Source organism: Hyla sarda, chromosome 7, assembly GCF_029499605.1.
Source record: "Hyla sarda isolate aHylSar1 chromosome 7, aHylSar1.hap1, whole genome shotgun sequence".
NCBI classification, from domain to species: domain Eukaryota; kingdom Metazoa; phylum Chordata; class Amphibia; order Anura; family Hylidae; genus Hyla; species Hyla sarda.
The window spans coordinates 120,347,611-120,419,699 of NC_079195.1; the positions used below are offsets into that span (position 1 = coordinate 120,347,611).

Here is a 72,089-nt window from a genome sequence, read left to right on the forward strand (position 1 = left end):
CTTATCAGCTGTTACATGCGCCACAGGATGTTCTTTTCTATTTGAATTTCCTTTCTGTCTGACCACAGTGCTCTCTGCTGACACCACTGTCCATTTTAGGAACTGTCCAGAGTAGAAGCAAATCCCCATAGCAAACCTTTCCTACTCTGGACAGTTCCTGATATGGGCAGAGATGTCAGCAGAGAGCACAGTGGTCAGACAGAGAAGAAATTCAAAAAGAAAAGAACTTCCTGTGGATTATGCAGCAGCTGATAAGTACTGTAGGATAAAGATTTTTTAAATAGAAGTAATTTACAAATCTGTTTAACTTTCTGGCACCAGTTGATTTAAAAAAAATTATTTTCTAGTGGAGTACCCCTCTTAAGCAATGTTTTCTGTAATGCGATGTGGCTGTCTGGTGATGTGTCTGTACATTGTGCCCAGATAATCACCTGACAGTAGCAATATCTGATAAAGAACTGTGTCAAGGTTCACCCATACGATCACTGCTAGTCTGAATTTTTTATGTAACCCAACAAGGAGTAAATGTTATATCAATTGGCAGCTACTGCTTTCAATATCTGATGTTTTGTCCTTATTTGTACCCTCAAAATTGTAAAGTGCTGCAGAATTTGTAGGCCCTTTATAAAATTATTCTGAAGACATTTTCTTAAATTAGTATACATCAGTTCTCCACAACATAGGCACTCAGGGATAGACTGGTTAGATAAGGTAGGCACCAGTTCTGACTTGATATCTAGGACATGCCACAATAGAGCAGATGAGCCTCAGAAGGGTAAAACACTTTGACTCCACTTTCCTAGCTTGCACTTTTTCCCTTACGCTAATGGCAAATGTGCCAAATTTATCATATTGTCACATGAGGAATTTGGCTAATTTTTCCATACATTGAATTAGGGATCGACCGATATCGGTTTTTTAGGGCCGATACCAATAATCGGTGCAGGTTAGGGCCGATAGCCGATAACTTATACCGATATTCCGGTATAAGTTATCGGCTATTTAACCCCCTGCGACACCGCTGCAGATCATTGATTTAAAGCGGGCGCTTTAAATCAATGATCTGCAGAGGCTTTTGCGGGGCCATAGGCCGCCGCCACCACCCGCTTCTCTCCCCTACCTGCCAGGGTGCTCCGGGCCATCCATCCATCGTTCCTGTAGTGTCCGGGCTGTCCTTCTCCGGCGGGCCTCTTCTCCACTCCGGGCAGGCTCCGGCCTAGTACGCTGTATAGACGTCGCTGCGCAGTGACGCCCGTGCGCAGCGACGCACCTGACGTCAGGGTGTAGCGGCGTCTATGCAGTGTACTAGGCCGGAGCCTGCCCGGAGTGGAGAAGAGGCCCGCCGGAGAAGAAGGACAGCCCGGACCGGACCACCCTCCTCCCGGAACGCCCCCGGACACTACATGAAGGAAGGATGGCCTGGACCACCCCTATTACGGGTAAGTTTAATTTTTTTTATTGACTCGGAGGGTGGGGGAGGGGCCCGACCGGTATAGCGGTATGGGAAAAAATCCATACCAGTATACCGCCCAGCATCACGGTGGGGGGTGTGACGCGGTGCGTCGGATATGCGGTGCGGCGGGTCGAGGGGGTGGCGGTCGCGGTGCGGTGGGGGCGGTGCGGGGGGCGGGGCATTATCGGCAAGATAATTGCCGATACCGATAATGCCCTAAATCGTGATAATCGGTCGATCCCTACATTGAATACAGTGATTGTTTTTTAAAAAGTCACAAATAATAAATGCATCAAAATACAACACTTTACCTAAGTCACATCCCTTTACCGAAGCCATGTCTCTTTGTAGGCCGCAGTTGAAAAGATGTCTAAAACATGTAATAAACATGGTGTGCAGCCAGCATTATGGCATATATAATAGTAAATAAGCCTCCATGGATTTTCAACTTTTGGATAATGTCCTGTGTGCAAAAAGATGTACATGTGCTGTTTAACTTAAGACAGATCCGGAAGCCTGTCAGGTGATGACAAGGAGCCAGTTCTGCTTCAATAGGGAATTTGCAATAGCTGGAGGCACCCTGGTTAGAAAGCACTGGCCTTTTGCATGGAATTCAGCTAGTTCAATGGGTGAGGTAGCTAATGTGTGGGAGGGAGGAAAGTGGAATTATGGGATTTGTAGTAAAAGAGAAAACTCCAACAGAAGGTAATCTCACAACATAGCCACTTAACTCAAAAACAGTCTTTGATCCCTCCAAAACATGTAATTTACTGTCAGGCAGGCAAGTGCTAAAATCACCTTATGGTGGATAACCCCTTTAGTTATTCTATATATTCCTTTATTGTAGTAAGGGACTCATATCTGGCAATGTCATCCAGCTTTTTTTTTTTTTTTTATAACTTTTTTTATTAAAGAATTTTTCTTTAAAACAGATATTTGAGAATAAGAAAATAAAAGTACATAGAATAATAAACAGAGTCATTACATATTAAAAAGACCAGGTTACTATATGATAACATAGATCCGGCTGTAAAGATGTTGTAAAGTCCAGATTATTTCAGGTCGGCTCTGTGAGTATCAGGGGAAGACCCCACATCAAAAACATGAAGCTTAGATAAAAGCCGTTATCTAACATAATAAAGAATGAAGCGAGGATAATATGAAGTGCTATTAGAGGATACTAATCTCTCTTGACTCCGGATCCATTACACCTCAGCTTATGGTCAATAATCCAGGCAATATGCAATGAAGAAGATGTAAAATAATGTAAAAAAAAGCTTTCTAAGGCATTTTATTTTCATACTTACGCTGCGTATACGCCCTGTGGGAATGCACCCTATTTCACGCTGCGCAAAATTTACGGCAGCAGTGGGAAATACGCTGCGTATTCCTTGCTCACTATACACACAGGGTTTTTGGCAGCAGCCCTGTGTGTGTAGTGAGTTTTGGAGGCGGGGCTGTGTGCCGGCGTAACTGACACGCGGCTCCGCCTCCAAAACTCACTACACACATAGGGCTGCCGCCGGAAAGCCCTGTGTGTATAGTGAGCAAGGAATACGCAGCGTATTTCCTGCTGCTGCCGTAAATTTTTTGCAGCGTGAAATACGCTGCGTATACGCCCTGTGGGAACGTACCCTTAAAGGGGTACTCCGGTGACAGAAAGATAAAAACAGATTTGTAAATTACTTCTATTAAAAAACCTTAATCCTTCCATTACTTATTAGCTGCTGAATACTACAGAGGAAATTCTTTACTTTTTGGAACACTGAGCTCTCTGCTGAATCACGAGCACAGTGCTCTCTGCTGACATCTCTGTCCATTTTAAGAACTGTCCAGAGTAGGAGAAAATCCCCATAGCAAACATATGCTGCTCTGGACACTTCCTAAAATGGAAAGAGAAGTCAGCAGAGAGCACTGTGCTCATGATGTCAGCAGAGAGCACTGTGTTCCAAAAAGAAAAGAATTTCCTCTGTAGTACTCAGCAGCTAATAAGTACTGGAAGGATTGGTAAATTACTTCTATTAAAAAATAATAATCTATTTAACTTTCTGGCACCAGGATAGGGGATAAGATGTCTGATCATAGGGGTTCCGCCGCTGCTCCCGTGGGCTGGAAAAGGTGGATACAGTCCTAGGAGACTCTTTCCTAAGACTGTATCCACCTTTTCCAGCCCACCGGAGCACCGGAAAGCTGAACTCATTTATGCAGGAAGTCAGCAACCGCCGAGCTGAGAAGTTCTCAAACTAGATCTCTCTTGCACGCTCCTTTGTAAATGTATCCTGTCAGGTTGGGCACTATATTTACACCAATTCTTTATTTGTGGGCCAGAAAATACCTAGCAATTTTTGTCCACACACAACATATATCTGTCCGAAACTAGAATGCATAGGTGTTAACGCCTACTTTTTCAGATTTGGACAAAAAGTTTTGATTGTAAACAGTAGAATTTTCATTTTTAATATTGTGCAGTTACCACCAAATATTTGTCCATTGACTATTGATAAACACCCCCGTAATGTTTTTAAAAATCTCTTCTCAAAGTCACTGCCTCGATGTAAAACAAGAGTGGCATCTATCCCTTTTGGCCTTTGAGCTCAGCTTTTACTTTAATCCATTTGATTCTGTCCATGAGATTCCTTTCTGAAGCTGCTTTTCTCCCTTAGTGAGTTCTTGTGTAGGTTTTAACCCCTCTAACGTGCACCTTTATGCCTACCCAGGGCCCTGCAGAAGGAAGCCCTGCAGACTTTGGTTAAAAAAAAAAAAAAACACAGGGAAGCACCTTAGGCTCTACTACTCAGATGGGCTGGAGTATAGGTTGCAGGTTGTGGGCTAGTGGTCGTGAGGTTGGAACAGGAACCTTCATTACACAGCATACATAATCCAGTACAACACTGTATTCACACTAATATTTCAGTCACATTTGTTCTGGAATAATTCTTCACTGAAATTAGTAGACAGTAGTCAATCACTCTCAAACATGGTTACAGTACCACCATTAGTAAAGAATATGGTTTAAACTGATGCTTAACAGTATGTTTATAATTACAACAGCAATAAGCTAAATATTCTAGAATTTACTATATTTGACAGGCTACTCACATTAAAAATTAAAAAACCTATCATAAACTCTGTCCAGAAGAATTAGCTCATAGGTCTAAAAGTCACTCACTAGTCATACATCACATTATGTAATTCCTGTGAATAGTTCATGCAAAGTTAAACAGACACAGGTTCATTAAAGCTGAAAAAAATAAAAAAAAACTATTAAACCAGGGCAAAAAGACTTCCTAACTGACTTATCCCCTATATTAGTGTCCCGACTGAAACCTAGTAATCATAGTAATTTTTTTTCAAGAAACTAATCATCATGAGACAGAGTGCCATAGTCACAACCAAGACAGCACCCCTGAGGAAGTTGCCTGGAGGTGTCAGAAAGCGTGTGGTTCCAGCTTTGCACTTGTCCTTACATACTATATCCACCATATTCCCCCATCAGGTTCTCTTTTTAGATCTGGAATTTTTACCTTTATAAGTTCATAAGTGATTGAGTAAAGTGATATTGTTAGCAGAATAAAAATGGGAATGTTCCAGCTTCACAAAAAAAATCTAAAATATCAAATCTTTAATTGATGACGATTAAAACATGGCAAACAAAACAGTAATAGTGCTCTAGTGAGGAAAAAAAAGAGTTTCAAACCCTTAGTTTCTTAATCATGGCATGTGGTTTTTATTTTTTATTTTTTTTCTAGAGAACTATGGTATGACTTGTTTGTAATTCAATACACCTTATTACTGCACAGTGTGTTCTACAAAGGGTTTGCGTTCGGTGGCAACCAACTTCATTTATAGCACGAGTGCTGTTGAGAGGAGTCAGGGGCTCCTCTGGTTGTGGATTACGCTCAGGTGTTAAGCTCTTTTAGATGGTTTTAAACATGACATGTGGCCAATCCCCCACCCCCCAAATGAGAATGCATTATCATCATTAAATAGCTTAGACTGGCTTGATCACAACCAGTTTCTTCTTCCATTCCCAAGATATAAGGGTTTACAGTTTGTCTGACAATTCAGAGAATAGAATTATACAGGCAATCACTTCCATTATAAAAATTAAGTTCACACATTTCTGACCGATTACCTAAATTATCAAAATACAAATGCACATCTCAGAAAAAAGGGCATACGTAAACTAGAAAGTTTGATCAGGGTCCGCAGAGGTATTCACTGACAGTAATTTTCTACATCTGAATCAGGTGTGTGCCATTCATAGTGTTTTCCTTTTTGTCTTCCTATTTTTCTAGGAGTTCCGTATTCTCAATGCCTTTATAGTAAATACTCTCTTTAGAATTACACAGTGAGATTGACAATCCACTGAAATAGCCTTGTTAAGCCAGGCTACATCATTGGATTGGCTGCAGGTAAGGGGACCCTCTTCCGTCAATTTAGGTCACTGAATCCCCGTGATCATGCTGCGGGGGTGCAGGGAGCGCCACTGAGCTACTAGCAAGTTTCACTTTCATTTTAGATGCCGTGACCAATGCCTATTATGGCATATAAAATCGAAGTGAAACTTGCTGGTAGCTGGTTAAATGACTGGCATTAGCGGTCAGTGTATGGCTGCTAATACAGCACTTAAGGCATCAGGGCATACAGGTACGCCCTTGGTCCTTCAGTATCAGGACACAAGGGCATACCTGTATGTTTTAGGTCCTTAAAAAGGTTATAAATTCTAGACGGAAGGTTCCGGATGGCTGACAAGGTACATCTATTTTGCGGTGTCTACTACTTTCTCAACAAATGTATTTTTTTTTATATCTTTAAAGTCTATTAGTGTTGTGAGGGAGCCCCATCCTAATGAAGTGTTCCTTGCTGTATGAACTCTGGCCTGCTCTTTGCATTACACTGGTACCATCAGTACTGAAGCATCCAATATGATGCTCTGGTTTTGGAAAGGCCACAAAGCTATTCTTAGGGTGGGAAGGTCCATGGCTTTAGGGCCCTTCTCATCCTGATAGTACTAGGCTGCTGCTGGTTGTTACTAGCTATTATTGAAAAAGAAGGGAAATCCTATAGATTTGCTCGCATCGTACCCGCACAGTCCCGGCTGCTATCAGCAGCCAGGACTTGTGGCTAATGCCGGACATGGCCGTTTTTTTTTTTTTTTTATATATATCAACTGGCTCCAGAATGTTAAACAGATTTGTAAATTACTTATATTAAAAAATCTTAATCCTTTCAGTACTTGTGAGCTGCTGAAGTTGAGTTCTTTTCTACCTAAGTGCTCTCTGATGAAACGTGTCTCGGGAACCGCCCAGTTTAGAAGCAAATCCCCATGGCAAACCTATTCTACTCTGTGCAGTTCACTAGAAGAGCAGAGATGTTTTCTGTCTGGCAACAGCCCTCTCTGCTGACAAAAGCTCAACTTCAGCAGCTGATAATTATTGAAAGGATTAAGATTTTTTTTAATAGAAGTAATTTACATATCTCAATACTGAAGATGTAGAAAAAGCGGAGCACTCACCCAAGCTTCTACTGCAGTGGTAGTTTATTTCAAACTTACAAACATTGGGATACACGGATCAGGGAGCTGTGGTGGAGGACGCGGGGGTATAGTCTCAGTGACGGACCGTTGCGCGCTTCTGCGCTTCGTCAGACCGGGAGTGTCTGGTTCACAGGAAGAGGTGTGCTTAAAACAGGTAAGTGTTATGACACTGCAGGTGAACCTGTGCGCCATTGGCTGAAAAACACCTTTACACATATATCTTAAAAATTGTGTTAATGTGACTTAAGTTTGAAATAAACTACCACTGCAGTAGAAGCTTGGGTGAGTGCTCCGCTTTTTCTACATCTTCAGTATTGAGTTGTGAATTGCCTTACCTTCAGCGAGTCAGCACCGCATACAGAGCTCACAGCAGTTAAAGGGGGCCGTACACCATTTCCATTCCGATACCTACCCGATATTCCTAGTGGTGCCGAGTAATCTCCATAAAACTGTGATTGTGCTTGAACTGTTCCTTTATACTCGAGGCACACTTGCATTCAGGTGTCTGCCAACACCTGTAAAACGGATATGGATACTATGGACACTGATCAGACTAATACGGTTACGGAAGGGAGAGCAGACGCGGGGGTATATTTCACATCTTGTGAGACTAAAGATGTCATTCAAGTTCTCAGTACCAAAATGCTGGAACACAAAATAAATTCTCTAGCAGAACGTGAGACTCGTCTGTTTTGGACGATTGAATCACTGCAAGCCTAAAATCACCCCCTCAATTCTTGCAAGATAAGACTTTCATCAAAATTTGGAATGAGCAACACTTGCAACACTCATTAAAATTACAATTACTTGTTTTGGAGAAGAATAAAAGCGAATATGATGTGGTTACAGAGTGTGAACTGCACACCAAAATTTCAGCAGTAGCATATAAAAAATGTATTATGAATCTGGATCAGAAAATGTCAGCCCTGCAAACATCTATCAAAGAAATTAAAAAAAAAGAGACAAATTTCTGAGGGACAAATCGGATTTTGAATCCCATCAAGAATTCACCTGGAACAAAGGCAACCCCACTAATAAATCCCAACAGGATAAAATACCTTACTATCGCAAAAGAAAACATTTTAACCAACAAGAAAAAATTTCCTAAAAAAAGTGACTACCTAACAACTGAATCAGATTCAAGCATGTCTGATGAACCTACTACATCTAAGAAAGAAGGAGACAATACACCTCATGTTGCCCCTTTAGACCTCGTACCCGAAGGGGGGGGGCGCAGAAGGAGGAAGCAAAGCTGTGAAAAGAAAGATAGTAACTTGGAAACAGTAACTGATAACATTGTGGTGAACCTGACTGACGTACCCCTGGAAGAGGACTGTGTCAAACTATTGAATAAAGGACTTAATTTCGGGTTGCATGAACACTTTGATTACTGTTCATTTGAGGAGGATATGGCGAAAGCCATATGGAGATTGTCTTTAACTAAACATTTTGCTATTATGAATAAAAATAGTAAAGTCCCAGACACCAAATTACCCAGAGAGGGAGAAACTAGATGCAAAATTGGTCCCCTAAGGTTTAGAGTAATTTCCGGGAATACCGCTCAGGATGAGGAAAATGTGAATTTATTGGCTAGTCTGACAGACAGAGGAGGATCTAATAAATAGAGAAATTTTGGTGGATGTCCCCTTTCAAGGGGGTAACCCCTCTCGATTTAACCCTCCTGTACCTCCAGGCAGCTCCGTGGATTTATTCCACAGAGCTGTCCGTCAAGACGTTAAGGCTTTAATTTATCCTCACACAGATAGGAATATTACACATGCAGAGAAGAAAGCCCTCAAATGGCTGTCTGATAGGGATGAATTAATGTTGTCCCGAACAGACAAAGGAGGAGCTATCGTCATATGGTATAAAAGGAATGGAAACCTTAAAACAATTGAATAATGTAGAAGTTTATGAAAAATGTAAACAAGATCCAACTAGGAAAATTATAGACAACCTCCACACCCTCCTATGTAAATATGTCAATGTCAAAGTTATTACTGAAAAAAACAGCTGAACAGTTATTACCAGAAAATCCAACAAAACCGAAGTGGTATATACTTCCAAAAATTCACAAAGCCGTTACTCCACCACCAGGACGTCCTATAATTGCAGGTATAGGTTCGCCTACCTCCTTCCTATCAAGTTACATTGATTGGTTGATATCTCCGATGCTCCCACATAGTCCCTCATATGTCAGGGATACAGGAGATTTGATATCAGCCCTTGATGGGTTTTAAAGGCAAGAAGGCTATGCACTGGCATCAATTGACGTGGAGAGTTTATATACCCGCATCCCTCAGGATGCGGGGGTGCAGGCTCTCCGTCAATTTTTGTCCAGCTCAGATAAGTCTTTTACTAATAGACTTCATTACTGAAGCAACTTTTTTCATTCTTTCAACCAATTGCTTCCAATATTATGAGCAATGGTACAGTCAGTGCCTTGGCACAGCCATGGGCACTCCTGTATCATGCACATTCGCTAATATTTACTTAGCAATATTTGAGTACAAATATATCTATACACTTGCTAACCCATTCATTCATAACCTTAAATTACTCCTTCGATTCGTTGATGATGTATTCATCGTGTGGGAAGGGGATGAAACCAGCTTTGAGTTATTCACACAATATTTTAATGTGAACACTATGAATATGAACTTTACATCTGTTTTTGGAAATATGACAGAATTTCTTGATGTACAGATAGAAATAATCGAGAACAACATTACTACATCGGGGTTCAGAAAATCCACCTCCAGAAATTCTATCCTACACTATGCTTCATCCCACCCCACACATGTTAAAAATAGAATTCCTAAAAGTCAATTTATTAGATTAAAAAGGACAAATAATAATGTTACTAAATTTAATGAACAAGCTGATTCGTTAGAAAAAAGATTATTAAAAAGAGGGTACCCCCTAGAATTACTCCAGGCAGCATGAGCAGAAGTAGAAAAAATCCCCAGGGCTGCACTTCTTTCCAATAAAAGAAAACAAGACGAGAATCAAAGGTTCACATTCATATTTAAAAATACTGCCATGAACGATGTAATAAAAAAAAATCTATAAATAAAAACTGGTTTATGATCCTACAGGATAACGATTTTAATAAAATAATGAATTACCTATAGTAACATACAGAAAAAATATAACAATTCAGGATCAATATAATAGAAATAAAACACAAAAAACAAACCACTAATTGGTTAAACGACTCCAAACCAATAGGAAATTTTGCCTGCGGCAATTGCAAGCAATGCAAATACAAAAACTTGCGAGTAGGTGGATATAATATCCAAATAAAACAGTTTTTAAACTGCAAGTCAACCTATGTTTACTGCATAGTCTGCACATGTGGTTACTTTTACGTGGGCAAAACGATCACATTATATCACAGGATCAGAGAACATCTTAGATCTATTGTAACAGGTATAGGAGCCCCACGATTTGTAACCCACATGAGAGTATCACAATAGCAATCCGGAGGGATTGCGATTTGCTGCTAAATAACAGGTAAACACAGCGCGAGGTCTGAACAAGAACCAACAACTTCTGAAAAATGAAGCCAGGTGGATCATCCGGCTGGATGCCACCGGCCCGATGGGGTTGAATGACAAACAAGAGTATGGTGCCTTGTTACGATTTGTTACATATTGTATAGCTGTCTCATAAGATATGAAGTATGTTTTTAAGTCACATTAACACAATTTTTAAGATATATGTGTAAAGGTGTTTTTCAGCCAATGGCGCACAGGTTCACCTGCAGCGTCATAACACTTACCTGTTTTAAGCACACCTCTCCCTGTGAACCCGACACTCCTGGTCTTACGAAGCGCAGAAGCGCGCAACGGTCCGTCACAGAGACTATACCCCCGCGTCCTCCACCACAGCTCCCTGATCAGTGTATCCCAATGTTTCTAAGTTTGAAATAAACTACCACTGCAGTAGAAGCTTGGGTGAGTGCTCCGCTTTTTCTACATCTTCAGTATTGAATTGCCTTACCTTCAGCGAGTCAGCACCGCATACAGAGCTCACGCAGCAGTTAAAGGGGCCGTACACTATTTCCATTCCAATACCTACCCGTTATTCCTAGTGGTGCCGAGTAATCTCCATAAAACTGTAATTTACAAATCTGTTTAACTTTCTCGAGCCACTTGCTATAAAAAAAATAAAAAAATATATAAAAGTTTTTTTCCTGGAATACCCCTTTAACTCTGAAAGTGAAAGCTTCCCGGCAGCTCAGCTGGGCTGATTGGGACCATCGCGGTGAAAGCGTGATGTCCCGATCAGCTAGGATGCATCAGGAGGGTGCCTTACCTGCCTCCTGCACGTCTGATGGGCAATTGATTGCTCCAAGCCTGAAATCCAGGCTTGAGCAATGGACCGCTGAAAACACTGATCAAAGCAATGGCATTGATCAGTGTATTGAAATCAATGTACTGCATGTTATAGTCCGCTAAAAGGCATCATAACCCCAAAAAGAATCTGCTGCTGGTGTCCTGGTGCCAGATCTAACACCTTTAAAAAGTGCCTCCGATGGATTTTGAAGGCAGGAAGGGACCCACATGCTATATAACGTTAATATATTTATTTCATCCGGGACAAATATTTTTCAATCCAGCCATAGGTTTGAACCAATGAACTTGAAACAATGTTTTATTTGTTTTCAAATTATAGAAAACTATAGAAATAAAACACCCTAGCTTTTAAACATTTCTTTGAGGATTGGTTAAACTGTTATATTGAAAGGTTTAAAAAAATGTATATAAATATACAGAAACGCTGTTTTGAAAACAAAATTAACTCACTTAAAAATAAAAATCTTTTCAATGAACGCAACAAGTCCAGAAATGGATTACACATTACTTCAGAATTATGTCCATTAGAAGGTAACCGAGTATAGTTCATTCACTGTCAAACTTAATAGAGTTCACACTTGTAGAAATAGCTCCCCCACAGTAGCTACCCCGTTTTTTCTTTGTCTTTTCATGTCTGAAAGATTTTCCCTTTGTGTATTTTAAGACACTGTTGGCCCTCTCTCCCCAGTCTCCTGATGACCCTCTCTGTAAAAGAAAAAAAAAAAAAGAAAATTTATACAGTAGGGGAAAAAAAATTAATAAGTAAATTGTCTAATGGTCTATTCACAGCTAGAGTCACCGGCTTCCGAACTGCACTCAAGGCCGTGGTCTCTCTGCTGAAGGTAGGCCACTGAAGTGCAGCATCTTCAAAAACGCACCGGAGGGTAAGGGGAGATGGAGAGGGACATTTAAGGGCTGACTGAGGGGCTACAAAGCAGTATTAACAATAGTTGGTATGATACTAGACCACGCTCCCCAAACCCAGAGACCACGGCCTTGACAATCGATTCATCATCAACAATGATGTCAATTATCCATTTTTATTGATAATATTGCTTTATCATTGCAGCCCTAGTGTACAAACCAATGCGATCAGACTGATCTCAGAGGTCATATGCTTGTGACAATTCATCTTCATTTTTGGTGCATTTGGTGAAGCAATCTGATTGGTTGCTATAGGCAACTGCAAAACACTTCCTCTACACAAGTTTTGATAAGTTTCCCCCACAGTCTTTAAGGACTGTACCACCAGTACAATGAAACTAAGCAACATGTATACTTTACGTAAAATGGCTGGCAGTGTTGAAGAAAAAAAAAAAAAAAATATTTATCATACCTTTGCTTCAAATGAATTATTAGCAACTCGAGGATCCATTTCCACTTCTTCTTCAACTACTCTTCGGAAAGGGACATTTTTGGAAGCTTCCTGCATCACACCCAAAAGTAAAAATTTAAATACAAATGGAAAACATTGCAGTCTGTTGCATTTCATTGGTTCTGGTGAATTTAGCTAAACGGTTCACCTTTCAAGCATTGTTTTTATATATACAAGGGACAGTTAAGCTAAATATCACCCTAAAGCTAAAGATTATAAGGAAACTTAGGAGGATTTATCAAAACGTACCGAAAAGTTGACTAGTTGCCCATAGTAACCAGATTGCTTTTTGATATTTTAAAAAGTCCTCTTAAAAATAAAAGAAGAAATCTGATTGGGCAACTGGTCAACTTTTTCTCTGCACAGGTTTTGATAAATCTCCCCAACTGCCTTTGTTAAAGTTTCATTATCTAAAACATGTAAAGGTAGTAAATTATGATTTACATTAAAGCCCATCTGTTTCAGGTGACATTTCCTGATCAGCTGCCCTGAGTGCGTATAGGAGAAGCAGAACTATTTCTGCCAATTATATAACTTATATTGCATTTTCAGCAAATGTATGCTCTGAAGGCTTTATCTATAATTTTCAGTTCTTTCGGAGTTTGTGGGTGGAGCCTAACATCTATGGTGTACGTCATACACTGCACACACACAGATGAGGAGATCCTACACTATGGGGGAGATTTATCAAAACCTGTGCAAAGGAAAAGTTGCCCATAGCAGCCAATCAGATCACTTAAATTTTTCAGAGGCTTTTTAAAAAAAAATGAAAGAAGTGATCTGATTGGTTGCTATGGGCAACTTTTCCTTTGTGCATATTTTGATAAATCTCGCCCTATGTCTCTATACAAAGCCTGGAAGCATGATAAAGCAATAAAGCAGCAGTGAGCAGTCTAGACTGTCTACAGCCCTAGGATGAGATATCTTACTTACTCTGCGGCATGTACTCCCAGGCACTCCCCATTCCCCCCACCCCATCTCCTTCCTCCCCCCCTCCATAGACTTGTATTTCTTGCATTTTGACCCCAAGTAAGTGGCAGGACAAACACTGAGCAGACAAGGCAAAAGAGCGGGAGACAGTCTGTGGGTGGGTTGATAACAGGAGAAAGCAGCATTTTTGTCTCTATTACAGATAAAAACACAAATATACATCCAGTGAAGCAACCAGTCATTTCATCTTGTCTTAAGGGAAACCACAAACTTACATTATACAACCCATACTCTAAAGGAGGAACATTAACAGAGGATGAAGTCAACCTTCTCAACCATAAAAAGGTGACAATATTTGGTCAAGCTGAGACCTGCAAATAGTAGCATTGTCATTTGTAGAATGCAAAAAAGTCCATCTTCGTTTAAAAAGATGGGGTAACACATTCTGTATTTGCTGCTGCGTATTTTCCTTCCCATTAAACTCTATTCGTAGTAAAATCACGTATTTTGCTACCTATTGATTTCAATGGGTAAGAATACACAGCAGCAAATATGCAGCAAAATATGGCACGCCTAACGCTAACCTTTAAAGCTCATGCACGTAGCGCTCTGGATTTTTTCTGTACCTTTATCTGCCTCCAACTGTACACAGAAGTCTCTATTATACATTTTGTAGGTACTGTGGGTGTCAATAGGAGGGCACAAGCATATGAGCTTACCAAAGAATATCAGATATAGGCACATGGCAGTCACTCTTCTTGAATATTGCAGTAATACTTAGGCAGAATACACAGATCACTTTCAAAATAGGAAGGGGTTAAAATAATGTAAAATAACGTTGTTACAAATGGATTTTTAAATCCATTTGTAAATTACTGAGCACAGTGCTCTCTGCTGACACCTCTGTCCATGTCAGGAACTGTCCACTTTGATCAGACAGAAAAATTCAAAGAAAAGAACTTTCTGTGGAGCATACAGCAGCTGATAAATACTGGAAGGATTAAGATTTTTAAATAGAAGTAATTTACATAACTGTTTAACATTCTGGCACCAGTTGATTTAAAAAAAAATAAAAAAAAAATCCCACTCGAGTACCCCTTTAAGGCAAGGTTTCCACACAGGTATTTTCTGGAGTTTTCAGGAAAACTGCCACTGCAAGTTTTTAAAGACAAAGTCAGAAGTGGATCCAGCAGGTTGAAGTAGTATAAGAATCACTTATATTTCCCATTCTTTTTTAATACACTTCTAGTCGTTGGCACAAAAACTGAAGCGGAAACATCGCCTAAAGAGGTTATCCAGGATGATAAAAAAAAAAAAAAAAACGTAGCTGATTATTTTAAAAAAATTGCTTCATACCTATCCTCAGTTTGTGCGATATTGCAACTCAGCTCAAGTATATGGAACCAAGCTGTGATATCCCACACAACCCGAGGACAGGCGTTACGCTGTTTTTTTGTTTGTTTGTTTTTTAGAAGAAATTGGCTCTGTTTTTCTATTTCTGGATAATCCTCTTAAAGGGGTACTCCGCCCCTGGCATCTTATCCCCTATCCAAAGGATAGGGGATAAGATGTTAGATCGCCGCGGTCACGCTGCTGGGGACCCCGGGGATCGCCGCTGCGGCACCCCGCCATCATTACTGCACAGAGCGAGGGGCTCTGCACAGGGGCCGGAGCAGCGTGACGTCATGGCTCCGCCCCTCATGACATCACGGCCCGTCCCCTTAATGCAAGTCTATGGCAGGGGGTGTGACGACCGCCACGCCCCCTTCCCATAGACTTGTATTGACGGGGGCGGGCCGTGACGTCACGAGGGGCGGAGCAGTGACGTAACGATGCTCCGACCCTGTATTGCCCGTCATTACGTGCAGAGCGATCTCACTCTGCGCAGTAATGATAGCGGGGTGCTGCAGCAGCGATCCCCGGGGTCCTCAGCAGTGGGACCCCGGCGATCTGACATCTTATCCCCTATCTTTTGGATAGGGGTTTAAGATGTCTAGGGGACGGAGTACCCCTTTAAGGTTAAAGCCAATCTTATTCGCTCATCTAATCTTCAGATTGGTTACTAAGAAACACAAATGAATGCTAGGCAGTACACTGGCTGACAACTGAACACCACTCAGCGAGTATTGTGCAGTGGACCAATTGTAAGTGGTTCAATTGAGACCCATATCAGACTCTCAAATAGCACATATTATGCATTACCCAGGGTCCAGCTGCAGCTCTCCACCTCCTATGGTAGACAGGGGAGGAGTGCATGTCTGGAGGACACTAAACGTATAGACCTTGAAGTGCCTACATGATCGAAGCTAAGGTTTATAGGTTGAAGCAGTAATACATACTATATATTACAAAGCCACAAATGGTCTTCCACTCACGTCCTTGCCATGTTTGGTCAATAAAACACTGACAAACTATGTTAAGGGATGGGATTTTATTCAAAATTTCTAGATACATGGTAAAATAAAACCTTTAATATAAAGGTGCACATTGACTTCGCAGCCAGCAGCCACTCTTCTTTGCATCTGCACTTATTTTCTCACCTTCTTGTTCTCCTTGGGGAATGTGTTTGGAGTGGAAATTTTTATTTTCTTATTCTCAGGTGTTTTTCCCTTTAGTTTTTGTTTACCAGGATTATCTAAAACACAAAACGTTTATTTCAGACACATAGGTCCCAAAGCATGCAATTATATGAATTCCAATAAAGCAAGGTTAAAACCCACATTTCCAGACATTATACCAAGTTATTACACCCAACCAAGTACCCTTTCACTGCCAATGGTGTATTACCATGTTTGTAATAACTTATAGACCTAGAAAAATACATAACTCAAAATGGTATCAATGAAAAAAGGGCCAGTTTGGCAATGCAAAAATCTTCTGGATAAGCAGAATAAAAGGTAGTATACCATTTATAGCACACGGTGCGTGCCATAAAAACTACCCCACTCTCCCTTTGCTGTTTTTTAAATGCCCATCATTTTTTTTGCAATGCTTTAGATTTACCACAAAACCCAAAGTAGCTTATAATATTAAAGCAGATAATCTAAGTTTCAGACAATATCAGGTTCAATAAGAAAGGTTAAATAAGGTGCAGTATTTTTCAAAGTCAAGGAGTAGCATTAACCATTTCAGTTCTGTGTAAGGGGAGGACACAGAACTTTCTTCATGTACTAAACCCCTTACCAAGCAAGAATATATCTCCCCTTTGATTGCCATTCTTCCTGCCCCAAGCAAACTTTGGGTCAGATATTTGGTCTCTTCACTGTGGGTAGATACGTGAAGACCAATGCCTACTTCAATAAATATATGGGTAGAGAGGAATAAGTTTATTATGATAATTTAGGTGAAAACTGTTCTGGTCACAAAGGGGTTAAACAGTTAGGATCCCTGCCAATTATTAGAACAAAGTAGCAGTTTCTCTTCTCTTCTGTGGTTGCACAGATGAACACTGAGTAAAATGTAAAAAAAAAAGTAAGAAAAAACTGAAGTGTGAAGAAAAAAGATGAGCAAATTCCTTGTCACATTACTCTAGCCATCAATGAGGGGTGAAATGCTAATTAACCCTTTGGGTACAGTGAGGACAGCTTTACCAGTGCACATACAGATGAAACCATGCCCCCAGTGAACCTAAGGGTGTAATGTGCATCTAACACCAGGGGTGTGAAAAAAATAATAATCTATTTGTCCAAGTGATTAAAGCTGAGCAGAATCTACTTGTCCCTCAAAAATCCACTTGTCCTGGTACAAAATAATTTTAACCCAAAGAGTATGTAAATAAGGTCTTTTATTAATAAAAATTTGATAGGCAGACCAGTATTTCACCCCATTAGGTGCATAGGGTCCCTGATAAGCAAGTCCCCCCATTAATGGAATACTGCATAGCAAAATAACTTATCCTGACCGCTGTGAAACCCCTCCCCCCGATCTTTCCCAAGGGGCCCAGGCAGGAATGTGGGCTTGTCCACATGACGCAGCAGTCAAACCCCCCCCCCCCCCCCCCCCCCCAATTTTCCCATAGATACATGGAGGAGGCATTTCAGCAGCCGCGTCATGCAGGGACGGAACATTCCCTTCATGCCGTCTGCTGGGGCCCCATACAAGAAATAGGGGGGGTCCCAGCGGTCAGACCCCCGCGATCACTTATTGGGATGTTATTTTGCACTACACTATTCCTTTAAGTAGGTAGTCCCCCCCCCCCCTTCAGGTACATATGTCCCTTTATCAGGTAGGGATCAAGTGGGGCCCCCTGCGCCATTATGTTACCCCCCCCCCCCCTGATGCTCCCTGTGTCATATTCTCCCCCCTCTGATGCCCCCTGCTCCATTATGTCACCCCCCTCTGATGCCCCTTTATATTCCCCGCTCTGATGCCCCCAGCGCCACTATATTCACCCCCCCCCTGATACTCCCTGCGCCATTATATTCCTCTCCCCAATGCCCCCTGCTCCATTATATTCCTCCCCCCGATGCCCCTGCGCCATTATATCCCCCCGATGACCCGTGTCATTATAACCCCCGTGTCATTATATCCCCCCCTAATGACCCCTGTGTCATTATATCCTCCCCCCTCTGATGCCCCCTGCGCCATTATACTCTCCCCCCCCCCCCCCCTTCTCTCATGCCCCCGTGTCATTATATTTAAGCCCAACCGTCCTCTCCTGTACCCTGATCCCCCGCTACCTGTCCTCCGGCCCATGTGTGCTCCGGCAGGCTCAGGGGCTCGGCGGTCACTGGATGCGGTCCGGGCGCGTGATGAGTGACGTCATCGCACGCGCCTATGCCGGGACGCGGTTGTCCTGCGTGGCTCGCTATAGGCTGCAGCGCACATCTGCAGTCTATAGGAGTTTAGTTACATTATATGTGCATTCTTTAGGCATTTAGCCCTGCTTGCCCGAAGCAGGGCTAAATGCCTGAAGAATTCACCTGCCAGGCACCCGGGACTGCATGTCCCGGACATCGGGCGATACAATTTCCACATCCCTGAACACTAATTACAGAATAACGGCGGACTGTAGGCAATAGAAAGGTTTCAGTCTGTTCAGTGCAAACTGGCCAAATAAGCAATAAAAACAAACAAAATAAACATACCATCATCTTCACTGGAGGAACTGTCCTCTGAGCTGTCATATTTTTTGATAGCCGCTTTTGGTGTGGAATTAGCAGTCTTTGGAGTTGCCGATTTAGCTGTTGCTGGTGACTTTGAGGTAGCTGTCTTCTTAGCGTTCTCCTCGTCAGAGCTACTATCCTCAGAACTTGAGCTGCTACTTGCCTTTGTTTTATTTACAGCAATGGCTTTCTTTGCAGGAGCAGCAGCAGCAGGGGATTTAGTGACTTTTACAGTTTTTTCTTCTTCACTGCTTGAGTCTGAACTACTTTCTGCTTTCTTGTTTTTCACTTGGGCAGTCTTTGTGGTAGGAGTCGGTTTTGGGGCAGGTTTCTTACTAGCTTCTTCTTCGCTGTCAGAGTCTACCGAAAATAAAGGTTTATTCTACTTTAGGGCTTTGCAGTTCTGCATTAAATGAAGCTTTGCGCTAATAACCAATTATTTTAAAGGGGTATTATACCTAAATCCCTTTCCTCAGATACTGAGGTTAGGACTGTATCAAATATTCTATATTCTGCCTTGTGTTTTTATGGACTTGCACCTATCCACATTAAAAGTCAGTCACCGGAGTTCTGACCATTCCTCTAATATACCTTAGGACCATGCCTCGGACCCCTGCGATCAGACACTTATCCCCTATCCTGTGGATAAGGGATAAGTTTTTTTTACTGCAGATCTCCTTTATCATTTGTATCACCAGCATGGTGTTAGACAAATTTCTACAACACTATGTAAATACTTAGGGGGAAGATTTATCAAAACCTGTCTAGAGTAAAAGTTGCTAAGTTGCCCATAGCAACAAGTCAGATTGCTTCTTTCATTTCTCAGAGGCCTTTTCAAAAATGAAAGAAGCGATCTGATTGGTTGCTATGGGCAACTCAGAAACTTTACCTCAGGTTTTGATAAATCTTCCTGTTACAATTTTGTTAGAAATGGGGGTTCCTAATATTAATTATGACAGATTATGCCCACTTCGCAGTAAGCCCCTAAGAATTACCATATCTGGTGTATCTTCATTATCTTGCCAAAACAGTTTGGGTCACCTTACCATTCAGCGACTAAGTGCCTGGCTATAGCTAACCATAACGAACGGTACATACCAGAACTGTCAGAACTGGAATCCTTTTTCTTTTGAGCAGGGGTTGTCTTCCCTGGGGTTATCTTCGCTTTTGGCTTGGACGGCTTCTTCTTCTCGTCATCACTTGAATCTTAAAGATAATTCAAATACTGAGCAGTCATATACATAACATTGGGGGACTAACAGATGATACAGTGAGAAATAGTCTTAGACATTCAGTTTAGCAAAATTGTTATTTTTGTATCTGCTGAAGTATCTTTACATGGATAATTTTAGTTGTACTTCAGTTTATCATGGAAATATTTGGCTTAAAAAAGGTCTAACAATGAAGCAGCAAATCGCATCAAAATTAAGATTTGTATCAGTCTCAAAACATTTTGGCCACAAGTTTCTTAGTTCAAGTTTCTTAGACACTAGAACGTGACATTCCAAAAGGCTCCTTCCCAACCGCTGAAGCTGTCTATGGAGAAAAGGTTGTCGCGGAGAGCCACCAGCATAGGAAGTGAGACTGTCAGGACAAGATGGATCAGCCTATCCAACATATTAAGATGGGTCCCTAAATGGAATAGTCCTTTAAATAGAGGGAAATTGTGCATGAGTATGCGTTGATCAACACCATCACTACTAGAAGTCGCAAAAAGGCATGAATTATCCACTTCAAGAGAGACGAGTTATCAACATTAATTTGAAGACTGGATAGATTTTCTTGTCTGGACAGGGTCTTTTTGAAATACAGAATGACAGTCCACTTCCCAGAGTGAAGTAGCACCATCACCAAAGAGCACCGTGGTGAATACATGATGGGATGTAGCAAGGCCAAAACGTAGAGCCACAAACTGGAAGTTGAGTAAAGGAATCATGAAGAATAGGAAACACTAGTGAGTCAACAGAGGTTACCACCAATCTGTGCGGAAGTGTAAGAAACATGCTGTTCAACTATGTGTACTTAGACAGGTGTGTTTTTACTCTTTTATGGTGCTGCATTGCTGTTAATGTTAATAAGGAGTTGTTGTAGCATTTTCCATTCATTCTTAAAATGGGGCAGATTTTTAAAAGACATGACAACTAACACTTAAAAGGTTAATACTGTTGTAATCTGCTATACGGAACTCAAAGTGCTCTCACCTGAGCTGTCAGAAGAGCTGGAATCCTTTTTGGCTGCTGCAGCTTTTGCAGGGGTCACCTTTGCAGCAGGCTTTGCAGGGGGAGTTTTTGCAGCAGGCTTTGCAGGTGGAGTTTTTGCAGCAGGTTTAGCTGGTGCCTTATCTTCTTCATCACTCGAGTCTGTCAAAAACAAATTATAAATGTAACAACTTGCCTATATCAGACTAGCTGAGTCACTACCCAAGTCTCCAATTTGATCTTTACTTTACAGGTGTTGCAATTGATGTTTTATTAACCCTTTCCCGACCCATGACATACATTAACGTCATGGGTCAGCTCCCATTCTATAATGTGGGGCCACGGGATCGCTGCGGCGAAATCGTGGCATCCCCAAATGCTTACAGGACAGCCGGAGGGTGCCTACCTGCCTCCATGCTGTCCGATCGCCAAATGACTGCTCAGTGCCCGAGATCCAGGCATGAGCAGTCAAGCGGCAGAATCATTGATCAATGGTTTCCTATGAGAAACCATTGAACAATGTAAAAGATCAGTGTGTGCAGTGTTATAGGTCCCTATGGGAGCTATAACACTGCAAAAAGTGAAAAAAATTAGTGAATAAAGATCATTTAACCCCTTCCCTAATAAAAGTTTGAATCACCCCCTTTTTTCCCCATAAAAAAAATTATATCATGAAAAAATGAATATAAAGTGAACAAGAAGTTCGATCATTACAAAAATGGTACCGCTAAAAACTGCAGATTTCCGTACGCGGAAAAATAAAAAAAAGTTATAGGGGGTCAGAAGATGACAATTTTAAATGTATAAATTTTGCTGCATGTAGTACGACAAAATCAAACCTATATAAGTAGGGTATCATTTTAATCGTATGGACCTACAGAATAAAGAGAATGTGTCATTTTTACCGAAAAATGTACTGCGTAAAATGACTGATGTCATTACAAAGTAGAATTGGTGGCGCAAAAAATAAGCCATCATATGGATTTTTTGGTGCAAAGTTGAAAGTTCGTTTTTTCCTCGTACCTTTAAAAAAAAACATAAAGTGCAAAAACGGAAAACCCCCGAGTCATGAAAGGGTTAATGAAAGGCCGTTTTACAAAACTGACAAATTGGTTACGACTCCTGAGTTGTGACAGAGGTGCAAGCTTTCTATTGATACAATTTAATAACACAGCATGGCCATATCACATTTCCACCATTACTTCAAACTGTAAATATACAGTATTGTACATAAGTGAGTACACCCCTCACATTTTTGTAAACATTTTATTATATCTTTTCACATGACAGCATTAAAGAAATGACACTCTGCTAAAATGTAAAGTAGTGAGTGCACAACCTGTATAAAAGTGTTTAATGTTCTATCCTCACAAAATTACTCAACACAGCCATTAAAGTCTAAACCGGGGTATGAAAAGGGAGTACACCACTAAGTGGAATTGTCCAAATTGGGTCCAAAGTGTCAATATTTTGTGTGGCCACCATTATTTCCCAGTACTGACTTAAGCCTCTTGGGAATGGAATTCACCAGAGTTTCACAGATTGCAACTGGAGTCCTCTTCCATTCCTTTATTATAACATCACTGAGCTGGCGGATGTTAGAGACCTTGTGATCCCCCACCTTCCGTTTGAGGATGCCCCACAAATGCTAAATGGGATTTAGGTCTGGAGATATGCCTGACCATCAGTTTTACCCTTAGCAAGGCAGTGGTCGTCTTGGAGGAGTTATCGGTTATGTTTGAATACCGTAAGGAAGGGATCATGCTCTGGGTTGGTATGTAACAGTACATGTCGGCATTTATGGTTCCCTCAATGAACTGTAGTTCCCCAGTGCCAACCACATTTATGCGGCCCCAGACCACTTACCACCATGCTTGACTGTGGGCAAGACACACTTATCTTTGTACTTCTCACCGGGTTGCTGCCACGCACACACTTGACACCATGTGAACTAAATAGGTTTATCTTGTTCTCATCGGACCACAGAACATTATTCCAGCAATCCATGTACTTAGTCTGCTTGTCTTCAGCAAACTGTCTCTGCAGCCTTTCTTGCGCTTTATCTTTAGAAGAGACTTCCTTTTGGAGTGACAGTCCAATGTAATGCAGCATATGGTCTGAGCACTGATAGGCTGACCCCACTCATTTCTTCTTTCTAAAGACAACCTCTGGATATGATGCTGAGCAAATGCACTCAACAACTTTGGTCCACCATAGCAAGGTCTGTTCTGAGTGGGACCAGAGTTGTGAAACCACTGTATGGTTTTGGCCACCGTGTTGCAGCTCAGATTCAGGGTCTTCTTGTAGAGCTATTTTTTTTAGATCTTTTTTAGGCCTTGTTACCACGAGGGGCGATTTTGAACTCCCAGCCATCAGTATTAGAATGTGTAAGAGTGATAACACCAAACTTAAGACCCCTGCTCCCCATTTACACCTGAAACCTTGTAATACTTTATTTACATGAAGCCATGGAGGGAAAATGGCTAATTGGGTCCAATTTGGACATTTCCACTTAGAAGTGTACTCACTTTGGTTGCCAAGGTTTAGACATTCATGGCTGTGTGTTATTTTGAGGGGACACAAGATTAAACACTTTTACAGCCTGTGTACTTTACATTGCATACAACATTACAAAAATGATATCCATCTATCTAACACAAGTGGGCACACCCCTCACATTTAACTTCTTAAAAATAAACACAAGGCATCCCCAAAATACATGCAGGTAACTATGTATAAATGGGTATTATAAGAAAAAGAAACAAAATTAAACTATATAAAAAGCAAGAAAATAAAAATTACATGTTGTTGTCATGACTTATGACTTCATACCTAGAACAGCCATCTTACCTGAGCTGTCAGAAGAGCTTACATCCTTTTTGGCTGCTGCAGCTTTTGCAGGGGTCACCTTTGCAGCAGGCTTTGCAGGTGGAGTTTTTGCAGCAGGCTTTGCTGGTGCCTTCTTATCTTCATCACTCGAGTCTGTATATAAAAATTTATATTAATGTAATATACTACCCATCATAACTTTGGAAAAAGAGGGAGTAATTAAAATGTTTTATTATTAAGGGACTTCTACAAGCAATTTGATTGCTTATTCAGTTGCATAAGCTGAAGTATTGTGGAAGTTTTCCCATTCAGTATTTTACACCTCAACATTATGTGAAAAAAAAAAAAAAAAAAACTGTGGCAGTGCTCTCACCTGAGCTGTCAGAAGAGCTTGAATCCTTTTTGGTTGCTGCAGCCTTTGCAGGGGTCACTTTTGCAGCAGGCTTTGCAGGGGTCACTTTTGCAGCAGGCTTTGCAGGAGGAGTTTTTGCAGCTGGCTTAGCTGGTGCTTTTTCTTCATCACTTGAGTCTGTACACAAAGTTATGATTGTAATACTCAACCTATCATCAGTTTATAGTCTCCATTTTCATCTTAGTTTTTCTGGCATGGCTAAGGGTGCAGCTTCACAATACTAACAGAACAGCAAGGGAACAAATCCTAAGGTTAAAAATGTATTCCCATCTCTGTTATCCTCTATACATAGCGAATGCGGTGCACTCTATTAAGTACATTTACTTTCGGTCTCTGTTCTCGGGTTTGGTGGAGGTCCCAGCGATCAGACCCCAACTGATCAGCTTATCATACCATATCCATAAAGTGACTAACAAGCCAAGATGCAAATACCACTTAAAACTTTTTATTTTTTTATTACATACTATCAGCTTCATACCAAGTACAGAGCAGCAAACCCCAACAGAGCAGTCACAAAAGGTATAATCCAATGATACCTTTAGCTCTGCTGATGGGCTTTTACAAACTTAGAAAATTAAATGTTTTTTTTTCTGCAGCTAAACAGAGTGGGTGCTCAGCTTCAGAGGCATGCCTACTCTTTCCAACCACCACCCTGCTTTGCCGGACTGATACAGGGCTCCATGCTAAAATCAGAGCTCTCAGTCACGCATAGTTGTTAACAGTGCAGCTCGATGTCTGCATAATTGCCATTGATGTCTATGGGAGCAATGCGAATTTTGGAACAGTTTTCCTGGCTGTATTTGGCTTCCCAACCAATTCTGGCAGCCACAAATCAGGCAAAGAGTGGCCCCATGGTGACATTTATGCCAAATTTACAGGATATACCTTAATGGTCTATTCACACGTACAGTATTCTGTACAGATTTGATGCGCAGGATTTTCTACTGAAGATTTCAATGTAAACTAAATGACTGAACACAGCTTCAAATCTTGCGCATCAACTCTGCGCAGGATACTGTACGTGTGAATGGACCCTAAGGGTGAGATTTATCAAAACCATTGCAGAGGGAAAGTGGAGCAGTTTCGCATATCAACCAGATAAGTAAATTTTTTTGAAAAGGTCTCAAAAATAAGTGAAGCAATCTGATTAGTTTCACTTAGTGCAACTGGTCAACTTTTCCCCTGCACAGGTTTTGATAAATTTCCCCCCAAAAGTCCAGATGAAGGTCCCAGCTCTGGAATCCATACCTATCCCAAGATCTAGAGCCCGCCCACTAAGAATCAAGTGTAAATAACTGTGCATCTGAAAAAATACTTCAAGATAGCAAATACTCACCAGAACTGTCAGAAGAACTGGAGTCCTTTTTGGCCTGTGTGGGCTTTGCAGCATTACTTACAGGTGTACTTTTCTGTGCTGAAGGTGTGGAGACCTTACCAGCAGCAGTTTTCACAGCTGGTTTAGATGACTTTTTCTCATCTTCGTCACTTGAGTCTACGGAAATAAAATTACATTCTAAAAAATATTTGATTTAATTACATGAATTCCCCCCACCCCAAGTAAATTAAGGCACACTTAATTGTTAAGGCACAAATTAATATATATATATATATATATATATATATATATATATATATATATATATATATATATTTTTTTTTTTTTTTTTTTTTTTTACACTCAATGTAGTGAAGGGGAAAAAAAAAAAAAGTATTTGAAAGACAGTGGATTGTAGAGAATATCATTAAAAGGGAACCAATCATCACATTTTACCCTATAACACGCTTGGCAAAGCGTTATATAGGGTAAAAACTTTATCCTCACCATACCCTGGGGACATTCCTGCCTGCAGGGATGGTGAGGATATGAACTTATCAACTAGTTCCCGACAGCCCCGTAAGTAGTCCCCTGGGAGGGGAGCTCCTCTCACCTAGTCCTGTGTCCTCAGCCGGCAACAATGCCCCTTCGGCTTGATGGATGGGCCGCGTCATAGCTCTGCTCCGTCTGTTCAGTGAGCAGAGTGATGATGTGGCCCCTCAATCAAGCAGTTGGGGCGTCGTCATCAGCCGAAGTAGGTGAGAGGAGCTCCCCGCCCAGAGGACTACTTGGAGGACTGGCGGGTACTAGTTTATAAGTTCATATCCTTACCATCCCCGCAGGCAGGAGCGCCCCCAATCTGATGATTGGTTCCCTTTAAGTACCCTCTATGTGCCAGAATGGAGAGCAACTCTATAAGAGGGGCTCCTGCACTGCTGGACCCTGCACAGCCATGCCAGGATATAATATACAAATGATATATGAAGCAACGCACAGCAATCAGCTGATTACGACATCAGCCTTATTTTTATAAAAAGGAGTCTTCATGAGTCAACGCCAACGTAGAAGGGAAAAGCCCCAACAATTTGCAAAACTAACCTGTATCACTGGATGATTCTTTGGCTTTTTTAGCAGCTGGTTTTGCAGCCGGTTTCGCAGCCTGTGCAGGGGATTTGGCCGGAGTGGCCTTACCTACAAAAATCAATTAAATCACAGAGGCAACAAAAAGTCAATTGTAGCTCCTAAAAAACATAATTTTACAAATCCTAACAAACAAAATCAGCGCAAAACCACTACACCACTAAAAAAACAGCTGTTTGTATGGACTTAAAAAAAATAAAATAAAAAAAAATCCGCTTTCAGCTTCCTTTTAAACGATATGAAGGCACCATTAATTTCAGGATGCAGTACATACAATATGGGATTAAACAAACATGAAATAAAAATACTGGTACAGTGAAAAGGGGGGACCCTGCCCATGAGGGTTTACAAATTTACAATTTTCTGAAATGTCTAAATGATGTTAGAAAATTCTAAAATAAGAAATTTATTTTCCACTGTTAAATTTAATATTCAATAATGAGAATAAAAAATAAAAAAAACTACTTTTTTGTAACATTTGGTTTCGTTCTTACACAGTGCAATTCATAGAAAAAAATAAATAATGACATTACATGTTCCCTTCATCCTGTGGGTCAATCTTATTTTTTGCCTTACACAGTGCTGTATAAGGGCTCATTTTTGCGTTACGATCTGTAGTTTTTATCGATACCACCGTGAATATAATTTTTTTATTCACTTTTTTTCTGGCATGTGAAAAAATGCAATTTTGGACTTAGGTAGTTTTTCAAATTCATTCATGCCATTCACTGTACAGAATCATCAACATAAGATTTTAATAATTACCCCACACAGCACCAAATGTTTATTTAACCCCTTTCCCACCCATGACATACCTGTACGTCATGGGTCAGGTGGCCGCTCACGATGCGGGCCCGCGGGTCAGGTCCGCATCATAACCGGGAGATACCCGCTGTTATCAGACATCGGCCGGTAATGACAGACCTCTTAGATCGCTCCGATGTCAGTCAGTTAACTGGATAAATACTGTGAGCTATAAAGATCAGGGCTTTTAAACATTCAGTGCCGCTATTCCCTAGTGTTTAGTGGTCACATCGCCCCGGAGACTATGTGTTGCTAGGGAAGCCCAGGGACTTACATTTTGTTCCTTGAGCTTCACTGGCTCTGTAATTGCTTGAAGGCTGCCATTGGCAGCCCTTAACAATTCAGTGCAGAAAACCTAGATAAATGTTTTACAAAAGCATTACACTGATCTATGTAAGCCATCTAAAGATGGCTTATGATAGGCCCAAAGAGGGCAAAAAAAAAAAAAAAAAAAAAAAAAAATATAATAATAAAATAATAATAATAAAATAATAATAATAAAATAATAATAATAAAATAATAATAATAAAATAATAATAATAAAATAATAATAATAATAAAATAATAATAATAATAAAATAATAAAATTAATAATAATAATAATAATAATAAATATATATATATATATATATATATATATATATATATATAATGTTTAAAAATATAACTATTAAGTTATGATGTTATCGATCTTGCACAGTAGAGATGAGTGAACTTACAGTAAATTCGATTCGTCACGAACTTCTCGGCTCGGCAGTTGATGACTTTTCCTGCATAAATTAGTTCAGCTTTCAGGTGCTCCGGTGGGCTGGAAAAGGTGGATACAGTCCTCGGAGACTCTTTCCTAGGACTGTATCCACCTTTTCCAGCCCACCGGAGCACCTGAAAGCTGAACTAATTTATGCAGGAAAAGCCATCAACTGCCGAGCCGAGAAGTTTGTGACTAATCGAATTTACTGTAAGTTTGCTCATCTCTATTGCACAGTGAACAGCGTAAGCGCAAAAGTGCCAAAATGGCTGATTTTTGGTTACAACATGCCCTAGAAAAAAAAAAAAAAGTGGTACTGTTAAAAACTTTAGCTCGTGACGCAAATATTAAACCCTGACTGACACATAGTAGGTTGAAAAATAAAAAAAGTTATACTGGTAAGAATACGAAAAAGAAAAAAAAAAAAAAAAAAAGTTTGTTTAATGTCAAGTTTCTAATTTTTCATTTTTTTCCACCATAAAACGAAAAGAAAAATATTAAAGTTTGGTATCATTGGAATCGCACTGACCCATAGAATAAAGTTGGCATGTCAAATTTACATTATTATGAAATTGGAAAAAAAATCCACAATTTTTTTTATTTCAATTTTGCGATACATAAATTTTTTTTCTGGCTCGAATACATTATATGATATTAAAAAAAAATATGGACAAAAGAAATAAAAGGCACCAATACAAGTTTGTCATTGCAAAAATAAGTTTTGCATCTTTGAATGTTAGTAGGAAAAAAACAGGTTTAAAAAAAAATAAAAATTTGCTGGGTCATGAGAGGGTTAATATCATTTTTTTTTTTTTTTTTTTTTACATTTGTAGTCTATCCTCTCTTTCATAGCCAGCAGTCCACCCATTCGGCTCAGGCGTTTTCAATCAGCAGGAGACTACATAAGGGTTTCCTCCTTATATTCTCTCAGCCCTCTGGTAGGTGTTCACAATGGTGTGGTTTTCTGTGTTGGCCATTGTTTCTGTGATGCTTTGTGTGTCCCAGAGCCAGGGGCTTGGTCGGGCAGCAGTGGGGCTGCCTGGCCACTAGGTCATTCCCCCTGTGGGCTTGCAGCTGCAGAGGCAGTGATCGCCGCCCGGTGATACGCCAGTGTTAGAGTAGGGACCAACTCCGACTAGGTGGCCTTGATGTGGCGAGTGGGCTTGTACTTTTGATCAAAATGTATACTAACAACCTGTTGGTTTTTATGCTGTAAAGCAAGTAGATCAAAATACAAATTGTGAATGTACTGCTAGGTTTCTGTTTCTCAATTTTTGTTTCACATTTTTAAATTTATTTTTCTTTACTTTTTAATTTGTAAAATAGGAAAAGTTGGTATTTAGTGGGGGAGGGGCTTATATATGTTTGTAAAAACTTTACTTTTTTTTCCATTTAGAGAAATCTTGATTGCCATGCAGTCATTTTGACTCATCGTGCTGCGGGTGGGCCGATTAGTCTCACAAGGACATAATTTGCTTTAGGTACTGTTAACTGTATTGCTAATGGCAACTAAAGGGTTACTGGCAGACATCAGCAGGATTGCTGATGTCTGCCATTAGTGGTAAGGTCCTGCCTGCTCGCTTCTTGTTTATGAAGTTAGGGTGTGTCATGGTGCGCCAAGCCCTCTTGGGTATAAAAATGAATTCACCTTTTTTCGCTGGTGGTTCTGCCTCGTCACTGTCTGAAGAGTCACTGCTGCTTTCTGCTTTTTTAGCATTTGCCGCTGGAGGAGCTTTTCCGCCTACTTTCTTAATCACAGCAGGGGGAGGAACAGCACTGTAAGCACCTTAAAATACAAAGAAAAAGAAAACTCTGAATAAATTGGGCACAATGTTGTATTTGCTTCCATTGTAACAAATACAAGCATACTAACAAGTCAGATTTCTATGCCGACCATATGAAGAAATACGAGAGCCAAACCTGAAAAATTCTAATGGAATTTCTTGTTCTGATTTTCGTCAGGGTTAATGTACTAAATAATACTCTGTGGCCAAATATGAATGTCTCCACATTTATATAAGACCTGAATAAGACCGATCTCAAAACAGCATAATACATACATCTCTCTAATACTTTCAGTCTTTCTAGTCATTAGACTTGTAGCCAGGTCAGGATGTGCGACTGTATAACAGATGCTTTACCTAAATAGACACAAGTGTCACTCCACATTGTCATCTTAAGACTGCTTTAGGCTCTCTATACTTTAGAATTATGGCTTGTTTACAATGGAAGCCACAACACAGTAAGAGATCTATTGCATGACAGATACTAGCACCACCTGATGGACCCGACTGATTTATAAAGGTCAGCATTGTCTGACCTTTTCTAAGATCATTTTACAGAATGCTGAATTTGAGCAACAACTATACACTGGTGTTACAGGGGGACTCCGCTGGAAAACATTTTTTAACTGGTGCCAGAAAGTTAAACAGACTTGTAAATTTTTATATTTAAAAATCTTAATCCTTCCAGTACTTATCAGCTGCTGTATGCTCCAGAGGAAGTTATTTTCTTTTTTAAATTTAATTTCTGTCTGACCACAGTGCTCTCTGATGACACCTCTGTCCATGTCAGGAACTGTCCAGAGGAGGAGAGGTTTGCTATGGGATTGGCTCCTCCTCTGGACAGTTTTCTGGGTTTGAAGAAAGAAAAATTGGAAAAACTAAAAGTCCATGAAAAATATGGTTAACAAAAAACTGATTTAAACAATAGGCAGGGAATCTCCTTTAAGGATACTTGTGCCAACAGTTTTGGCACAAAGCTAAAAGCAGGTGAAGGGGAAAGATCTTTTACCAGGTTTTGGTTTCGGCTTTGCAGCTGGGGCTTCATCTTCAGAGCTGTCAGAAGAATCTTCACTGCTAGAGCTTTTTTTGCCCTTGGCTACATTCTTAACTGGAGGAACTGCAGGGGACTTGGCCAGTGGAGTCTTTACAGCGGCTGTCTGCACCATGTACAAAATACAAACAAAAATGTTGAATATCACTATAACAGGTAGGTTACATGGCAATGTGTAATACAACTACTCATAATAGTACTCTACCTTTGCTGGCGTGCTATCCTCAGACTCTTCGCTGCTGCTAGTGTCAGATTTTCTACCTTTTGCTGCAGCAGTCTTTGCCACCGGTGTAGTCTTTGCGGCTACAAAAAATTAACACATATGGCCAACATTCTTAATTAAATTACATAAACTTCTTACCAAGCAAAGCGGTGATCATGATGTGGTACACGTCCATCTGTATAGAAAGTTATACTTCTGAGACAGAAGGGAGCACAAATGCAATGAAAAGTATTATTTCCCTCCTTCCGTATAACCCCCTTAATATTTAAGAGTGCCCAGGCTGCAAGTGTAAAAATCTGTATGGGAGTTAACTGTAAAAGAAGTTGGCTGAGACAAGACACCATTGCAACCATTGAATGACTGAGCAGCACAATGTCATGGTAACCCTAGCACCCAGTCTCAGCTTAAAGAATAAATAAATAAATAAATAAATAAAAAACACTTCCTGGTGCTGGGGTGGCTTTGCAGCAACACAATGTATTGACCACAGCACCAGGAAGTGAAGTTTAGCGGAGGCTGACTGCAGTGATAATGGAGGAGCATGGGAGATAAGTATAGGCTTTTTTTTCTTTTGCCTGGGCACAATTCTTTATAAACTTTTTGCTAAAAAACCCCTTTAAATCTGCTGTAAAAGGAAAACTGTCAAATTTTTTCTCCCGCACTATCCACAGGTACTGATGGATAGTGCGGGAAACGCTGATTCCAATGAGCCCTACCTTGCCTGGATTCGGCCGGCCGTTCGCCCGCAATTGCAGTTTTATTATATGTGGAAATCTTGCTGTAACTGGCATGGGCGGGGCTTCTGCATCTTAACTGGCACGGACGTCAGCGCCGCTTCTGAATATTTATCCCCACTCCCTCCAGTTAAGAGCGGCGAAGAAAGGGAGAGCTGGGGGGAGGGGGAGGATAAATATTCATAAGCGGCACTGACATCAGTGCCAGTTAAGCGCAGAAGCCCCGCCCGTGCCAGTTACAGCAAGATTTCCACATATAATAAAACTACTATTGCGGGCGAACGGCCGAGCGGATCAGGGCAAGGTAGGGCACTTAGGAATCAGCGTCTCCTGCACTATTCATCGGTACCTGAGGATAGTGCGGGAGAAAACATCTGACATTTTTCCTTTAACCCCTTAACGACGCAGGACGTATTTTTACGTCCTGCGCCGACTCCCGCGATATGAAGTGGGATCGCGCCGCGATCCCGCATCATATCGCGTCGGTCCCGGCGCTCATCAACGGCCGGGACCCGCGGCTAATGCCACACATTGCCGATCACGGCGATGTGCGGTATTAACCCTTTAGAAATGCGGCTGTCAAAGCTGACTTCTAAAGTGAAAGTGACCCGGTGAAATCGCGGCGTCCCGAACAGCTGACCGGACACCGGGAGGGCCCTTACCTGCCTCCTCGGTGTCCGATCAGCGAATGACTGCTCCGTGCCTGAGATCCAGGCAGGAGCAGTCAAGCGCCGATAACACTGATCACAGGCGTGTTAATACACGCCTGTGATCAGGATGAGAGATCAGTGTGTGCAGTGTTATAGGTCCCTATGGGACCTATAACACTGCAAAAAAAGTTAAAAAAAAAGTGTTAATAAAAGTCATTTAACCCCTTCCCTAATAAAAGTTTGAATCACCCCCCTTTTCCCATAAAAAAAATAACAGTGTAAAAAAAAAATAATAAACATGTGTGGTATCGCCGCGTGCGTAAATGTCCGAACTATAAAAATATATCATTAATTAAACCGCACGGTCAATGGCGTACGCGCAAAAAAATTCCAAAGTCCAAAAAAGCTTATTTTGGTCACTTTTTATACCATTAAAAAATGAATAAAAAGTGATCAAAAAGTCCGATCAAAACAAAAATCATACCGATAAAAACTTCAGATGACGGGGCAAAAAAGGAGTTCTCATACCGCCCTGTACGTGGAAAAATAAAAAAGTTATAGGGGTCAGAAGATGACATTTTTAAACGTATAAATTTTCCTGCATGTACCGTATATACTCGAGTATAAGCAGAGTTTTTCAGCACGATTTTTCGTGCTGAAAACACCCCCCTCGGCTTATACTCGAGTGAACTCCCCCACCCGCAGTGGTCTTCAACCTGCGGACTTCCAGAGGTTTCAAAACTACAACTCCCAGCAAGCCAGGGCAGCCATCGGCTGTCCGGGCTTGCTGGGAGTTGTAGTTTTGAAACCTCCGGAGGTCCGCAGGTTGAAGACCACTGCGGCCTTCAACATCATCCAGCCCCCTCTCACCCCCTTTAGTTCCGAGTACTCACCTCCGCTCGGCGCTGGTCCGGTCCTGCAGGGCTGTCCGGTGAGGAGGTGGTTCGGTGAGGAGGTGGTCCGGGCTGCTATCTTCACCGGGGAGGCCTCTTCTAAGCGCTTCGGGCCCGGCCTCAGAATAGTCACGTTGCCTTAACAACGACGCAGATGCGTCGTTGTCTAGGCAACGGCTCTATTCCGGGCCGGAAGCGCGGAGAAGAGGCGCCCCCGGTGAAGATAGCAGCCCGGACCACCTCCTCACCGGACCACCTCCTTACCGGACAGCCCTGCAGGACCGGACCAGCGCCGAGCGGAGGTGAGTACTCGGAACTAAAGGGGGGTGAGAGGGGGCTGGATGATGTTGAAGGCCGCAGTGGTCTTCAACCTGCGGACCTCCGGAGGTTTCAAAACTACAACTCCCAGCAAGCCCGGACAGCCGATGGCTGCCCGGGCTTGCTGGGAGTTGTAGTTTTGAAACCTCTGGAGGTCCGCATGTTGAAGGCCGCAGTGGTCTTCAACCTGCGGACCTCCGGAGGTTTCAAAACTACAACTCCCAGCAAGCCCGGACAGCCGATGGCTGCCCGGGCTTGCTGGGAGTTGTAGTTTTGAAACCTCTGGAGGTCCGCAGGTTGAAGACCACTGAGGGCGAATGATGAGAAGAGGATGATGAAGGGGGGTGTGTGGGATGATGAAGGGGGGGGTGTGGGGATGATGAAGGGGGGTGGGGATGATGAAGGGGGGGGGGTGTGTGGGATGATTACAAGGGGATGATGAAGGGGGGATGTGTGGGATGATAAGGGGATGTGTGGGATAAGGGGATGTGTGGGATGATGACAAGGGGATGATGAAGGGGGGATGTGTGGGATAAGGGGATGTGTGGGATGATGACAAGGGGATGATGAAGGGGATGTGTGGGATAAGGGGATGTGTGGGATGATGACAAGGGGATGATGAAGGGGGGATGTGTGGGATGATAAGGGGATGTGTGGGATGATGACAAGGGGATGATGAAGGGGGGATGTGTGGGATGATAAGGGGATGTGTGGGATGATGACAAGGGGATGATGAAGGGGGGATGTGTGGGATGATAAGGGGATGTGTGGGATGATGACAAGGGGATGATGAAGGGGGGATGTGTGGGATGATGAGGATGTTAATGACGGGTCTGGATGATGACAGGGGGGGGGATGAGGTATTTCCCACCCTAGGCTTATACTCGAGTCAATAACTTTTCCTGGGATTTTGGGTTGAAATTAGGGGTCTCGGCTTATACTCGGGTCGGCTTATACTCGAGTATATACGGTAGTTATGATTTTTTCCAGAAGTGCGACAAAATCAAACCTATATAAGTAGGGTATCATTTTAACCGTATGGACCTACAGAATGATGATAAGGTGTAATTTTTACCGAAATATGCACTGCGTAGAAACGGAAGCCCCCAAAAGTTACAAAATGGCGGGTTTTTTTCGATTTTGTCGCACAATGATTTTTTTTTCCGTTTCGCTGTGCATTTTTGGGTAAAATGACTAATGTCACTGCAAAGTAGAATTGGCGACGCAAAAAATAAGCCATAATATGGATTTTTAGGCGGAAAATTGAAAGGGTTATGATTTTTAAAAGGTAAGGAGGAAAAAAACGAAAGTGCAAAAACGGAAAAACCCTGAGTCCTTAAGGGGTTAATACCAAAAAAACATAGGTAACTACCTGGAGACTTGGCAGCAGGTGGCTGCTTTTTAACCGGTGCCTCATCTTCAGAGCTACTAGAGTCAGAGCTGGAGTCCTTTGTCTTTTTCTGTGGTGGCGTTTTCACATTTGCTGCCTTCACCTGTGGTGTGGTCTTTTTCTGATTAAATACAAAATGTAATGGTAATGAGGGGGGAAAATAGGAATCCTGGGATGTTGCACCCCATGAATAATTTATGAAGGAAATTATATATATTCATAAATATCCTCAAAGGCTACTTTCACGCAGTGCAGATTTTTAAGGCTGAATCAGAAGAATTTGAGACATTTAAAAATATCACTGATTGAAATTATTGATTAGTGACATGATGTGGCAAGTCATGAATGTAAAAGCAGATCTGCCAGCTGAATATTGTGCCCTTGTAACTGACAGACCACTGCAGCGCATGCACATATACACAGCTGTCTGAGGAAGCACTCCCCTCATGAGTGAACTATATCCCTTCATCACCCGCCAAGGCTACCAAGAGGACATAAAGCCACAATAAGCTGCTCCCTGATAGCGTGCCCAGCTGATAAATACAATAAAGATGAACACTGAAGAGAAGCTGATGGATGAAATACACAGTTTTGTATTACAGTCTACATAGTATGCATCAAGAGAAATAGAAGACAATTCTGAAGTGCCATCTCATTCTAAACTAAGAAAAAGATGTACAGTGATCCCTCAACTTACAATGGTCTTTTCTGGACCATTGTAAGTTGAAACCAGACTTAACATACGATGTACAAACAGTCCAGATCTGTGAAACATTTCAATGGTTGAAAGAACCGACCAATCAGAATGGGCATTTTACTGGTAAAACCCCTGTATTCCTGAAGCGTATGCACTGACTGATGTCTGGTAGCACCCCCTACAGTACAGGGAGGTATTACATGTTCTTCTGTACACTTTACCTGTACCAGGATTACTTGCTCCTTTGGACACAAGGTGAGGGAGAATCCATGTTACTTTTTTAGGACACTGTGTACTGTTCAGGACCCTGAAGAAGCTCCTGTCCTCTACATAGACCAGTGTTTCCCAAGCAGGGTGCCCCCAGCTGTTGCAAAACTGCAACTCCCATCATGCCCGGACAGCCAATGCCCCCAGCTGTTGTAAAACTGCAACTCCCATCATGCCCGGACAGCCTTTGGCTATCCGGGCATGCTGGGAGTTATAGTTTTGCAACAGCTGGAGGCTCCCTGCTTGGGAAACACTGACATCGTGATTACAGCTCCCAGCAGATCTTTCTCACTTTTATATATAAGGACTTGCTTTATCTATATTAGTTATCTACTTATTTTTCTTACATTTTCACTTTTTCCTATTTTTGGATGACATTTTGGTGCCTTTAGAACCAATTACCAGGTTTCCATAAAGTTCTGGTCTCAACATACAATGGTCATCCTGGAACCAATTAATATTGAAACCTGAGGGACCACTGTATATCCTTTATATTAGGTTGTAACAAGCCATGTGTAGCATGTTGTACCCTTATGCCTTTAGAGTACAGAACGGCCAGTGTACAAATACACTGCTCCAAAAAAATAAAGGGAACACTAAGATAACACATCCTAGATCTGAATGAATGAACTAATCGTATGAAATACTTTCGTCTTTACATAGTTGAATGTGCTGACAACAAAATCACACAAAAATTATCAATGTAAATCACATTTATCAAACCATGGAGATCTGGATATGGAGTCACACTCAAAATCAAAGTGGAAAACCAAACAACAGGCTGATCCAACTTTGATGTAATGTCCTTAAAAAAAGTCAAAATGTGGCTCAGTAGTGTGTGTGTGGCCTCCACGTGCCCATATGACCTCCCTACAATGCCTGGGCATGATCCTGATGAGGTGGTGGATGGTCTCCTGAGGGATGTCCTCCCAGACCTGGACTAAAGCATCTGCCAACTCCTGGACAGTCTGTGGTGCAACGTGGTGTTGGTGGATGGAGCGAGACATGATGTCCCAGATGTGCTCAATTGGATTCAGGTCTGGGGAACGGCCGGGCCAGTCCATAGCATCAATGCCTTCCTCTTGCAGGAACTGCTGACATACTCCAGCCACATGAGGTCTAGCATTGTCTTGCATTAGGAGGAACCCAGGGCCAACCGCACCAGCATATGGTCTCACAAGGAGTCTGAGGATCTCATATCGGTACTTAATAGCAGTCTGGCTACCTCTGGCAAGCACATGGAGGGCTGTGCAGCCCCCCCCCACAGAAATGCAACCCCACACCATTACTGACACACCGCCAAACCGGTCATGCTGGAGGATGTTGCAGGCAGCAGAACGTTCTCCATGGCATCTCTAGACTATGTGACCGCTGTCACATGTGCTCAGTGTGAACCTGCTTTCATCTGTGAAGAGCACCAGTAGCAAATTTGTCAATCTTGGTGTTCTCTGGAAAATGCCAAACATCCTGCACAGTGTTGGGCTGTGGACGTCTGGCCCTCATTCTACCCTCATGGAGCCTGTTTCTGAATGTTTGAGTGGACACATGCACATTTTGCAGGGCTCTGGCAGTGCTCCTCCTGCTCCTTCTTGCACAAAGGCGGAGGTAGCAGTCCTGCTGCTGGGTTGTTGCCCTCCTATGGCCTCCTCCACGTCTCCTGGTAGCGCCTCCATGCTCTGGACACTACGTTGACAGACGCAGCAAACCTTCTTGCCACAGCATTGATGTGCCATCCTAGATGAGCTGCACTACCTGAGCCACTTGTGTGGGTTGTAGACTATCACGTCTCATGCTACCACTAGAGGGAAAGCACCGCCAGGATTCAAAAGTGACCAAAACATCGGCTAGGATGCATAGGAACTGAGAAGTGGTCTGTGGTCACCACCTGCAGAACCACTCCTTTATTGGGAGTGTCTTGCTAATTGCCTATAATTTCCACCTGTTGTCTGTTCCATTTGCACAACAGCATGAGAAATTGATTGTCAATCAGTGTTTCTTCCTGAGTGGACAGTGTGATTTCACAGAAGTGTCATTGACTTGGAGTTACATTGGGTTGTTCAAGTGTTCCCTTTTATTTTTTTTGAGCAGTGTATTGTTAGGTATTGCTTGGTTAAAGAGGGATAACACCTCCAGAAGAGCACAGGTGCATTTATGAGTTATGAAAGGCCAGACAGTGAGAAGGGATGGTGATTGTGCAGCTTATACTTCTAAACACTCATTTCTAAGAAAAGAATTAAATTACAATGTGTATCCAGTCCTGTTGAGCAGGAGGATCAAAACATAGGCAGTGTTGTAGCATGGCACAGGACCCCATAGTGCAGTATCTATCAATATTTTTTTTATCTTTCTCAGTTTATGTACCTCCTGGTTTTGCCTTACAGATATTGCCTTGATCCAAAAATACATAAACTTAAATATTAAACATACCTGAGGAGCTTTCTTAGCTTCTTTAGAGTCTGAATCGTCACTGGAGTCTTCGCTGCTGCTTTTGGCCTTCTTCTTAGGTGGAGGCACTTTGGCTACTGGCTTTTTGCCTGCTGCAACAGCTAAAATAAATTGCAGGAAATATTTAATAAATGTTTTTTTTCTAGAAGTATAAAGTAACAGCTATCTGAATATGAAAAAAGCACCCCATCCATTTCCCATTTTACCTTTTTTCTTTGCAGGTGGCTCATCATCTTCACTTGAGCTCTCATCGCTGCTGGACTCCTCTGCAGATTTCTTAGCAGGGAGACCATTTACAGGATGTTTCCTTTTCTTTGAATCTGGGGACCTGAAATGATATGTAAATGATGAGATAAAAATGTAGTCCACTTCTAATAGTGGTAACTAGTAGAGATGAGCGAACTTACAGTAAATTTGATTCTTTACGAACTTTTCGGCTCGGCAGTTGATGACTTATCCTGCGTAAATTAGTTCAGCCTTCAGGTGTTCCGGTGGGCTGGAAAAGGTGGATACATTCCTAGGAAAGAGTCTCCAGCCCACCAGAGAACCTGAAAGCTGAACTTATTTATGCAGGATAAATCATCAACTGCCGAGCTGAGAAGTTCGTAACGAATTGAATTTACTGTAAGTTCGCTCATCTCTAGTAACTAGCCTACCGATGGGTGTCTTCGGCTGCATTCACACCTCGTTTACGGCCAGCTCATTTTTGACCCGTACCAGGTTTCCTGATCGGACTCCATTTTCCATTTCTATTTTGCACTGCTAATACAGTGGCCGGACAAGCATGTTTTTCTACTGTATCTCTGTACACGTTGCGATCAAAGTTTATTGCGGCACCTAAGAGTCCTGAAGTTATCTGCTGGTTAGCTCAGGATCACCGCAGTGAAATCGCGGTGTCTCGATCAGCTGTGAGGACGGCCGGAGGTCCCTTACCATGCTGTCCAATCGTTGCCCCTTTACTGCTGCTAGCCATGGCAGGCAGTAGTAAAATAGCACCGATAACACTTATCAGTGCTATGCTATGGCATATCATTGCTCAGTGTATGCAATCTACAGAATTAACCCCCCCCCCCTTTAAATAAGATACAATCTTTAAATATATAAAAAAAAAAAAGCCCTTCCTCAAAACAAAAACAAAAAAAGTATTTTTTTGTTTTTTGGGGACATCCCTATTTATTTATTATTATTTTTTATAGAAATCATGGCTTTGTCCAAGCTAAAGCACAGGCATGGACAAAGTCAAGTAAGTGACGGTGAGCTAGCACCCCTCTGTGCTCTCTCCTGTCCTATGAGACAGGAGTGCTAGCCCCCTCACTTGCTGGACTTGTCCATGCCTGTGCTTCAGTTTGGACAAAGCCAGGATTTCAATAAAAAGGAAATAAGATGTTCTTATGAAGTATATTAGAAAGGTTAAAGTTTTGCCAAGATGTACAACATATAAAAAGTTTCTGAATCAGACGGTGCCCACTTAAGGTTTTTTGTTGGATTCCATTGTACACACAGTTCAACAGAGGTTGTATGGCTCTTAATGTAATTTGCATTAACTCCAAGCATAAAAAACTGTATGTGAGAAGGGTATAAAAAAGGAAGAACTATTGTTTTGTTATGTAATAACTGATTCTCCATCTCAGCTGTTTCACGGATCTCCAGTGAGCTGCACTGTATGCACGTGCTACACAGCATGATGTCAATCATAGCTACAAGATCCCTGGAGCAGCCGCCTGCGGTCCCGACACTTTATAGTTATACGCACGGCATCTACAGCCCAAAACAACAATACCGGAGGATTTGTCCCCACATATAATGTACATGTGTTTTTAATACATCGGTGTGCTATTATGTCAGTAGAATTACTGTTTCTTATTAATAAGTTTGAATTTTTTTGCAGTCTTTCTGCGCATAAGAAGCCCATTGGACAACCCCAACCACATGACCTGACAAAGAGGGGGTGTTTTTTTGTTTTTTAATTTCTGGCAAAATAAAACCTCTTTTTGTACCAAACACTTGGGTTTTTCTCAGTTTATGGTACGACAAGAACTCTCGTATACAAGCAGCAGGGATGTGGAATTTCTATCGCCCGACGCCCGGGACTAGCAGTTTTGGGCGCCGGGCAGGTGAATTTGTCCGGCCATTAGCCCGGCTTCGGGCAAGCAGGGCCGGACCTGACAAGTGCGTTGGCGATCTGCAGTTTGTATGGAGCGGGATCCCGACTCCTGCCCGCTCCATACGCTGCAGCCTGTGTCCTCGGAAGCAGAGCAGGGGAGATGAGAAGCTGTGTATGTGTCTTCTCTCCCCTGCTCTGCAGACGTTCGGGGGGGGGGGGATGAGGGGGCGTGGCTTATTTCTCCCCGCGCGTCCTCTGCCTTCACTCCCCGCACGTCTGCACGGGGAGATGCATGCGGCACTCTGCAGTATGTATGGAGCGGGCTCGGGATTCCTGCCCGCTCCATACTCTGCAGCCCCCGGCTGTTCACAGCAGCCGGGGGCCGCCGCTAATAGCCAGCATGCAGCGATCGCCGCCGCTGTCAAAGCTGACAGCGGCGTCTAAAAGGTACAGTTGAATGCTCCCTGGTGGGCTAGTGGGGTGGGGTGGATCGCAGCCCCCCCCCCCCCCCCGCAGCGCGATCGCAGGGGGGCGATCCACTATGGAGGTAGCCGGAGGACTTACCTCTGCTTCCTCCTGTCCCGGCTCTGTCGTTGATAGAGCCTGGCTGGACCAGGCTCTATCAATGGATCACAGAACACACAGATTAATAGAGTTCAATAGAACTCTATTCATCTGTCTGAGGAATCTAATGATTCCTCCTATAAGTGCAATAAAGTGTAAAAAATAAATAAAGAAAATAAAAAAATTTTAATAAAAGTTTGAAAGACACATTAACCTAGTGGTCTTCAAACTGTGCCCCTCCAGATCTTCCAAAACTACAATTCCCAGCATGCCAGGACAGCCGTTGGCGGGCTGGAGGGCCATCTGGAGGGCCACAGTTTGAAGACCGCTGCATTAACCCCTTCCATGTTAAAAGTTCAAATCACCCCCTTTTCCTATATAAAAACATGTAAACATAATAAAAATAAACATATTTGGTATCGCTTCGTGCGTAATTGTACAACCTATGAAAATATAACATTATGTATCCCGTACGGTAAATGTAAAAAAAATACCAACCCACAGATTTGCAATTTTTATAATATCCCAGAAAAAAAAAGTTAAAAAGCGATTAAAAAGTCAGATCAATACCAAAATGGTACCGATACAAAAAACAGATTATGGCGCAAAAAATGAGCCCTCATACAGCCTGGTATGCGGAAAAAAAAAAAATAAAGCTACAGGGGTTAAAAAATGGCAATTAAAAAATTTTGAAAAAGTCCAGAATTAGTAAAACATGACATAAACTATACAAATCTGGTATTGCTGTAATCAGACGCATAAAGTATAAAACTAACATGTTATCTGACCACAAGGTAAATGGCGTAGAAAAGAAAAATCACCAAATCTGCTAAATTATCTTTTACAATTTCACTATATATATATAATATTTTTTTTTTTTTTGGTTCGGAGAATATATGTTATTGAAAAATTAAAAGGTGTCATTATAGTAGGTAGTTATGGCTATTATAGGGCGAGGAGGAAAAAAAACGAGAGTGTAAAAGCGAAAATTGGCCAGACAAGTGGATCGTCATGAGGGACAAGTAGATTTTGCTCCATTTTAGTCCCGTGGACAAGTAGTTTTTTATAAAATTTCCACACCCCTGAAGCAGTCATTTTTTTTCTCCCTCGCCTCTCTGAGGATATCTTGCATCTACTCCGGGCCCACTACAGAGGACTACGGCAGACTGCCGGGCAGCATCCCACATCAATTAGTCACAAACCAGTGACAATGGGCGAACTACAGTGTGTTCGCAGTACAATACCATAAGGTGAGCACTAGAGATGAGCTAACTTACAGTAAATTTGATTCGTCACAAACTTCTCGGCTCGGCAGTTGATTACTTATCCTGCGTAAATGAGTTCAGCCTTCAGGTGCTCCGGCGGGCTGGAAAAGGTGGATACATTCCTAGGGAAGAGTCTCCTAGGACTGTATCCACCTTTTCCAGCCCACCGGAGCACCTGAAAGCTGAACTAATTTATGCAGGAAAAGTCATCAACTGCCGAGCCGAGAAGTTTGTGACGAATCGAATTTACTGTAAGTTTGCTCATCTCTAGTGAGCACACTTTTCCCTTCATTGTATCCACCAGGGATAATTGCACATAGCTGCGCATTTGTTTTTGTTTTTTTTCTTTCCGTGCCTGAATCTCCATCTTAGCCTCTTATAAATAAAAGTGTGCAGCATGGACCTGAGGTGGACATACCCAGTCTTTATTTTACTGACTCAACGAATACATATAATATGCACTTAAAGGTTTATACATGTCATAATTTGTAGTAATGTTGAATATCTTTTAATTTCCCAAAACTTTGCATGGATACCATTTACATTTATAATTAGAATTAACAAGATTGAAAAGAAAAAGTCCGGCTATTCTGCAACACACCTCAAAGGATAATGATTTGCATGAACGACCATGTCAAAGAATTACTGCTTGCGGTATTTTTTATTCCAGTCAGATCCCGCAAAATAGTCTCTAATAATGATTATGCAATTGTGAACTCAGCCTTAAACAGCACCTTATTAGTCAATGATGGTGCCTATCACCTTTAAGGCTTTGTTAGGAATAAAAACTTAGGGTAGGGCCACACAGTGTAAATGCTGCGTATTTGACACACATGCACATTTCTGTGCTAGCAAAGTCTATGGGAATAATAAAGAACACCCATATACTGTGCTTGCACCGAAATACGCACGTGCATCAAATACGCAGTATTTACGCTACGTGTGTCAAACACAGAGCATTTAAGGGTAAGGTCACACGTAGTGCATCCACAGCATATTTGATGCTGCAGAGGCTCTACTGACTGCCCCTAGAGTCTGCCTCCTACTTTACTCAAGTATTCTGGTTTGTCTGTTAATACCAGCAATACGCCACTAGAAGCAGACACAGATTGAGCTGCGAGTTGCGCACGTGCAGTGTACTCAGACATTGTGGTCGCTCCCTCTGCTAGGCTGAGCAGCCACAACGTCTGTGAGGACCTTGCGCATGCAACTCGCAGCTCAGTCTGTGTCTGCTCATAGCGGTAGATTTCTAGTAGTAACAGACAAACCAGGAAACTTTGGCAAAAAAGGCAGACTCTAGGGGCAGTCAGTAGCGTGTCCGCAGCTTCAAATACACTGCAGATGTGCTATATGTGACCTTACAATAAAAAGGAAAACCATTCTATGTATGTGAGCCATCATTGGACACCTTCTATGACAGTAAGAAAAGTCTAACTATGTAAATAAACTAAAAACTTAAGTATTTTGTTCACCCCTACGTTCTGTAATGTATAAAAAAAAAAGGTTTACTCACTTAATCCAATCACTGAATATATCAAGAAGCGAGGATGGATTGCTGCCCTGATCTTTCTGTTAAAAAGAAAAAAAATTGGTAAATTAAATAACATTTTTGAAAGAGTACCTGTAACCAAACTAAACTTTTAATATATCGTTCCTTATGTAATTATAAGACCCTTTGCTTTCAAATTCTCAACCTTTATATGTTTTTAATGTGATTAACAAAACATCCACTAGGTGGCTCTATTCTGTTCCCTGCACAAGTTAAACAGTTAGTTTGGTCTCCTCCCGGCCTGGCAGGGACTCAGGAAGTGCGTGCGGTGCATGGTGAGGCACAGCTCTCGCAGGCTTCAATAACACTGCACCTGCTGGGGAACACCCCCTTCCTACTGCCGGGAGATCGCACAATGTGAGCAAAGTATTATACACAGCTTTTTAAAGCTCAATTTTTTTTTAAGGGAAAGAGGGGTGTTAGGAGTAGTTAGAGAGGATAATCTGAGTTAGTTTAGAAAATATGGTTTAATGACAGGTACTCTTTAAACTTATCCTCACTACAGTCATGGTGAGACCTAGCTACCACGCTCTCTGTGCCACGAGGCTAGAACTGCTTTAAACATTTTATTTGCACAGAAACAGTCCAGCAGCCCAGCTCACAGCTCCTGTTAATTAGCAAGCAACACCTTGGTGCCCGCCAGATGAAATCCAAAGAAAGGAAGTTCCGGCTCACAAAATAATCCAAAATTCTTCCAGAATTACAAAGGAGGTAGAAAATGAACTATTAAAAGCATAACTTAATTTCTCTACCTTTTTGTATGCTGGAAGAAAAAATAAAAGAATTTTGGATTATCACTGTGAGCCTGACCTCCCTTTCTATACTTTGTTATTTTACAGATTTTACCTAGATTAACATGTTAAGAAGAAGAAAAGCATACGTTTAAAACGTATGTAACGGGATACATATAGCACAAAAAAGGTATGCAAATGGCTACAACAAAAAGAGATGCAACATTGGCACAAATTGGTCTTGTTTTGATCCATTTGAGGTATGCTGCAGACGAATGTATGTGTGTGGTATAGCGGTGTATCTTCCCTTAGTAATACACATGATGAGAATGGACAGTTCCCTGTGCTGTGTTTCCTTGATATCAATGAGGCTATTAGAAAAATGGCTGCACAAAGCCAGGTAAGTTATACATCACTGTAAACAGCGTCTGTCCTAGTTTGCAGATGCTGAACATTTTTATGATTACTCTTCTATTTTCGACAGGGTAAGTTTTAAATATATAAGTGTACTTTCCAGTTACCCACAGTGTAAGGGTATGTTCACATGAGTCTACGTAATCTACTGTGGATTTTCTGATACGAAGATTCTGCTGTGGCTTAAACTCACAATACAGCCCTCCCCTGTGAACATACCCTCAAAGGGTATTCCCACCTCCAAAAGGTTATTCCCAGTGTGTCTCCAGTTCAAAATAAACTATAATCATGCCCAGACAGCCTTTGACTTGTCCGGGCATGCTGGGAGTTGTAGTTTTGCAACAGCTCTGGGATACACTGCTATATCCACAGGATAAGAAGCAAGTGCATAGGTCCTGATGGGACCCCCACTGATCATGAGACAGAAGGAAGATTGTCCTCCCATCTGAATGGAGCTTGTGCATGGCAACACTCCATTTATACCAAATGTTACGAAGCAAAGAAAATACCCCTTTATTACACAACCCACTGTACAATAGATGGCCCAGGCATGGCAGATCCGCTGTGTTATTATTCAGCCAGAAGTACTATACAGTGATCCCTCAACATACGATGGTAATCCGTTCCAAATGGACCATTGTTTGTTGAGGGATCTGTGCAATGTAAAGTATAGGACAGTGGTCTTCAACCTGCGGACCTCCAGATGTTGCAAAACTAGCACCCAGCATGCCCGGACAGCCAACGGTTGTCCGGGCATGCTGGGAGTTGTAATTTTGCAACATCTGGAGGTCCGCAGTTTGAAGACCACTGGTATTGGAGGTTATACTCACGTCTCCCCACTCGCCACCGCTGCCCTGGATGTCGCCGCGTCCCCGACGCTCCGGCAAGGCCTCAGCTTCCCCAGCATTCTCGCGCTCCGTCGCCGCCATCACGTTGCTACGCACGCCGCTCCTATTGGATGACGGGACGGAGTGCGCAGCAACGTGATGACGATGGAGAGTGCCGATGATGCAGGGTATCCCGAAGAGAACGCGCCGGAGCCCCGAGGACAGGTAAGTGATTGTCGGCCGACCACCGTAAACGGCTATCCGGTGGCAGCTGAAGCAGTCTGTGCTGCCGGATAGCCGTTTATGCGATGGCCCCGACATACAAAAGCATTGTATGTTGATGCTGCCTTCAACATGCGATGGCCTCTGAGAGGCCATCATATGTTGAAATGATCGTATGTCGGGGGTCACTGTATTTTACAATCAAATATGATCAAATTTGCTACAGAATGAACCCACTTTACCCGGATGTGACCCTCTAGCTCCATATTACCCTATTCCTATCTCTGAGGTATACAGTAAATACAGCTGTAATCTGGATCCCTTTACAGTTTACATAAAACATCGGAAAACACCTTGTGAACACCCGGATACAGCCATAAGAAACACCAAGAGGAGGAGGGAAGCAGAGCGCCATGTGTCAGAATCCAAGGGTCACAGCTCTAGCCCCAAGCGCTTCCACAACACAGAGCCAGGCCGCCTATACACAGCGCTGGCTGGGTCACTTACCACTCCTGTGGCCTTCGCGAACTCTTTGGCGGCATTGGTGAATTGGTTGTCGCGCAGAAACTGCAGCACGTGAGGAAAGAGATCACTGGGCACCACACGCTGATCCGCCATGCTTGCAGATCCAACTTAGCACACGCCGTACAACAGCGATCACGTGGAGAACCGGAAAGAGCAGCTTTGCTGCTCGTCGCGGAGCAATGACGTCACCGGAACATGCGCTAGGACCGCTGAGGGAAGAACGTGGAAGGGCGGAGATTCCTCGCTGTGTTCATAGCTAACAGCGAGCACGTGGAGCACAACCGAGTAATGATCCTGAGGTTATCAGTCTGCATGACACACAAATGTCTGTTGTGCACATAGCAACCAATCACAGCTCAGCTTTCATGTTATCACAGAAATGGAAGAAGTGAAAGCTGAGCTGTGATTGGTTGTTATGGGTAAGGCAGACATTTGTGCCTCATGCAGCTTGATAAACCATAGGCCTCATATTCCGAGATTGTTCTCCATTTGCTTTTACCCTGCACTATACACTACTCTGCTCACAATGGGGGAGATTTATCAAAACCTGTCCAGAGTAAAAGTTGTTGAGTTGCCCATAGCAACCAATCAGATCGCTTCTTTCATTTTTCAGAGGCCTTGTTAGAAATGAAAGAAGCGATCTGATTGGTTGCTATGGGCAACTGGGCAACTTTTACTCTGATAGGTTTTGATAAATCTCCCCCAATGAGTTGTCCTCATGTATGACTAATGGCCTAAACTAAAGGCCTTAGCAACCCTTGTGATGCAGCTCTGGTCATAAGACTACTCTTGGAGCCATGTTACATCCTTAGGCTTTGTTCTTACTGCCAAGTGTCAGAAGTATCCGCCGGCATCCTGCACAAAAATGGGATGGAGACATATACTTTAATGGAGGGCAGTGAATGCCATTCATTTCAGTGGCCTGAACAGAGTCATCTAGTGACTGTTAAGGTCATTTGTGCTATTAAGCGGACTGGACAACATAGCAGAACACTTTTGAGTCTGCTTACCATAGTGCAAACATCATTAGGTGACTCCATTCAGGCCATGCTCCATTAAGCGTACATCACCATTGTGATTTTTCAGCGGAGTGCTGACTAATATATCTCACAGGCTGTTACTGTATGAACCACGCTTAAGCCTCTCACTGTCATTGGCAAATGCTCTGCCCCGGACTCTCCCACCCACCCAGCGGCCAGTTGGGCACTTCCCACTCATGTAACAGAGCTTGTCCTGGTCCCGCATCAGCCTCAACTCTGCTACTTGTGATGGGTTGACCTGAGGCTGATGCAGGGTTGCGTGGCCAGCCCTGCACATCCCACTTGTGTTAGACCAGTGGTTCTTAACCTTGTTGGAGGTACTGAACCCCACCAGTTTCTTATGTGCATTCACCGAACCCATCTTAATTGGAAAAATAAAATATGATTTTTTCAAATTCAAAACATAGAAGGTATATATTTAAGTATATATTTATACATAGGTGCACAAAATGAACAAAACCATTAAGAACAAAGAACAAAACCATGAAAACATGATTTTCACACAAAAACATAATGAATATTTACTGCAAATCAGTGTGACTTCTTGGCAGGTGCCACTCTCATGTCATTTTCGCAACAATGGCAGTGTTCCCCCACATTAGGCAGGCAGTGTTCCCCCACATTAGGCAGGAAGTGTTCCCCCACATTAGGCAGACAGTTCCCCACATTAGGCAGGCAGTGTTCCCCCACATTAGGCAGACAGTTCCCCACATTAGGCAGGAAGTGTTCCCCCACATTAGGCAGACAGTTCCCCACATTAGGCAGGCAGTGTTCCCCCACATTAGGCAGGCAGACAGTTCCCCCACATTAGGCAGGCAGAGTTCCCCCACATTAGGCAGGCATTGTTCCCCCACATTAGGCAGGCAGTGTTCCCCCACATTATGTAGGCCAGTGGTCTTCAACCTGAGGACCTCCAGATGTTGCAAAACTACAACTCCCAGCATGCCCGGACAGGCAACGGCTGTCCGGGCATGCTGGGAGTTGTAGTTTTGCAACATCTGGAGGTCCGCAGGTTGAAGACCACTGATGTAGGCAGTGTTCCCCCACAGACACACAGCCTCCAGCCATATACAGTATATGGCTGGAGGCTGTATGCCTGTGTACTGCCCACTTCAGTGCTCCGACCACCGCTCCGGCTATAGCAGTAGGTCACGGGACCGGTGGTCGGAGCACCAAAGATGACGTGCCGCTGGTCACTTACCAAGCTGGCCAGCGCACGTCTTCCTCCTTCTCTATCCTCCGGTCCTCGGCGCCTTCGTTTCCATGGTCAGTGACGTCCCGGCGTGCGCTATGTCCCGGCGGCCCTGCGTTTTTAAACTTAACGCGGGGCCGCAGGGAGTTAATAATGATGGGGGGATTGCCCCGTTGCTACAGGACAGGCAAACACCGGCTCTGCTCGGAGCCCCGGGCAAGCTCGGGGCCCCAAGCAATTGCTTGGTTTGCCTGTCCTGTTGCGACCTCCCCCGCCGAACCCCCGGGACTGACTCACCGAACCCCTGGGGTTCGATCGAACCCAGGTTAAGAACCACTGGTTTAGACCATCCCAAAGTTGCCAATAATAATAAGACTAAAATTACAGATGTCTGGTGTCCGGCATCTTTTCCCTTGGGCGTTGTAGAAAATGCACCAGAGGGAAACTGATGTTAGAGTAAAAAATTATGAAAACTATACAAACTGGGTATCATTATCGGGTATTATTTTACCATACAGTGAACGATGTAAAAGCAAAACCTCTCCGCCCATAAATTTGCTAAATTGTGTTTATTTTCATTTCATTCACATGTTTATTTTGATCTGTTTTACAGTATATTTTATGTTCACATGAAGGGTGTCATTACAAAGTACAATTGCTCCTGCAAAAAAAAGCCCTTATATGGCTCTGTGAATGAAGAAACTTCCAGATGTCAACCTGACGAAGGAGGGAGCCCCTCCGAAACGCGTTGTCCATCATAAAACTGATCCTTTTTATGACTATTAATAAAAAGTGATCATCATCTTTTGCGCTATCTCCGACTGCTTATTCCACTCCGCCGGTGTAGCGCTGTAGCGCCGCAATTTTCACCCACGGGAAGAATAGGAGACCCTTGCCAGGATTCCTACCTCCCATACACGCTACAGGATAGAACCTCTCCAATCTGGACTTTATGGCAGCAGGCCTGAAAGAAGCCTCTCCTCAATGAAACATGCATTAAAACCACCTAGATTTTGTAAAAAAAATCAAAATAAAAAATAAAAGCACCTACAGGATTCTCGGACTGAGAAACAAAATCACTGATGAAACCAAGATTGAACTTTCTAGCCTCAGCTCTAAGCATCACATCTGAAAGAAACCAGACAGTGCTCATCACTTGCCCAATACTATCCCTACAGTGAAGCATGATGGTGGCATCATCATGGTGTGGGTTATTTTTTAAGCAACTAGAACACTTTAGTAATCATGTATACATGTATCTTTGTAATTGTATATGGTCTCTGTATCATGTCACCTGTTCAGCCACAGAACAGGATCCAGACACTTAGGCTATGTTCACACTTGTGCTGTGGGGCTCTGTAAAAGAACTCTGTTACAACTGCTGATAACAGGGCCGAAGGTTCTGACACAGGACACCAAAGAAACACAACAGGTCCCATTTATTTTGAATGGGGTTCATCTGGATTCTGTTAGATGCCTGTTACTTTCCATGATTTTAGTGGAGAAAAAATCTTGACATGCTGTAGTTTTTTTCTCCAGTCATTTTTTTTTTTTTAATAAAGTATTTATTTAGTTTTTCAGTTTAAGTTACAAACATTACCAATAAGGTAAAACAGAAACAACAGCCTCCGAAGATCCCAGAGACCGACTCCACAATAATGACAAGGATTCAAGGTATACATAAACGTTCACCAGCAGTAAGGAAGGGTACATCTGAGGCCCGACCGGAGAGAGCCCAGCACAGACAGACATAACAAACACTCACACAAGCACACTTCCCGGTAACCCCAACCCAGCCCCCTTCCATATCAAAACAGTAGCAAATCATAGGAGACCTACTGAGACAATCTAACCGGGGGGGAGGGTCAGCTGATACATCAAGTAAAAGCCAAGGGGCACACACTTTGTCAAATTTCTTAGGGCACTTACAACTCACATACAATGCTTGGTACAACAGGACATATTTGTTAGGCTCTTTCACACTACAGGTATCATCCTGCTTTTTTACTGCCGTTATTTTACAATAATGGATGAAAAAAAAAACCCGGATGCAATAACTGGCAATAAAGGATGATAACTGATGACCATCATCCCTTATTTTTAATGTATTTTTTTTTCTTAAAAAAACTGATTTTGTTCATCAGTTATCATCCGTTATTACATGTTACATCTGTTTTTTTTAATCAGGTTTTTAACCCTTTCTTTGTAAAGCTGTACTGAGCATGCTCAGTACAAAAAACGGATGTTAAAAAACCTGAAATAACTGATGATAACGGATGTTTTTTTTTTTTTGAACATCCGGTGTAGTGAAGAATTGTGTGTTTTGAAGCGTTCTGTGTCCTGAACAGCTGATGAAAGTGCTGAGTCACTGTGCTGAGTGCTCAGACACTTTGATTGGTTGATGGAGGGATGTGTGCAGTCTCGCTCTGCTCACTGCTCATTGCACTGCTCACTGTTTTGCAGCCTTACTGCCTGGACACATATTTCTTCAAACCCTACACTCTTATGTATTCAGCCTAAACACATATTTCTGCAAACCCTACACTCTTATGTATTCAGCCTGGACACAGATTTCTGCAAACCCTACACTCTTATGTATTCAGCCTGGACACAGATTTCTGCAAACCCTACACTCCAGGCTGAATACATAAGACTGTAGGGTTTGAAGAAATATGTGTCCAGGCTGAATACATAAGAGTGTAGGGTTTGAAGAAATCTGTGTCCAGGCAGTAAGGCTGCAAAACAGTGAGCAGTGCAGTGAGCAGAGCAAGACAACCCCCCCCCCCACCCCCCATCAACCAATCACAGTGACTTTCATCAGCTATTCGTGATACAGAACGCTTCAAGGCACACAAGTTGCCATAGACTTCAATGTAAAATGTTAACATCCGTTTTTTTTTTTGCCAGACCAAAAATTAGTGCATGCACCGTCTTTTGTGCCGGCAAAAATAACTGACATTAGTGAAAACGGACATGCCTGATGCAAAAGGATGTTTAAAAAATCCCATTCACATAAATGAGTTTTTTTGACGGCCGTTGTCAGGACTTTGTGCCGGGAGTAATAACGGAGGTTTTTTACAGGAGGATACTTGCAGTGTGAAAGGGGCCTAACTAGATTTAGCCACCTAGACAAAGGGGGAGGGGAAGTATCCTTCCAGGCCATCACTACCACTTTACAAACACAGAAGAGAAGGAAACGGATCAGTAGGCTTCTATGTGAACCAGAGACAATCTCATTAATGACTCCCAACAGGCATACCACAGGCGTGAGTAAAAAAGGGAAGTCCAGGTTATCCGCTATAAACCCTATCACTTCCCTCCAGAAGGAGGCAATTACAGGAAAATCCCAAACAGCATGCAAAAAGGTACCTACCTCCGAAGAACAACGAAAACATAGATAAGACAGGGAAACACCTATGCGCTTCAACTTAGCAGGGTGTGATAATTTGGCAAGGAAAGGGGGTATTTCTTTGGCTCACACTGGAGAAACCTCCACCTGTGGCCTAATGAATGAGGAAGCAGATAGGGGAGGTGTTTATATGGAAGAGATTCTGTGTAATCTTGGCTCTCCCTAGGAAACGGCAGGCTGGCTCTAAGGGGGAGACAGGGCCCTGTTGAGGAAACACACAGCCGGAGCTGTGAGTGGTCCAAGAAGTGGTGTGAACTGTGAGTAGCAGGTTGCAGGAGGCACATGTTTAACTGGCTGAGGGTAGCTCACCTGTTAGTAGTCAGGGAATGCTGATATGTGTAGTCAGTGACCAGATGGTCCAGGATTTTATTTTGTTCCTGTGTTTTTTGTTTTTTTTCCCTACAACCTGTCTAAATAAAGCTGGCAAGGTGCCAGACTTGCAAGAATAACCGTTGTCTGCCGATTTATTGAGAGGAAACGTGTGCCGTGGCAGTGTCCAGGACTTTCGCAGAGCTATCCCCAAGGAGGAATCCTTACAAGGGGTATAATACAACCTCAATACATATCTAGATTGGATTAAAGGAAATCTGTCATCAGAATCACCCGCACTAAACCTGTTACACAGGCTTGTAGTGCGGGTGATCCTGATTAAAACGCTCCTTACCTGGTTAAAAATGGTTCAGCGCTTCTTAAGATATCTATATTTTTAGTTTTCTGTTATCCCCTGACTTGGGACTCAGTGGGAGGTGTTATCATCTGGGACTCGGCCACACGTCATTCTAGCTGGGCGGAGCTGCCGCCCGGCTCATGAATATTCATGAACTTATCCTCCTGGTCTAATTCTTCTTTCTCGGTCTGGTGTGGAGGGCCGCGCATGCGCCGCGTTCCGTACACCCGGAAGCGGTGTTCTCCCCCCGGCTTCACTCAAGCTGCGGCCCTATACAAGTAAGAAAACGGGCTGCATAAGTGAAAAGCCGGGGTTGGGAGGAAGGGAGGGACGGAGGGTGTATTTATTCACAAACAGACCGAGAAAGAAGAATTAGACCAGGAGGATAAGTTCATGAATATTCATGAGCCGGGCGGCAGCTCCGCCCAGCTAGAATGACGTGTGGCCGAGTCCCAGATGATAACACCTCCCACTGAGTCCCAAGGCAGGGAATAACAGAAAACTAAAAATATAGATATCTTAAGAAGCGCTGAACCATTTTTAACCAGGTAAGGAGCGTTTTAATCAGGATCACCCGCACTATAAGCCTGTGTAACAGGTTTAGTGCGGGTGATTCTGATGACAGATTTCCTTTAACATATCTCTACTACTAACTACTGTGGAATAATAAGAACCTTCAACCTCTTTCCACTGGGATTCAGACAAGTCTGGGATATCAGCCATTTAGAAAGATCTGTGGTGCCCAGGAGAAGCTCCACCTCAGAAAACACAGGAGTAAACGTCAAGGAGCCAAACTGTGCCCGAACCGCATGCCTAAGCTGAAGATACCTATAAAAAGCATTTCCAGGGATGTTATAATGTTCCTTCATGTCCAAAAAGGATAAGAAAATCTGATTCTCTCCAAACAAGTGAATCACAAATTTGACTCCATGAGAACCCCAAAAGCTGGCATCCTGTAACCCATGTAGGTGAGAAAAATAAACATTCGCTCACAAGGGTGCCCTAGGAGATACCAGAGGCTGTGGAAATTTGCTCGACACCACGTACCACAATTTAGCTATAGTATGAAGGGGAATAAGAAAAGAGGAGTGAAAGTGATACCTGTAGAGTGAGTTAGTAAGAGCTTCATAGGAACCCATAAGCGCTCCAGCCAAGGCCTTTGCCGAATTTGACAGATCCAGGTCGATCTACTACGCTGCATAGACCAGTTGAGAGGCAAGAAAATAGTTATATAAATCAGGGGTATCTAGGCCACCATGCCGTTTAGGAGCCAGGAGAAGAGCCGACCAAGTCTGGGAGGCTTTCCCAGCCAATAGAAGGATCCCAGAGCACCACACAGTGTACTAAAATATTTCTTAGGGGAAATCAGGGGAGCTAAATGAAAAAGGTAAAGGAATTTGGGAAGGTAAATCATTTTCAATATATTGATCCTGCCAGCTAGGGATAAAGGGAGCGAGGACCAGGCAGTCAACCGCTCCACAGTGGAGCATAAGAGCGGTTCCAAATTCAGGGAGAGATAATCTTTCTGGGACGCAGTAACCTCCACCCCTAGGTATCTAAAATGGTGGACCACTTGCACCCCTGCTGGAAGAGAGGAAGGGAGTGGAACCCCGGGTGAGAGCACCATTAGAGAGGACTTAGCCCAGTTGACCCGTAAGCCTGAAATCGAATCAAACCGGTCAAGTAGGTCAATTAGAGACAGGAGAGAACCCCCCTCATCCACCAAGTACACTAACGTGTCATCCGCATAAAAGGAAACCTTCTCTACAATAGACCCCCTGGGGATACCACAGATAGTGGGGTCTTTACGGATAGCTGCTGCCAAAGGTTCAACCGCCAGTGCAAAAAGGATGGGCGATAGTGGACACCCCTGCCTCGTCCCACGTCCCAGGAGGAAGGGAGCAGAAACATCCCAGTTAGTGCGAAGGCGAGCCCCAGGGCTATCAATTAACAAACAAACCCAAGCACAGAATCGTGGACCAAATGCACCCAGGACTACCCAAAGATAAGGCCACACCACTGAATCAAAGGCCTTATAAACATCCAGACTAACTACCACTCCACTAGGAAAACCCTCCCCCACCGCTGCAATATTGAGTTGCAGGTGCTTCACATTAACATCAGTGGTTCTACCCGGCATAAACCCAGTTTGGTCAGGATGAATGATGGAGACAATGACACCATGTAGGCGAGTAGCCAGAACTCTAGCCAAGATCTTAATATCAACATTTAAAAGGGAGATAGGCCTATAAAAATCAGACAGCAACGGGTCCTTTCCAGGTTTCGGGAGCACTACAATCAATACCTCTCTCATAGAGTCTGGAAGAGAATCTTCAACAGCCATCGAGTGAAACAGTTTAAGGAGTATAGGGGCCAGTCGCTCCTCATTCATCCTATACCAGTCACCAATCATTCCATCCAGACCCGGGTTTTCCCATGAGGAAGATCACAAATAGCCTACTCCACCTCTTCTACTGTAAAGGGGGCATCCAACACCTCCGCCTGAGCACGACTAAGTGTGGATAGGGATAGCTCTTGTAAGAAAAACAGAATTTCCCCCTGACAGGGCCTAGAAGGAGCAGAATACAAGGAGGAGTAAAAGTCCCTGAAGACAGAGTTAATCAACTGGGGGTCAGACACCACATAACCGTCCCCGCCCCTAATACAAGGGATAGAGGCAGCAGGACGGCTAGCCCTCACCAAGTAGGCCAACAGCCTCCCCATTCTTGTCCCCAAACTCAAAAAAGGCAGCTTCCCGGTCCGTCAATCGCAGCTGGACCCCAATCAGGAGAGGGATCTCTAATATACGCCGCCTCCAAAGGACTCACTTCTTGCATAAACCTACTCACCATAGCCGAGGTCAGGATAAGAAACATTATGCTCCCAGTACTCAGCATGGTTAACCCCCAAAACCTCTGCAACTACCTCAGTCTGCAGCAAGCCAGGGTGCATGTGCCAAATATGGGAAGGGGGGCTAGGACCTAGAAGAACTACAAGTACAGTAGAGTGGTCTGAGATTGTCCTAGTGGTGTAGGAAACATCCCCCTTACTGCCCGGAGGAGGTCCTCAGACACCAGAGCAAGATTAATGCGAGAGAAGGACCTATGGGCCGCAGAGTAAAAGGAAAATGAAGATGCAGTCGGGTACTTCCATCTCCAGAGGATGGTCAGGCCCAACGCCAAGCGCCAGGTATTAAAAGAGGAGAAGCCAGGGTCAGCAGCAGTGGTGCGGTGAAGCAGAGGATCAGAAACCACATTGAAATCACCTATGAAAAGGACAGAGTCGGAGGGAAAAGACAACCGTTTTTTAGTAATCAACTCAACTCCAACACAGAGACTAGAAAAGGAGGGGGCACATAAACGGAGACAAGAACAAATGAGAAAGAACCCATAGAACAGTGTAATATCACAAACCTCCCAAAGAGGGCACAGGCTACCTGGGAAACAACCAATGGCAAAGACTTAGTAATTAAAACATAGACACCTCTAGCGTAATTAGAAAAGGAGGCATGGTAACCTCAAGCAATCCATGCCCTCTTCAGGGCAAGAACCTTCTGGCCCGTAAGATGAGTTTCCTGCAGACATATAATGTGAGGAGACTGACGTTTCACAAAGTCTACACATAAGGCCCTCTTAAACTTGGAGATAAGCCCCTGAACATTCCAGCTAAGAACCTTTAGGGTCCCCATCACTAAAGATGGCTAAAGACAAAAGCAGGAAGGGGCAAAGGAGGACCAGGACTGCACCAGGACTACACACACAGCCAATAGAAAGAAAGACAGGGCACAGACACAAAACACAAACAAATGCAACAAGGCATAACCAAAACATTCCCAAGAATTCCCTGTTTAACACTAAACGGGATATACAGTAGTAAAACGTCTACGCCCTAACAATGTGCAGATCTATACCCTGAATATAACAACTGCGAGGCGTCAAAGGAACACCAAGTAAACCTAAAACACTACTATTACCAGAACCCTCCTGGCACCCAAAATCTAAAATGGCTGATAACTAAGGAATACTACCCAGAGAGACCCTAGAGAGAACTGGAACCTATGGAGACCCTAAGGGAAATGTAACTCCCTAACCACTATCTAAGGGATAATGGGAGAGAAAAGCCATGAGCAGGACAGTCCAGGACAATTTACTCCAGAAGTCTGACAGGGGGGGGGGGGGGCTGCATAAACCCAGTGAAGAGCCTCAGTCGAGGAGGTAAAGAACTTAGTAGAGGCCCCATCCACCACTCTCAGGCGAGCAGGGTATACCATCGAGCAGCGGTAGCCCTTGGCATGCAGCTTCGACCGGACCTCAGTAAACTGCACCCTCTGCTTGTGTAGCTCTACGGAAAAGTCAGGGTAGAAAGACACTCTGCTCCCATCGCAAATGACTTCTACCTTGAGTCGCACTGCACAAAAAACAGCATCTCTGTCCTTAAAGTATAGAAGTTTTGTCAGGAAGGGATGTGGAGAACCCCAAGGTGGAGGAGGCCTAGCTGGGACTTTATGAACCCATTCAACTGAGAAATAAGGAGAGAAGGTGTCATCTTGGAGAATCTCCTTCAGCCACGTTTCCAGGAACAACACAGGATCATTCCCTTCCACCTTTTCAGGAAGGTCCACAAGACAGATATTATTGCACCTCAAGCAGTTCTCCATATCATCCAGACGGCTCAGAACTCCTGTAACCTGGCGCTGAAGAGAAGCAACCTGCTCTGGCAGGAGATGTACAGTATCTTCCACCGTAGAGACCCTATGTTCCACCTCTTCAGTGCGCTCACGTAACTTCTGGGTCTCATGTCGTAGAATAACAAAGTCCTGCCGCAATTCATCTACTTTAGTCACCATAATTGATTTACAGGAGGTAAAGGCAGCCAAGAGTTCAGAGAACCGATGATCCAAAGCAGCAGCATCATAGATGGGCCTTTCAGGGGACTGTCGCTGTGTAGGAGTCGGAGATTCCTCAGACAATGACAGAGGTGGATCAGGAGAATCACCCCTAGGACGGTCCTGAGGTCTAGAGAACTGGGTCAGCGTTTTCGCCGCACACACAGAGACCTTATTAGCAAGCAGGGTCTGAACATCGGGTCCTGTTGAGAGGGGCCACAGGAATGGGAGGACCCATCATCAGAGGAGGCATCTTCATCAGAGGTCAGCCGAGAGGCCTCAGCATGTTGTTTGGATCTCTTATTCCTGTTGCTATTACAAGGGCCACCCATGACTGACAGGGCCACACAGAGAGTAGGTAGGAAGGCACTTGCAACACAGTCCAGGGAGCACAGGGCACCTCAGCAGATTGAACAGGCCTAGTAAACTTGCAATGCACCACAAGTCCCAGCAAGCACAGAGGCAACCCACCAGGGTACTCACAAGCAGGGAGGGAGGTTAGCAGGCAGTCCAGAAAATGTCCCCCAAATAAGTAGACCAGGACTCCAACAAGGCTCTGCTGGGTGCTAAAAGGCAGCATCTGGCAGCACCAAAGTGAAGGGCAGATGAGAAGTATGCAGCCACACAGGTGTCCACAGCAAGAGGAGCCTCACCACAGCCAGGGATCTCAGCAGAGGCCGCACTCCACAGCGTAGTATCCCCGCCCACGAAGGCTGAAGATGGTGCCCGGCCCCAGGGAAGGCCGAAGAGACAGGATCCCAGGAGAGCCAGAGAGGACCGCACAGCCCGAACTCCCAGACAGAACAGGACCAGGGGGAGTCGCACCATCCGACCAGCTACAGCACTGGAGCTCTGCAGCGCCAAGCCGACCGGGACTCAGAGGCCGCAGGAGCCAGAAGCCGCCCGCACCACCAACAGCAGCTGGGACCGGACTGAAGACAGCACCGGAGGCACCAGCAGCGGGAAGACCGACCATCCAGGGTGAGTATTAACAGGGTATTAACAGGGTTAACAGCGGGAGCACTCACCACATGCGTTCGCTCACTCCGACATCCAGGCTACACCCCCATAGTCCAGTCATTTCAGTGGAATCAGAGAATAGAGCTCCCTTACTGAGCTCCAAATGCTGAAGTGAACATAGCCTTATCATCTTTTTGTTATTGCACAACAAGGGCACTGTTAATAAGGGTCTGGTGCATATAAGACATTACTAATATTTGGATGTGCCAAAGAGGAACTTTACTATTACATGGAGTTCAAAGTGGGGCATTACTTATATTCTCCTAAGTATTATCTCGGGGTACAGGTATGGCCTGCGTTCCCTCTACATCAACATAAAGGGGTATTCCAGGATTTTTTTTTATTTGACTATGCTACAGGGGCTGTAAAGTTAGTGTAGTTCATAATATAGTGTCTGTACCTGTGTTTGACGGTTTTCACACAATTCTTATGTGATTTTCACCCCAATATTTATTTTTAACAGCATACAAAAGGACTGTTGTCTCAGATTTTTCCAAGGTTGCAATGCGGCCGAGACTTGACCTCACTAGTGTTACGCCTAGCGCTCCGGGTCCCCGCTCCTCCCCGGAGCGCTCACGGCGTCTCTCTCCCTGCAGCGCCCCGGTCAGTCCCGCTGACCGGGAGCGCTGCACTGTCATGGCCGTCGGGGATGCGATTCGCACAGCGGGACGCGCCCGCTCGCGAATCGCATCCCAGGTCACTTACCCGTCCCGGTCCCCTGCTGTCATGTGCTGGCGCGCGCGGCTCCGCTCTCTAGGGCGCGCGCGCGCCAGCTCTCTGAGACTTAAAGGGCCAGTGCACCAATGATTGGTGCCTGGCCCAATTAGCTTAATTGGCATCCACTTGCTCCCTGGCTATATCTGATCACCTCCCCTGCACTCCCTGGCCGGATCTTGTTGCCATTGTGCCAGTGAAAGCGTTCCTTGTGTGTTCCTAGCCTGTGTTCCAGACCTCCTGCCGTTGCCCCTGACTACGATCCTTGCCGCCTGCCCCGACCTTCTGCTACGTCTGACCTTGCCTCTGCCTAGTCCTTCTGTCCCACGCCTTCTCAGCAGTCAGCGAGGTTGAGCCGTTGCTAGTGGATACGATCTGGTTGCTACTGCCGCAGCAAGACCATCCCGCTTTGCGGCGGGCTCTGGTGAACACCAGTAGCCTCTTAGAACCGGTCAACTAGCACGGTCCACGCCAATCCCTCGCTGACACAGAGGATCCACCACCTGGAAGCCGAATCGTGACAGTAGATCCGGCCACCTGCATTGACATGCGCTTTTCTGAGAGACATCAAGAGCTCCGCCAGGAAAAAGACTTAGATCTCTGGGCACCTCTCCCACAGTCTCCGTTGCAACCTACGCCTGGGCCTCCCGCCGAGGAGGCCATGCAAGTGGATCGGTCTCGCCTGACCCAGGAAGAGAGGAATCGGCGTAGGGAAGAAAATCTTTGTCTGTACTGTGCCAGTACCGAGCATTTCCTGGTGGAATGCCCTATTCGTCCTCCACGTCTGGGAAACGCACGCACGCACCCAGCTCACGTGGGTGTGGCGTCTCTTGGTTCTAAGTCTGCTTCTCCACGTCTCACGGTGCCCGTGCGGATTTCTCCTTCAGCCAACTCCTCCCTCTCAGCCGTGGCCTGCTTGGACTCTAGTGCCTCTGGGAATTTTATTCTGGATTCTCTGGTGAATAAATTCCGCATCCCGGTGACCCGTCTCGTCAAGCCGCTCTACATTTCCGCGGTCAACGGAGTCAGATTGGATTGCACCGTGCGTTACCGCACAGAACCCCTCCTGATGTGTATTGGACCCCATTGCGAAGTGATTGAGCTCTTCGTCCTCCCCAACTGTACCTCTGAGGTCCTCCTCGGTCTGCCATGGCTCCGGCTTCATTCTCCCACCCTTGATTGGACCACCGGGGAGATCAAGAACTGGGACTCTGCCTGCCATAGGAAGTGCCTCTCCCCCCCTCCCAGTCCCGTCAGGCAAGCCTCAGTGCCTCCTCATGGCCCCCGTCCTGGTGACACACTGCCCCGTGCCAGGCTTCGCCCTCTGCCCTCCCTCCCCATTCCCACTCCTGCTGTACTGCCTGCCGTTGAGGAAACCCTCCATTCTTTCCCGGTGTCCTCATCCCAGGGGAGGCAGTTACCGGACAAAGAAAAGGGGAGACCTAAGGGGGGGGGGGTACTGTTACGCCTAGCGCTCCGGGTCCCCGCTCCTCCCCGGATCGCTCACGGCGTCTCTCTCCCTGCAGCGCCCCGGTCAGTCCCGCTGACCGGGAGCGCTGCACTGTCATGGCCGTCGGGGATGCGATTCGCACAGCGGGACGCGCCCGCTCGCGAATCGCATCCCAGGTCACTTACCCGTCCCGGTCCCCTGCTGTCATGTGCTGGCGCGCGCGGCTCCGCTCTCTAGGGCGCGCGCGCCAGCTCTCTGAGACTTAAAGGGCCAGTGCACCAATGATTGGTGCCTGGCCCAATTAGCTTAATTGGCATCCACTTGCTCCCTGGCTATATCTGATCACCTCCCCTGCACTCCCTGGCCGGATCTTGTTGCCATTGTGCCAGTGAAAGCGTTCCTTGTGTGTTCCTAGCCTGTGTTCCAGACCTCCTGCCGTTGCCCCTGACTACGATCCTTGCCGCCTGCCCCGACCTTCTGCTACGTCTGACCTTGCCTCTGCCTAGTCCTTCTGTCCCACGCCTTCTCAGCAGTCAGCGAGGTTGAGCCGTTGCTAGTGGATACGACCTGGTTGCTACTGCCGCAGCAAGACCATCCCGCTTTGCGGCGGGCTCTGGTGAACACCAGTAGCCTCTTAGAACCGGTCCACTAGCACGGTCCACGCCAATCCCTCGCTGACACAGAGGATCCACCACCTGGAAGCCGAATCGTGACAACTAGTCAGCTGATGACAGGGAGCCTGTCTGCTTCAATGGGTGAAGGGATCGCTTGGTGGGAGAGAGATCAATCTGCAACTAATGCAACAGCTGTAGGTACCCTGATTGAAAACCACAGGTCTTTTGAATGGATGCGGCTCATTTATGCTTCAATGGGTGGGGTGGCTGATGTGTGGGAGGGAGGAAAATGGAATTATGGGATTTGTAGGCAAAAGAAGAAAACTCAAACAGGAAGTACCAGTTCACAAAAAGCTAGCCACAGTATTATGGTAATTTCACAACGTAGCCATTTAGCCCCAATGACAAGCATGGATTCTTCCTAAGAATGTCCATTACTGTCTGCCAGGTACGTACTAAAATCATCTTATGGTAGATAACCCCTTTAACCTTCAGTGGACGCACTCATCTGAAATTATACAGGAGGCTCAGCACTAAGCATTCATATGAGATGGTAATACACTGGATGAAACTGCTAACTCCTTGGATCCTCCTGATGTCCTTCCAGAGGCTAGACATGTAGTATATGTTGTGGAAAATATTTTTCACAACAAGAAAAGATGACTCCTTTACCTATAGGCATTGTTCATATTGCTCATTAACCGTTATTCTAATACAGTGATCCTCCGACCTACGATAATTTCAACATACGATGGCCTCTCAGAGGCCATCGCATGTTGAAGGCAGCATCAACATACGATGCTTTTGTATGTCGGGCCATCGCATAAACAGCTATCCGTCAGCGCAGACTGCTTCAGCTGCCACCGGATAGCCGTTTAAGGTGCCCCGGGTGGTCCGGTGAGTGTCACTCACCTGTCCCCGTGCTCTGGACCATCCTCTTCGGGCTCCCCTGCATCGCCGTCGCTCTCCTTCTTATTCGCATCACGTGACAGCGCACGACGTCCCGTCATCCAATAGGAGCGGCACGACGTGATGACGGCGATGAAGAGCAACGATCCAGGGCAGCAGAGATGGTCCAGAGCGGTGGGGACACCCCGGGGACGCTGCAACAGCGATGGAGGGTGACATCCAGGGCATCGGTGATGGTCCGGAGCAGCGGGGACAGGTGAGTATAACTTCCTAACTTTACATTGCACGGATCCCTCAACATACTATGGTTTCAGCAACATTGTATGTTGAGGGACCACTGTAATAACTTTTATTTCTTTTATATATACATTAAAACAATGCATAACAGCACAATAACACATTTTATAAGCATACCGAACTTTATAATCACTGTTAACTCTTCCTCAATTCTTCTTTGTATACCTTTAGTTCTCTATTCGACATATTTTCAGTAAAATTTCCCATAGACTCTGGTGCCATCTAGTGACGGAAGCTAGTATTGCCAATACTTACTCAACACTTGTGGCAAAAGCTTTCTAATTAAAAGGGTACTCCGCCCCAGACATCTTATCCTCTGCAGAGATCGCGGGGGTCCCCAGCAGCGAAACCCCCACAATCAGACATCTTATCCCCTAACATTTGGATAGGGGATAAGATGTCTAGGGCGGAGTACCCCTTTAAGAATCTGCAGTATTCTGGTGCTAGAACCAATGTCACATAGTACAATGAATAGAACAATGAAAACCAACCTTTCGTTTATGTTCTGCAGCAGTGCAAATGGGGAAGATGCTATAGTCTTACAAGGATAGGGCAGATAGTTTGAATTAACAATTGAATTGCACAGTCTACATAACACCTACTACTAGACAGAGAAGGCATAAAGAGGTTGTCCACCATAAGGTGATTTTAGTGCTTACCTGCCAGATAGTAATGGACATGCATAGGAAGGATCCATCCTTGTCTTGGGCTAAATGGCTATGTTGTGAGATTACCAAAATGCTGAGGCTTTTTGTGAACTGGCTCTTTCCTATTGGAGTTCATTCTCTTAAACTACAAATTCCATGATTCTTTTTTTTTTTTAAGTGTGAGGCCACTTTTCTCCCTACCACACATCAGCCACCCCATCCATTGAGATAATTGAAGAAAATTACCTGGATTCCAGGTGCAAAAGCTGTTCCATAGAAAGGGAATGCTAAAGGAGTCTTAGCAGTCCTTTCCTATGGCACGGCTCTTGCGCTTGGAATCCGGGTAATTTTCTTCAATTATCTTCTGGTCACTGTCACTGCTTCTAGGATCATAGACCGGCACCCGAAGGTTTTTCTCTCACCGGTCTCTATGGTCTTCTAAGTCTTAATTGTGCTACGCTATGAAGAGCTTTGATGTGTTTTTGTCTATAGAACTATATGCACCCCAACCATTGAAACACAGTTGTGATCCCTTCAATGCAACAGACTAGTGTTTTCGGACCAGGGTGCCTGTTGCAAAACTACAATTCACTGCAGAATGATCTCCTTTCCACCCATCGGTCGCTCCACCCATTGAAGCAAAGACAGGCTCCCTTTAAACACCTGACTAGTGATGTAATGTCTCGGGCCGCACTGCAACCTGGAAAAACCTGAGACGACATTTATTTTGTATGCTGTTAAAAATAAACATGGGGCCAAAAATCACAGATACAGACACTATATTATGACCTACACTAACTTTACGGGATCTGTAGCATAGTCAAATGAAAAGAAATCCCGGAATACTCCTTTAACATATTTTTAGGTCATTTGTCATAATCACATATTAAAAAACATGTTAAAGGTGACCAACCCCTTTAACCCCTTAACCCCTTAACGACGCAGGACGTATATTTACGTCCTGCGCCGGCTCCCGCGATATGAAGCGGGATCGCACCGCGATCCCGCATCATATCGCGTCGGTCCCGGCGCTAATCAACGGCCGGGACCCGCGGCTAATACCACACATCGCCGATCGCGGCGATGTGCGGTATTAACCCTTTAGAAGCGGCGGTCAAAGCTGACCGCCGCTTCTAAAGTGAAAGTGAAAGTGACCCGGCTGCTCAGTCGGGCTGTTCGGGACCGCCGCGGTGAAATCGCGGCGTCCCGAACAGCTGATCGGACACCGGGAGGGCTCTTACCTGCCTCCCCGGTGTCCGATCGACGAATGACTGCTCCGTGCCTGAGATCCAGGCAGGAGCAGTCAAGCGCCGATAATGCTGATCACAGGTGTGTTAATGCACGCCAGTGATCAGCATTAGAGATCAGTGTGTGCAGTGTTATAGGTCCCTATGGGACCTATAACACTGCAAAAAAATGTAAAAAAAAAGTGTTAATAAAGGTCATTTAACCCCTTCCCTAATAAAAGTTTGAATCACCCCCCTTTTCCCATAAAAAAAATAAAACAGTGTAAAAAAAATAAACATATGTGGTATCGCCGCGTGCGTAAATGTCCGAACTATAAAAATATATCATTAATTAAGCCGTACGGTCAATGGCGTACGCGCAAAAAAATTCCAAAGTCCAAAAAAGCGTATTTTGGTCACTTTTTATATCATTAAAAATGAATAAAAAGTGATCAAAAAGTCCGATCAAAACAAAAATCATACCGATAAAAACTTCAGATCACGGCGCAAAAAATGAGTCCTCATACCACCCCATACGTTGAAAAATAAAAAAGTTATAGGGGTCAGAAGATGACATTTTTAAACGTATAAATTTTCCTGCATGTAGTTATGATTTTTTCCAGAAGTGCGACAAAATCAAACCTATATAAGTAGGGTATCATTTTAACCATATGGACCTACAGAATAATGATAAGGTGTAATTGTTACCGAAATATGCACTGCGTAGAAACGAAAGCCCCCAAAAGTTACAAAATGGCGTTTTTTTTCCCATTTTGTCGCACAATGATTTTTTTTTCCGTTTCGCCGTGCATTTTTTGGTAAAATGACTAATGTCACTGCAAAGTAGAATTGGCGACGCAAAAAATAAGCCATAATATGGATTTTTAGGTGGAAAATTGAAAGGGTTATGATTTTTAAAAGGTAAGGAGGAAAAAACGAAAGTGCAAAAACGGAAAAACCCTGAGTCCTTAAGGGGTTAAGGACCAGGCCATTTTACACCTTAGGACCAGAGCGTTTTTTGAACATCTGACCACTATCACTTTAAACATTAATAACTCTGGAATGCTTTTAGTTATCATTCTGATTCCAAGATTGCTTTTTCGTGACATATTCTACTTTAACATAGTGGTAAAATTTTGCGGTAACTTGCATCCTTTCTTGGTGAAAAATCCCAAAATTTTATGAAAAATTAGAAAATTTAGCATTTTTCTAACTTTGAAGCTCTCTGCTTGTAAGGAAAATGGATATTCCAAATATTTTTTTTTATTCACATACACAATATGTCTACTATATGTTTTAACCATAAAATTGACATGTTTTTACTTTTGAGATGTAAAGCGAACTTCGGAAGAGATGGGAATACCGGCGCTGACCAAGGAGAAGACAATAGAGCCAGGTGTGTAGCGAACAGATTTAATCCAATGTGACGCGTTTCACCGCGCTTGCGCGGTTTCATCAGGCATAACAAACACTTCTCAGGGAGGGATTTATATACACGCAGGTATTAACCCCTACCTGACAAAGTAGATTTTCACATCAAATATACAAATGTAAGCATATATACTCATAAAATACATTTAAACACTTAAAGTATATATGCTTACATTTGTATATTTGATGTGAAAATCTACTTTGTCAGGTAGGGGTTAATACCTGCGTGTATATAAATCCCTCCCTGAGAAGTGTTTGTTATGCCTGATGAAACCGCGCAAGCGCGGTGAAACGCGTCGCATTGGATTAAATCTGTTCGCTACACACCTGGCTCTATTGTCTTCTCCTTGGTCAGCGCCGGTATTCCCATCTCTTCCGAAGTTCGCTTTACATCTCTCCGCTATTTCTGGGAAGGCTGCAGACCGGGATCATTATATCAAACGCACATCTTGGTTGTGTGGGAGTGCACACAACCTGGCAGGGTGAGCCTTCACTTTTTCCCTCCCCTCCCACACACCTGTGATCCCGTTGGTTCTTCACAAGGGAGCGCCTGTTTTTCTCTTTGTTTTACATGTTTTTACTTTTGGAAGACACCAGAGGGCTTCAAAGTTCAGCAGCAATTTTCCAATTTTTCACAAAATTTTCAAACTCACTATTTTTCAGGGACCAGTTCAGGTTTGAAGTGGATTTGAAGGGTCTTCATCTTAGAAATACCCCACAAATGACCCAATTATAAAAACTGCACCCCCAAAGTATTCAAAATGACATTCAGTCAGCATTTTAACCCTTTAGGTGTTTCACAGGAATAGCAGCACAATGAAGGAGAAAATTCACAATCTTCATTTTTTACACTCGCATTTTCTTGTAGACCCAATTATTGAATTTTTACAAGGGGTAAAAGGAGAAAATGTATACTTATATTTGTAGCCCAATTTCTCTCGAGTAAGCACATACCTCATATGTCTTTGTAAAGTGTTCGGCGGGCGCAGTGGAGGGCTCAGAAGCGAAGGAGCGACAAGGGGATTTTGGAGAGTACGTTTTCTGAAATGGTTTTTGGGGGGCATGTTGCATTTAGGAAGCCCCTATGGTGCCAGAACAGCAAAAAAAAACAAAAAACAACATGCCATACCATTTTGGAAACTAGACCTCTTGAGGAACGTAACAAGGAATTAAGTGAGCCTTAATACCCCACAGGTGTTTCATGACTTTTGCATATGTAAAAAAAAAAAAAAAAAAAAAAAATTTGTGTTTCCCCCCAAATTTCACATTTTTGCAAGGGTTAATAGCAGAAAATACCCCCCAAAATTTGTAACCCCATCTCTTCTGAGTATGGAGGTACCCCATAAGTTGACTTGAAGTGCACTACGGGCAAACTACAATGCTCAGAAGAGAAGGAGTCATATTTGGCTTTTTGAGAGCAAATTTTGCTCGGGGGCATGTCGCATTTAGGAAGCCCCTATGGTGCCCGGACAGCAAAAAAAAAAACACATGGCATACCATTTTGGAAACTGGACCCCTTGAGGAACGTAACAAGGGGTACAGTGAGCATTTACCCCCCTCTGGTGTCTGTCAGATCTTTGGAACAGTGGGCTGTACAAAAATTTTTATTTGCACAGCCCACTGTTCCAAAGATCTGTCAGACACCAGTGGGGGGTAAATTCTCACTGCACCCCTCATTCCATTCCATGAGGGGTTTAGTTTCCGAAATGGGGTCACATGTGGGGTTTTGTTTTTTTTGCATTTGTCAAAACCGCTGTAACAATCAGCCACCCCTTTGCAAATCACCTCAAATGTACATGGTGCACTCTCCCTTCTGGGCCTTGTGCGCCCCCAGAGCACTTTGTGCCCACATATGGGGTATCTCCGTAGTCAGGAGAAACTGCATTACAAATTTTGGGGGTCTTTTTTCCCTTTTACCTCTTGTCAAAATGAAAAGTATAGGGCAACACCAGCATGTTAGTGTAAAAAAAAATTTTTTTTACACTAACATGCTGGTGTAGACCCCAACTTCACCTTTTCATAATGCGCCATGTGCATATGAGGCCTGAATTAGGGATTTGCATAGGGGTATTCTACGCCAGTGATTCCCAAACAGGGTGCCTCCAGCTGTTGCAAAACTCCCAGCATGCTTGGACAGTCAACGGCTGTCCGGCAATACTGGGAGTTGTTGTTTTGCAACAGCTGGAGGCTCCATTTTGGAAACAGTGGCGTACCAGACGTTTTTCATTTTTATTGGGGAGAGGAGGGGGGCTGTGTAGGGGTATGTGTATATGTAGTGTTTTTTACTTTTTATTTTATTTTGTGTTAGTGTAGTGTAGTGTTTTTAGGGTACAGTCACACGGGCGGGGGATTACAGCGAGTTTCCCGCTGCGAGTTTGAGCTGCCGCGCAAAATTTGCTGCATCGCAAACTTGCAGCCTGATACTCACTGTAAGCCCCCTGCCCATGTGAATGTACTCTGTACACAGGGGGGGGGGGGGGACCTCCAGCTGTTGCAAAACTACAACTCCCAGCATACACAGTCTATCAGTGCATGCTGGTAGTTATAGTTTTGCAACAGCTGGAGGCACACGGGTTGGGAAACACTGAGTTAGGAAACAGACAATGTTTCCCAACCAGTGTGCCTCCAGTTGTTGCAAAACCACTACTCCCAAACATTCTCAGGCATGCTGGAAGTAGTAGTTCGCCAACATCTTTAGAGCCAGATGTTGCCGAACTACAACTCCCAGCATGCTTGGAGTTGTAGTTTTGCAACATCTGGAGGACTACAGTTTGCAGAGCACTAATACAGTGGTTCCCAATCTGTGCCCTTCCAGATGTTGCAAAACTACAACTCCCAGTATGCCAAAACTGTCCAAGCATGCTGGGAGTTGTAGTTCTGCAACATCTGAAGGGCCAGATGTTATAGAACTACAACTCCCAGCATGCCTGGACAGTAAGGGCATGCTGAGGATGTGTAGTTTTGCAACATCTAGAAGGGCACAGTGGTCCCAAAACTGTGGACCTCCAGATGTTGCAAAACTGCAACTCCCAGCATGCCCAGATGCCAAGGGCTGTCTGGGCATGCTGGGAGTTGTAGTGTAAGGGGACCAGATGGAGCAGTCCAGATCACTTTACGGCGGTCTGGACTGCTGCAAAGGTCCCGCGCCGCCGCCGAAGATCAACTCACCTGTCGCCCCCGCCACCGTCTCTGCCGTCGGGATCCGGGTCTTCAGGGACGAGGTAAGTACCGGGGCCGGGCCCCAGCACTCCCCCATCCCCCGCCGCGTCCTCCGGTCTTCCTCCCGTTCTCCCCGGACTTCAAGGGGCCGGACAGGGCGGGAGGAAGTAACCGCCCCCCCCTGCGATTGGTCGGTTAGCTAACCGAAGGCTTGCCACCTCGTTCCTATACTTCAGCATGGTCCTGGCTGTCTGTGACAACCGGGATCATGCAAAATTACCGGGCGGTCGGGTCCCAGAGAACCGATCAGCGCGGTATCGCCGCAGATCGCTGTTGTCATTTCAGCAGCGATTTGCGACGATCGACAACATGGGGGGCCTACATGGCCCCCCTCGGCGTTTGCCCTGGATGCCTGCTGAACGATTTCAGCAGGCATCCGGTTCCCATCTATGCCCGGCGAGCGGCGGAGACCGGAATGACTCAGGATGTATGCATACGTCCTTGGTCCTTAAGTACTAGGTTAAGGACACAGCCCTTTTTCACCTTAAGGACTAAGCCCTTTTTTGCAATTCTGACCACCGTCGCTTTACAAATTAATAACTCGAAAACGCTTTTACCGAATACTCTGAGATTTTTTTTTTTTGCCGTGACATATTCTACTTTATTTTGGTGGTAAATTTTTGCCGTTACTTGCATCCTTTTTTGGTGAAAAATCCCCAAATTTCATGAAAATTTCGAAAATTTAGCATTTTTCTAACTTTGAAGCTCTCTACTTATAAGGAAAATGGATATTCCCAATAAATTTTATTTTCATTCACAAATACAATGGGGGACATTTACTAATCTAGTCTATTCTGGGTATGCTTATAGACCAGCGTATGTGGTAGTCTCCTGTCTATTGTGCTCCTAATTTATCAAAGGTCTCACAGCCCTTGATAAATTCTGTGCTCAGACTTCAGGGTCTACAGCTTAAACTGCATTTAGACCTCCTCCAACATGGTCTGACATTTCAGCGTATTTTGGGCAGATGTGACTTGTCGCACAAAAGTCGCACTTGATAAATTCAGCACCAATGCATTTTCCAATGCATTTCCGTCTAAAATAGACTTGCATGCATCATGTTCTGAAAATCCTCTACAGCAAATGTCGCAGAAAAGTCGCACATATTTAGACTGCGACTTTCTGTGCGACAAATTTAGACAGAAAAAAACAGTCTAAATCCTTTGATAAATTTCCCCCAATATGTCTTCTTTATGTTGGCATCATAAAATGGACATATTTTAGCTTTTTGAAAAAAATTAGAGGGCTTCAAAGTAGAGCAGCAATTTTCAAAAATTTCATGAAAATTGCAAAATCTGAAGGGACAGATGTTATAGAACTACAACTCCCAGCATGCCTGGACAGTAAGGGCATGCTGAGGATGTGTAGTTTTGCAACATCTAGAAGGGCACAGTGGTCCCAAAACTGTGGACCTCCAGATGTTGCAAAACTGCAACTCCCAGCATGCCCAGATGCCAAGGGCTGTCTGGGCATGCTGGGAGTTGTAGTGTAAGGGGACCAGATGGAGCAGTCCAGATCACTTTACGGCGGTCTGGACTGCTGCAAAGGTCCCGCGCCGCCGCCGAAGATCAACTCACCTGTCGCCCCCGCCACCGTCTCTGCCGTCGGGATCCGGGTCTTCAGGGACGAGGTAAGTACCGGGGCCGGGCCCCAGCACTCCCCCATCCCCCGCCGCGTCCTCCGGTCTTCCTCCCGTTCTCCCCGGACTTCAAGGGGCCGGACAGGGCGGGAGGAAGTAACCGCCCCCCCCTGCGATTGGTCGGTTAGCTAACCGAAGGCTTGCCACCTCGTTCCTATACTTCAGCATGGTCCTGGCTGTCTGTGACAACCGGGATCATGCAAAATTACCGGGCGGTCGGGTCCCAGAGAACCGATCAGCGCGGTATCGCCGCAGATCGCTGTTGTCATTTCAGCAGCGATTTGCGACGATCGACAACATGGGGGGCCTACATGGCCCCCCTCGGCGTTTGCCCTGGATGCCTGCTGAACGATTTCAGCAGGCATCCGGTTCCCATCTATGCCCGGCGAGCGGCGGAGACCGGAATGACTCAGGATGTATGCATACGTCCTTGGTCCTTAAGTACTAGGTTAAGGACACAGCCCTTTTTCACCTTAAGGACTAAGCCCTTTTTTGCAATTCTGACCACCGTCGCTTTACAAATTAATAACTCGAAAACGCTTTTACCGAATACTCTGAGATTTTTTTTTCCGTGACATATTCTACTTTATTTTGGTGGTAAATTTTTGCCGTTACTTGCATCCTTTTTTGGTGAAAAATCCCCAAATTTCATGAAAATTTCGAAAATTTAGCATTTTTCTAACTTTGAAGCTCTCTACTTATAAGGAAAATGGATATTCCCAATAAATTTTATTTTCATTCACAAATACAATGGGGGACATTTACTAATCTAGTCTATTCTGGGTATGCTTATAGACCAGCCTATGTGGTAGTCTCCTGTCTATTGTGCTCCTAATTTATCAAAGGTCTCACAGCCCTTGATAAATTC

At 43.9% G+C, this 72,089-nt stretch overlaps 1 protein-coding gene across 3 annotated transcripts; it reads right to left on the reverse strand.

Annotated features, from left to right (window-relative positions):
• Positions 1-11,416: 11,416 nt before the first annotated feature.
• Positions 11,417-47,101, reverse strand: NOLC1 (nucleolar and coiled-body phosphoprotein 1). 3 transcript variants are annotated; one of them, XM_056530582.1, is made up of 18 exons: positions 46,845-47,101; positions 44,108-44,163; positions 38,868-38,989; positions 38,644-38,762; positions 35,235-35,373; positions 31,250-31,344; positions 31,003-31,150; positions 29,858-29,995; positions 26,616-26,708; positions 25,539-25,694; positions 24,164-24,319; positions 23,812-23,943; positions 20,965-21,123; positions 19,862-19,969; positions 18,746-19,123; positions 16,199-16,293; positions 12,690-12,779; positions 11,438-12,058 (listed from the first exon to the last, which is right to left on the reverse strand). In XM_056530582.1, exons 1-18 carry the CDS (start codon positions 46,953-46,955, stop codon positions 11,900-11,902), a joined length of 2,454 nt encoding a protein of 817 aa, XP_056386557.1. In that variant the 5' UTR covers positions 46,956-47,101; the 3' UTR covers positions 11,438-11,899. The 3 variants fall into 3 exon arrangements, with proteins under 3 accessions (XP_056386558.1, XP_056386557.1, XP_056386556.1); XM_056530581.1 differs by having other exon boundaries at positions 11,445-12,058; positions 31,250-31,347; positions 46,845-47,098; XM_056530583.1 differs by lacking the exons at positions 44,108-44,163; positions 46,845-47,101 and having other exon boundaries at positions 11,417-12,058; positions 31,250-31,347; positions 38,644-38,764; positions 38,869-38,987.
• Between the last annotated feature and the right edge of the window lie 24,988 nt (positions 47,102-72,089).

Coding starts and splice junctions, on each gene's coding strand:
- NOLC1 (XM_056530581.1), bottom strand. CDS start 46,955: ATGGCGGATCAGCGTGTGGTGCCCAGTGATCTCTTTCCTCACGTGCTG. Junction 31,348..35,234: donor ACCTGCTGCCAAGTCTCCAG/GTAGTTACCTAT, acceptor AATTTTTTGTAG/CCGCAAAGACTACACCGGTG. Junction 25,695..26,615: donor AGAATCATCCAGTGATACAG/GTTAGTTTTGCA, acceptor TTATTTCCGTAG/ACTCAAGTGACGAAGATGAG.